Raw genomic sequence first — 60,948 nt, 5'->3', positions numbered from 1 at the left:
AATAGTAAATACCGTATTGCTTTTGCATTGGCAGTTGAATTTTCTTTTACGGAAATAGGTACTTAACTTGCATCTATCTCTTCATTTCATTCGCCACTCGAAGACATTTCTCTGCTTCCTCTTCGAGTGGCTCGCCATTGCATTGCCAGAAAGTCGCTCACTTTAGTTCTTCCGGAGCACAAAGGAATTCATGCCTCTAGTTTTACAGTTTGGTATTTTGGGATTTTATTTACCTGCATACCGACGAACATATCGAAATAAAAACCAGCCAAGAGCGTGTCGGACACGCCTGAAATAGTGTTCCGTAGCCATTACGAAAAAAATAAGTTATATTTTTCTAAGGATTTCGTATTTTGTACGGAATATTCCAAGTTAAGGTATATTTTATAACTTAGGCTGCTATTTACTCTTAAAATACTAATAATTCTCAAGAAAACTTAACCGTTATAGTTTTTATTGTAATTCTGGTATACTTACTAGCATCCTGATTTTTTTCAAATTTTTCCACCCACCGGTTTAGATTTTAGGACATAGGAATATTTTGCAAGCAAGTCACTGAATCAAAAAATCGTTTTACCCCCCCTAATGGTTTTAAAAGACCTATCAGGTTGGATGAGAGAAAAAAATCACCCTCACTACGTCTATAGGAGGTACTCTAAAAAAAAATTTTTTTTTTTATTGTACCATTTTGTCGGCATACTTTACGTATATATTCGTGCAAAATAACAGTTTTCTAGCCTTGATAGTCCCTGAGCAAAGCCGCGGACAGACAGACAGACAGACAGCTAGACATGGCGAAACTATAAGGGTTCCGTTTTTGCCATTTTGGCTACGGAACCCTAAAAAGTAGACGTTGTGTTAGGCTCCGTTTCCACCAGCGATGTGCTGTGCGAGGCGAGTTTAACGAAGCGTTTCCATTGGTTCATGAAAAACACGTTCCTCACAACACATCTTCACACATCTCTTGTGGAAATGCAGCCTTATCCAAGACATCTAGCTATCTGCAAACCATATAACGTCCCAATCTGTTCAGCAGTTTAAGCGTGACATTAGTAATTCAGTTAATTAAGGAATGAGAAGGGGTCATTTCAATTTTGGAACATCACTTACGTGTTTTTTGACACATTTACATACGTACACTCGAACATTGCAATTAAATAAAAAAAAACAGTGGGTTAAATAGGCACACACACATGAAGTTCTGATGATTCTAAACTTCCCCGCTCTGTCACTGTAAGCGTGCTCTTAATGACAACAATTGAAACCCAACTCAATTAAATTTAACGACCATAATTAAAATAAAACCCTGACAATTAATACCCCATAGGATCATACGTTAAAGTAAGTCGTGAATCTACGGCACCCCATGAAGGGGTTTAAATGATCGCGGAATAAGTTAATGCTAGAACTTGCTTTAGTACGCTCAGTTACGTGTTTAATTCGCGCTTAAGCTATTGTGTTACTAATCCTCACTTTTATTTTTTGTGGTACAGGGGCCTGAACATGAGCAAGAGAAGAAAGAAAGACAAATACGTAAATAGTCCAGAAGAAAGAAAGACAAATACGTAAATAGTCCATCCATCCCAGCCTATATACGTCCCACTGCTGGGCACATGCCTCCTCTCAGAACAAGAGGGCTTGGGCCATAGTTCCTACGCGGGCCCAGTGCGGATTGGGAACTTCACACGCACCATTGAATTGCTTTGCAGGTTTGTGCAGGTTTCCTCACGATGTTTTCCTTCACCGCAAAGCTCGTGGTAAATTTCAAATGCAATTCCGCACATGAATTTCGAAAAACTCAGCGGTGCGAGCCGGAGTTTGAACAATAATCAGTTTAGAAGAAGGCCGAGAAGAGATCTCTTCTCGATCTTTTGGCTAAGGTCAAAGTGTAGTATCTGTTCTTTACAGCTTAGTATCTTGAAGTTCCCTGACTGAGGGGCCAGTATATTAAACTGATTTTTGTATATCGTCGACTAAAAAACAATCAATTTGTTTTATAATTAATTTCGTTATAGACCGAGGTGAGAAAACAAATATACGGCCTTTTAGCTACACAGCTGGTTCGCGTTTTCAACCGACATCAAAAAATCAATCGACCACGGTTCTCAATTCGACCATGTTTTTTTTTGCGTGACATCTCCATACTTCTCTATAGCTCTGTGGTAGCAACTGAGTACGTCGTATTTTAACCTGGCTGTTAAGTGTTAATTTTAAGGACGTTATTTTCCGGCTTACTTGTAGTTGCCATAAAACCTTAATCCCTCATTTAACTGGATACGGGTGGAGAAAACAACTATAAAATGGCGTAATTCAACGTACGATCCTCAAGAGGTTTAGGGTTGCAAGTAGATAAAAATATGCATGTGAATTATGAAATTTCTAACTAGAAGTAGGCTCGGGTTGAGTGGCTGCCTCGATGGCTAATTAGCAAAATAATAAGACACTTAACTCATATATACTATTTTAAAAAATAGAAGAATATTGTTTGAACTACGACATTTGAATATTGAAATAATTAGCAAAACCGAATTGGGCAAGATATTGGTTTCACTTACAGTTTGTTCTGGCTCTATTCCTCAGTCATAGGGACACATTTAAGACACAATCACAGCACTCTCACAGTTTTTTATGAATAATTTAAAAGAGCGCACGCCGGCCGGCATACATTTTTGCCTGTCAATTTTGCGAGACTCCTGGTAGCGCCGCCGCGCGGGAGAAAGCGGAAAGTTCATTCAGCCAGTATGTTTTTGAAATGTGCAGAAGGTTTTAATGCACATATTACTAATTATATCTGCCCAATGTAACGTACAAATATTAATACTGAACAATAACTCCCTACTACCCCACCCCTCCCTCCTTTACTCACCCGGGTGAGCAAAGTCATTGTGCATAGTTAATTATGATATGGACCTCCGCAAAGTAACGCCTGAATCATTCAAAGATTAGAACACGATAGAAAAAGTAAGAACAGAAAACGAAATATTGCCAAATGAAACCGATGCTTCTGAAAAAAAAATAGGTAGAGTTGTTAATTATATTCAAATTTTAGTTAGATCTAAATAAATATCGTTTTAAGTCCTAGGGTTCTATGATAAATTGTTCCATAAAACGTTTTATACATAATTGCATCTATAGAGACTTTTTTTATTTAATAGCTCACAACCAATTTGCGGCGCTATGTCGGTCGGCTCAGCTGAATCATCTGGTCTGTATCTTGTAATTAAATTTAACCAAATATTTTCCCATATTTTTGCAGTATTTACTCTTGTTGAGCCGCGCGCTGGAAACGGAAACAAACAGTGTTATTATTCGATGGCCTCGGCAAACACAGCATTCGATCATCGCTCTGATTGATAGATATCGAGTGATCCCTGGGTTGAGGGTTCAGTATAGTAGGCTGTAGAATTACATAAAAAAAATTTAGTAGGAAAACTATCACTTTTATGTATGTAAACTTTACAAATTTACGAGTAATAATCAACCAAAACATAATTCTGTAACTTACTATGATATAAGAGATTGCAAAAATATTTGTAACTCAATCACGCGTTATAACGTCCGAACCGATAGGGATTTGTTAGATGCATTTTCCGATATTTTTATTTTCTTGTATAAAAAATTCCGATCGACTTTTTTCCGAACGCCTTCTTTCACTGTAGACATATTTGCCGTTATTTTATTTTCTTGTACTTATAAAATTTTCCGAACGCCTTCCTTCCTGTTTTTTTTTAACTAACGCAAAATTTCGTAGTCGTTCTTTTTACTAGGGGCAAAACTTCTTTTTCGCTTGTGACCCTGTTTGCAATTTTGTATGGAGTATTTTTATAGTTATTTTTGTCGATAGCAAATGATTAAGGCTATAAAGCGTAATTTTACCAATCAGTTATATATAGGCATAGACTAGCTTTATTGTGGTTTTCACACTGGAAACTTGTATATGAGTAATTTCCGTGCCACAGCACAATACTAGCCACTTATTAAAAGGTAAACCTAGAATTTGGCTGGTTTTTAGGGTTCCGTACCTCATAAGGAAAAAACGGAACCCTTATAGGATCACTTTTTGTAAGTCTGTCTGTCTGTCAAGACCCTTTTTCTCGGGAACGCGTGGAGGTTATGCTGCAAATTTCCGCAAATTTTCGAAACTTGCATGGGAATCAAAACCTACAGGGTACTTCCCGTGAACTAAGAATCTTGAAATTAGGTATGAAGGTAGCTATTATAACACAACCAAATAGAAAAGTTTGAAAATCTTGATTTTTTTATGTCTGTCTGTAAATATAAATGATCAATATAATCTGACCCCACGCTGCGTACATCTTGCTTAAGAGTAGGGCTCTGCATACACTGGATAATTAAATCACTCGGAAAAAGCGAGAAATATCTTCAAGAGTTCCGTACACATTTATAGATATGTAAGTAAATTTACTTGCACACCTATAAATGTGTACGGAACCCTCGGTGCGCGAGTCCGACTCGCACTTGCCCGGTTTTATTTTAATAACCAACTCAAAAGTGTTTAAGAGTAAACCAAGCAAAAACTCTGAACACGAGTAACGCGATTGATCCCTGTAAGTACATCCAAAAACAGTTTATCTGCTCCCGTACACGAGTTTTAACCACCTGGTCCGTAAACAAACGAGTATCTAAATTCAAAAAGCGATGTTGAAAAATTGCTGCTATTTTCGTAACAATAGATTGCCTCTTGGCTTCCCGCTGCAAATCGGAAATGAGCTATTCTATGACGGAGGCTTTGGAGGAAATTGTAGGCTTTATTAGGCCTGTGATGTCGTCGATGGGCTAGGTGAGGGCTTAAATACATTTCTTTCAGCTCTAAATAGGCTATTGGCTTATAGAGTTTTATAGTCAAAATGAAAAAAGCGAAACCCTTATATGGTTTTGCCATGTCTGTCTGTCCGTCCGCTGCTTTATGGGTAGAAAGTTGTAATTTTGCATGGGTATCAATTATGCCGACAGTGGTAAAATAAAATGAAGAAAAATGCCTTGACAGTAAATAAATAAAAATCAAGGTAGTTTTGAAGGACGGTTAAAAAATTTATTAATAATTTGTGAGTAGTTTTGTTTTGTTTCATAAAACGTATGTGGGTACTTGGGGAGTTACAGTGACAAATTAAAACGGTGCTTGTGGTTCGTTAGTCTAACAACTGGTAGCATGGTGTACGGTTGTGTCACTCTGAAGATGAGTAGTGTGGTGGTGGTGATAGATGGGTTTGGGTGATTTGTGTGTGTTCTTACAGTGTGGAGGTGGAGGAACTGTATGAACACGCATATTTTGCATAAGCTTAGCTATCGTTAGGTCGCGGGTGAGCAAGGAAATTCTTATAGTTCTTTAAATAAAAAATTCAGGGTACCTCCCATAGACATAAAGTGGGGTGTTTTTTTTCTCGACTAACCCTATAGTGTGTGGTATCGTTGGATAGGTCTTTTAAACCATTCGGGGGTTACGTAGACGAATTTATTTCATTTCATTTTACTTATTTCATATTTTCATTAAAACCGAACGCCTCCCTAAAATCTAAACTGGGTGGAAAATTTGAAAAAACAGGATGGTAGTAAGTATATCAAATTTAAAAGGAAAATTATAACGGCTAAGATTACTTGAGAATAATTAGTAGTTTAAGAGTAAATATAGCAGCCTAAATTGAATAAAATATTTTGATTATGTGTCACACAGACGTAGCGATCTTTCGCTTGTGTTGGCGGAATAGCAGGTATGGCCTATAATACTATGTAGACTAAGAGGCTGTTTCACCACCCACTGATTAGTTTTATTTGACGGATAAACGTGATGCCGTCTCCGTCTATTCGAACAAAACAAACAAAGACGGCATCACATTTATCAATCAATGGATGGTGAAACAGGAGGTGAGAGACTAATAAGAACTGACTAATCCAGCTCCACAATATAATGCAACTTACAAGATTTTTTCTGATCGGTTTAAACTGAGCTTTAGGATAAAAATAATTTTGATTCTGCTCTAATATATCCTTTTTCAGTCCCTGAGCCATTCAGGCTGATTATTGGAGCGAGCACAATAAGGTTTGGAGCGGACGTGACCACCCATAATTCATATGAAATGGACTCACGGAAAAATAGTAAAAATTTAAATGGGTACATGAACAAATATTAGGTACTGAACTGACTGAGAATATGATAGAACAAATATTAAAGTAAAGTGGGCGTTTTTTTTTAATAATGTACCCTTTCTTTTTTTAATTTTGGAAAAATACGGTTTTTCCTACTCAGAATCAAGAGCACAATCAATTATGATAGTTTAAAAAAAAAAAACAAAGAAAATGACACTTTCGCGACGTTTTCTTCATTCAACCCCTTTAATCCCTTTATTTGACCCTTTCCAGAGCTGGTTACATTAAAATGATTATGTATGAAGAACAAGGTGTTACTCTTAGCTGTCTGAATTGAATGTGCGGTGACAGTACAATCATCTGGTTGTTAAATTCTCGAAAAGGATCGCCTCCGCAATAGGAAACACTTTAACGTTTAATGACAACAATTTGAAATTTGTTATAGACGTACTTTGCATAAAAACGCAACTATAGCCAATAAAATGTACGTTCAGCAAAAAAATGTATTATATTGTTTTGCTTTACAAACAGTTATTAATTTTATTTCTGTCACAAAATTGCCGTCTTTAGACGGCGTGTGTATGGAATACTGAACGAGAACACATACCTACCTACTCGTACACGGTAGTTTGCTATACTATTAAAAAAAAAAAGAAAAAAAAAGAAAAAAATATTTATTACCAAAACAGAGACAATTATAAACATTAATTCGGCATAAACATCTTCTATTCGGAATTGGAGGAGGGTAAACGAAATCACGGCGGTCAGCTCCTTCGGTTCAAAGATGTGCAGATGCGACATATGAAAAGGTGTCGCATCGAGCCATCGCGATGGGAAGATTTGGCAGCACAGCGGCTTGAGTGGCGCAGGACAGTGCAGAGGCAAGTTTGCGAGTTTGAGGAGCAGCGTAAAGCCGACCTGGATACTAAACGCGACAAGCGTAAGTCTCGGCCACCTGCTGCCATTTATTATAATTACGTGGGCGGTGTGCTTACGTGCCGACAATCCGGACGTACGTTCACAGCTAAGATAGGCTATGTAAGACATCTTAGAGCGCATGAGCGCCAAATAACTAACTAAGGAGTCGAGGTGGTCGCCATGGCCGAAATCGGCCGGATCGTCATCATCATCATACTATTAAGGTAAACGGTTGTACAAAAACTAGTTAGCTAATCTCGTTCGGAAGTCAAAACAGAAATTCGGTTTTCCTTTTCTTTCTCACATAAATCTTCAGGAAAACGAAGAAATCGACGATTCCTGAGCGGCATTTCACATTATAGTGGTATTTTAGTTTATTTTCTCCCGAACGCGACGTTAAAATACAACCGTATCTACTAAAGCTAAATAAGTATGTATTTATGTATGTAAACTCTTTATTGCACATAAAAATAAAAATACAAATATACTTACAGAGAGGAGAACAAAGGCGAGCTTATCCCTAAAAAGGGATCTCTTCCAGCTAACCTAGTTAATAGAAAACATTGTGTTATATAGAGCATAAGCAGACAGTGAAAATTACGTGCGATAAAGAGAAAAAACAAAAATACTCAAAAGAGAGAAAATAAATACAAAATTACTTACAATATTTATTTATATTAGTCTACAAGTCTCAGTTATTTTACGACAATACTGCTTCGAAATAAAATATTAACTTTGTACAATGTAGGCGCCGCAACTACCTCAACCTTCGCTTCCAGAAATTATAGGGGTATCTCCTTTGAAATACTGACCCATCCTAACCACAAATTTATACGTTCCGTCCGCGATGGCGCCACCATCTAACAAGTCCCACTACTTCTATATCTTATATTGATAGTTCGAGATTTAGCCGTCGGTACATGTAATGTTGCAGTTCCATGGATTTTATGATTATTTGACGTTTTTGAGCTCCAGTGGTTTTAGGTCAAAGACGAAGAAGGGATAAAAGATGGTCGTCATAGGATTCTGTTTCACCTGCTCTCTTTTCAGTGAGATGAGAAATATGTAATACGTTATAATTTTTTATTATTTTACATATCAAAGATTGTCAATGCGTGTTATTGAAAAGAAAATCATGTTTAAGCTATATTTACATATTAAAGATAACACAGAGAAAGACTTAGTAGCATAATAATGCTACAGACCTAGTGAATTGTGTTTTTCCATCGTATTTTGTCGGAAAATTAGCTTTATCGAAAATACAAATTGAGACATGGATACACAGATAAAACAGAAAAAGAGACCAGCGCTGGGAATCGAACCCAGGTCCTCAGCAATCCGTGCTGCGTTCTATGCCCCTACACTACCACTGGACATATCGAAAATATAAACTGAGACTGTTTTGTCCAGTGGTAGTGTAGGGGTATGGCACGCAGCACGGAATGCTGAGGACCTGGGTTCGATTCTCTCAACTCTCTTTTTCTGGTTTTTCTGTGCATCCATGTCTCAGTTTGTATTTCGTGATAGACTTTTTGATTTCATATACTACTTACTACTATCATGATTCTTTCAAATTTAAATCTTAGCAATTTAAAGTTGAATATTTCGCAAACAAATCACTGAATCGAAAAATTGTCTTAGCAAACCCCTAATTAGATTAAAAGACCTATCCAACAATACCCCACACTAAAGGGTTGGATGAGAAAAAAAAAATCACCCTCACTTTAAGTCTATGGGAGGTACCCTAAAAAAATTTTTTTTATGTTTTATTGTACTATTTTGTCGGCATAGCTTACATCTATATCCGTGCAAAATTACAGCTTTCTAGCATTGATAGTCCCTGATCAAAGCCGCGGACGGATGGATGGACGGACGGACAGACAGACAGACAGAGAGACAGACAGACATGGCGCAACTATAAGGGTTCCGTTTTTGCCATTCACTCTGTTATGTATCTGTCCGTCTGTCACGACCTTATTTCTCAAAACGCAAGCTGAAATTCATATAAAAACTTACACTTAAGCCCTTTAAGTAGTGAAAAATCAAGCTTCTAAGCCAACAAAACCAAATTATTAGTCTTTAAAAACCGGCCAAGAGCGTGTCGGACACGCCCAAAATAGGGTTCCGTAGCCATTACGAAAATATTAAGTAATATTTTTTTCTAAGGATTTCGTATTTAATACGGAATCTTCCAAGTACATTTTATACCTTAGGCTGCTATTTACTCTTAAACTACTAATAATTCTCAAGCAAACTTAGCCGGTATAGTTTTCCTAGAAAGTTAGATTTTAAAGGGGGGGGACGCTCGATTTTAATGAAAATTTGCACTTTAGAGTTGAATATTTCGCAAACAAATTACTGAATCGAAAAATCGTCTGACCAAACCCCTAATAAACGATACCCCACACCATAGGGTTGGATGAGAAAAAAAATCACCCCCACTTTACGTCTATGGGAGGTACCCTAAAAAAATTTTTTTTGTTTTTTTTTATTATCCCATTTTGTCGGCATAGTTTATATATATATCCGTGCAAAATTAAGAGCTTTCTAGCATTCATAGTGCCTGAGCAAAGCCGCGGACGGACAGACAGACAGACATGGCGAAATTATAAGGGTTCCATTTTTGCCATTTTGGCTCCGGAACCCTAAAAAGGTGTTTCTATACAAATGGCCGTAACCGAAAAAACTAAGTATAGTCAGCAACAAAAAATATGGCCCACTCTACATACAAAATTCCCCATTTCTCATTACATATCAAACTAAAAAATATAAGTTTTTGATATTTGTTTGCGCACAGTGTACACTTTTGAAAGTCCAATTGTCTTTTATATTACGACCAATTTAACACTAATTTCAAGTGGCAATTATGTATTTATCTGATATTATTTTTGGTATGGTGTTCTGTGATGTAACTGTGGTACCTTTATTTGTACTGAAGTGGTATTATGAGCGACTATTTCGATGTCAAAATTTAAGTATTTCGTTTTATTTCCGTATTGGGCTGGTATGGTAGTTGGGGTAAGTAAAATAATAAATTTACAAACTGTTTAATTATTTAACTGTAATATCATGAGTGCGCTCAAAAACCCGAATTGTTGATGTGGGGACGAAAACCGCCAAACTCAAGTGGGACTGGGCAGGACATGTCTGCCGGATGCATCCGGATCGTTGGGCCAAAATCACCACTGATTGGGTTCCAAGCGACGGGCACCGGAGCAGAGGTAGGCCTAAAAGAAGGTGGCGGGACGATTTGGAGCGATTCCAGCCGGACTGGCAACATTTTGCCGAGGCCAGAGACGAATGGAAGGAGAAAGGGGAGGCCTTTGCCCAGCAGTGGGACACTATATAGGCTATGAAAAAAAAAATATCATGAGTTAACGGTGCTGCTGAGACAATGGGACCATGGTCAGAAGATTCTAGAAAAATTGTGAAAGATTTGTCTACTCGTTTGGTTCAGGCCCCAGGCGATCCCAGGGCTGAATCACCTCTCTCAAAGACTAGGAATAGCAATTCAGAGAGGTAATGCGGCCAGTGTCCTAGGATCGATGCCTATGGCAAAAAATCTCGACAACGCGTTTAATTTATAGTTCTGTTTAGTTTATATTAAGTTTTTTTTGTGCCTATTTTTGTGTTCCACTGCTGGGAAAACGCCTCTCCTCTTGCTCCACTCCTGCCTATCATAGGCGAGCTCCCGCCATCCCATATTATAGGCATCTTCTATATTAAGTATTGACCTATAATTGTTTTCTGTAATATTTCTCCCGGTGTTTTAAATTTCTTGATATATAAAAAAAAGATCCTGCTAACTGTACTCTTTTGCACTAAAAAGGCTGGATGGATTAGTAAGTATAGACAGCTGGGGACCTCTGGAATAACACATAGGCTAATTTTTATCCCGATATTCCCACGAGGTCGGGATAAAATCTTGAAATCTTAAACGCTAGGTACAGAAACACGATATTCGGCGCGGGAGTCTGAAATATGTACAAAATAATGTTAATAAAACCCGAAACGCGTCAGTGAGATTATCAAAAAATATTAACATCTATTTTTAGGGTTCCGCAGACAAATGGCAAAAAACGGAACCCTTATGGATTCGTCATGTCTGTCTGTCTGTCTGTCCGACCGTATGTCACAGCCACTTTTTTCTCAAACTATAAGAACTATACGGTTGAAACTTGGTAAGTAGATGTATTCTGTGAACCGTATTAAGATTTTCACACAAAAATAGACAAAAAACAATTCCCGATCAAACCCATACGTGTGGGGTATCTATGGATAGGTCTTCAAAAATGATATTGAGCTTTCTAATATCATTTTTTTCTAAACTGAATAGTTTGCGCGAGAAACACTTCCAAAGTGGTAAAATGTGTGTCCCCCCCCTGTAACTTCTAAAATAAGAGAATGATAAAACTAAAAAATATATATGATGTACATTACCATGCAAACTTCCACAAAAATTGGTTAGAACGAGATCTAGTTAGTTTTTTTTTTAATACGTCATAAATCGTAAAGTAAAGGAAACTTTTAGATTATGTTACTGCTGCTGCTACGGATCCCTTCATTGGCTCGTCCGGCTCGCACTTGGCCTTTTTTTATACGAAGATGAAGCGCATCAAATTCAGGAGTGCCCCCGTGCCACCACGCAGCACTTTAACTGGCTATATATCTTTATATTTTTTATTTAATTGACAATAGTATGTTGTGCATTAAGGGACGTAAGAAGGGGATTAACTAACGAGAGTCTATTAGAATCCCCTTACTGCCCGTGATACACGCAATGATTTTCATCACATTGCCAGGAGAAAAATGAAAAAAATAAAACTAATTATTTTGTGTCTAAACAACAACTCTGCAAGAGAAAGAAATTAAAGTTTTAGTTTTGGTTATTTTAATTTAATAGCAGTTTTAGTCCTATGGATATTTTGTATTCTTATTATGATATTTTTTATGATATTTTGTTACTAGAAAACATAAATAATTGGCTATCTATTTACTCTCATCATTTATATACTTTTGTACATCAATTAAATTATTTTAATACAAATAGCTAAACTAAATGTTTAGCAAAACTAGTACTGCAGATAATTTGAAAATATACATCAGCACGACATTACTTTTTTTCCTCTAATGCGAGACAAATAAATTATTTTAGGTACAAAAACACTACAATGATTGATGATTCTCTAGTCAATTTGCTGTGCAGTCAGTATTTTTATTTATTTGTCTCGCATTAGAGGAAAAAAAGTAATGTCGTATTACTCATTCTCATAGCAAAATAACTTTTATTGTCAATTTGGCACCAGAAAACTAGGTACGACGACGAGCGGAGCGAGGAGCGTTAGGTACATTCGCGACCACAACGCGCGAGCCGAGCGAGCAAAGCGAGCGCGCAGCGGCCGGCGCAGCGCCAGAACCAATTTATATAGGAAATAATTTGGCCCCTACTAGAGCTGGTTATGTAATTTATTTGCTGTAAAAAGTATATAAATGCTGAAAATAAATTGATAGGTAATTAATTATATATTTGATGTGCAATTAATAATATCCCCTCTATTATTAAGGTATTACAATTCATGTTTCGATATTTTTGATCACCTCGGCCGCTTCGAAATACTTGATGGCGACTGAAAAATGTGATTTTTATATTTTATTGCAGATCTCATTATGTTGTACTTAATAAATAATAAAGATGACATGTCAAATAAAATGCTGTTTAATATAGATAAACTGCTGTATGTTATGAAAATAGAAACTATATAAAAAAAGAGTTACAAAGTATGATGCGCGTTAGTCATTACTAGCTGTGCAATAATAAAAATGCTTTTACTTTAAGATAAATAGCGGTACGCCACGAATATGCGTTGCACTTTATTACGTAATATTTTGAGTGGAGTATTTTGCTCTGCAATGAGTAGGTAATTTTGATGTGAATTCGGTTTTTTTTTGATAAAAAAAGGACTTATTGATGTGTGTTTAAATACTACCCATAAAATAATGGCTACCCGTCAATATAGGGGGGCTAATTCGAAATTCGAAAATCGAAGTTCGTATCGTACCGTCCGTCTCACTCTCGACTTGGCTTGACACGCCACCGCGTGTCTAGATTTGCGGCAGCACCGCAGCAGGGCTACTACGAAACTCGAAACTCGAAGTTCGTATCGTACCGTCCCTCCTGCTCTCGTATTAAATAGTGAAAGTGTCAGAGGGACCGCACGACACGAACTTCGAGTTTCGAGTTTCGTAGTAGCCCTGCAGCAACGCATAACTGGTTGCATCGGGAAGCGAAATTTCCAATTTCGAAGCTAGTTACCAACTTAAAGATACGAGATTGAACAAAAGGGGCACCGTATAGTGAGTAAGAAATGAAATCATCCGATTGAATGTGATTATATTAATAATTTCAGAGCTTTTACATGGTGACCGACAAACCAGTTATTACGTATGTGGATCATGAATACTTTCCTTACATGAACATTACTTCCCATCGCTACGGCCGGTCAAACCAGATGTATTACACGAGCTTCCACTTCAATGTATCAGTGCCTATGGACAACAATTTTACTGTACGTATAATCAGTCGTAAAAAAAAAGCCGTGGTGGCCTAGTGGTTTGACCTATCGCCTCTCAAGCAGAGGGTCGTGGGTTCAAACCCCGGCTCGCACCTCTGAGTTTTTCCAAATTCATGTGCGGAATTACATTTGAAATTTACCACGAGCTTTGCGGTGAAGGAAAACATCGTGAGGAAACCTGCACAAATCTGCGAAGCAATTCAATGGTGTGTGTGAAGTTCCCAATCCGCACTGGGCCCGCGTTGGAACTATGGCCCAAGCCCTCTTGTTCTGAGAGGAGGCCTGTGCCCAGCAGTGGGACGTATATAGGCTGGGATGATGATAATCAGTCGTCATTATCACAATCGTAGTCGTCAGCCGAAAGTGGTCCACACAAAGGCCACACTCAAGAAACTTTACAATGACGATTGAAGCCTTCTACTAAATCTGATTATGTATAATGATATTATGCCCCCAGATCATTATTATGAAAATGTTTATATTTTTCAAACATTATACAAAATTCACATTATGTCAAAATTTAACATTCTGTTACACTTAACAGGTTTCAACCTAAGTTGTTATATTAAATGAGTGTTATGTTATTAAAGGTCAACTTTTCGACATTAAATTAAGATAATAAAATATTATTTGTAACAAATCTGTTAAGTATAATGGAATTGTAACAAAAATGAAAATAAATTAAGAAATGTCCAAAAAGGTACGTTCAAATTTGGTTAGTAACAATAATAGAAAGGTATTTTAATGCACACCATAATATACTAAGGGGCTCTTTCACCATCCATTGATTAGTGTTAAGTGACGGTTAAATGTGATGCCGTCTCTATTTGTTTTGTTCGAATAGACGGAGACGGCATCACATTTAACCGTCTCTTAACACTAATCAATGGATGGTGAAACAGCCCCTAAATATCAACAGTTACTTTAATGTTAACTAAACGCTTATAATAATTAACGTTATTAGCCGAAATATTGTTAGCAAAAAGTTAATACTGATTTAACGGCATCCACTCTTCACCTTTACAGCTGGAAGTTGTATTCTACGAAGCCGTGAGCACCCAGTACAAGCGCAGTTTCATAGAGCTGCACTACAAACTGTGCAATTTCGTTTTCAAGGATCCTATATTCGCCGCCGCTTTACGGAAGCAGATCACTCTCAAAAGCTGCCCGATTCCGTCCGTGAGTCTGACACAAGGTCGCTTATTGTAATACTCGTACCTTCGCTGTTTTCACCGGACAACGGACCGTCAATAACGCAATCGATGGGTCCTACGTATAAGGGCTTAAGTGTAAAATCGTTACTTTACAGGACGGGCTTTCAAAGTCATAAACTGTCGTAACTCAGAGATGGTGTATCCGAGACTTCTAAAATTTGGCACACTAAAGTACTATTCAATGGGAAAAAATCAATCGTGTAAACAAAGCAATTTTTCACGATTACTCCGTAGCTACTTACATTTGAACGCCAATCCCGATCATATTCACATCTCAATGAACTCACCATTGTTTTTAACAATCATTTTATAATTAAATAATCGTGTAAATATGTTTATTTTATAGAATTGTTGTTTCTTTAAAAAAAAATATGGCTCTGTCCATCGGAGGACAATTTTGCCAGTGTCTAGTAGTTTTTGCCGTTGTACGGTAAAAAAATTCTAGAAAACGAAATATGAGAGGTAATGGTGGATGAACGATGACAGCGCGAATAGAATTAATTGGAAGACGAAAATCCGTTATATTTGTCAAATTGACATGATAATTTTTTCCTCACTGAAGTCGGTCTAGTCTCAGGAAATTTACTGCTGTACCTACAAAATTAATTATTTGACTGAACCAACCTTACCTACCGATAATTATGGCTGGCTCTGCAAATTGGGGAATTTTATTGGTTCAGGTCGTAGAGCGTATTTATAAGTATACCTATTAATTAAGGTTTATAAAGGTTTCTAATCCTATCCTACTATCCTACTTCCTACTATATCCTACTATTCCTACTAATCCTACTAATATTGTAAATGTGAAAGTTTGTGAGTGAGTGAGTGAGTGAGTATGTTTGTTACTTCTTCACGCTGAAACGGCTGGATGGATTTACATGAAATTTAGCAAAAAGTTAGTATATAACCTGGATTAAAACATAGGATACTTTTTATTCCGATATTCCTACGAGATAGGGATAAAATCTTGAAATAACAACCGCTGGGCTTAGTCATGAAATTTGGTATGTAGATAGTTTGACATCTGGAATAAAACATAGCCTACTTTTTATTCCGATATTCCCACGAGTTAGGGATAAAATTTCGAACTAATAACCGCTGGGCTTAGAGTCATGAAATTTGACCATGATTGTTTTTAATGTAATGTCAATGAAAACAACGATTTATTTTTCGGGAATTTTTAAAAATCCCGGTACGTCAGCTGCTGGAGCTAATGATTTACGCGTTACGCGTACAACCTTAAAATCTTTGGTAAAAAATACGTTACCCAAGTTACTTGGGGAAATAAAAAAAAGTAATACAATCACATTACGATGTAGCATTGGGGTAGCCGCGTTCCTCTTGACGTACATGTACCTAAAAATTGCAGTTATGCCCACAGATTAAAAAAAAACACCCGGGATATACCGCGTAAAAGTATCAAACGTACGTTTAGCCCCTTTACGTTAAAATAGCATCTAGTTTGGCCGTTTTTCTTCAATGATAACTCGAAAAAAATTGAATAACAATGTTTTTAATCCACTATCTAAATATATATATAACGCACAAAACCCAAAATTGAAAAAAAAAAACACTTTGGCCCTTATACATAGGACCCAACGCAATATCCTTGTATTTTTTTTACCCAGTGAATGTTAGCTTCGAGTGCCGTCTAGTCTCTAATTTACAAAAAACCGGGTACTGCCTTTTCGCAACTTTTCATTTCGCAAACTCTTAAACTGTCAATATTTCAGGGTGTTTTTCAGGGCTATCGTTAGATCCCTTTAGGTTAGGTTAGGTTAGTTTTATAAAAATCCTGAAATATTTCATCATCCCAGCCTATATACGTCCCACTACTGGGCACAGGCCTCCTCTCAGAACAAGAGGGCTTGGGCATAGTTCCCACGCGGGCCCAGTGCGGATTGGGAACTTCACACGCACCATTGAATTGCTTCGCAGGTTTGTGCAGGTTTCCTCACGATGTTTTCCTTCACCGCAAAGCTCGTGGTAAATTTCAAATGTAACTCCGCACATGACTTTCGAAAAACTCAGAGGTGCGAGCCGGGGTTTGAACCCACGAGTTGTTTGAGAGGCGATAGGTCAAACCACTAGGCCACACGGCTTATCTGAAATATTTACAGTTTCATAAATATTAAACAGTTGGGAAATGAAAAATTGCGAAATGAAACAGGTTACCAAACGTTATTCGCCGAAACATTGGTAAACCACAAAAAACGGGCACAGATGCAGTAATAGTACATTGTGTCTTAAGGGCGGTAAATAAGGAATTACGAACGAGAGTCTATTAGAAGCCCGAAGTCGAAGACTGAGGAGACATAGGAGCGTTGCCGGCCCTTTGGGAGATGATAGGCTTGTTTTTGAAATATACCTAAGTTGCACCGCTCCGGGAGTGCTTCATACCGGGTGTGGCCTGTAATATGAGCAAATAATTAAAACATACTTCATACTCCTCCCTCAAACTGAACAACATTAGTTCAGCGACTTTTAAAAATAATTAGTTTTTTTGTTTTTGATTACACTTTTAAGTTTATTCGAAGAAGCAATGTAAAGCAAAATGCTTGATGTTTGTAGCGTGACAGGCGACGTCCGTTGTGTTCTAAAATGGCGTACATTGATAGCATTATTGAATTTGTATGAAAAAAGGAAAATTCAAAGCCTCCATTATTTTTAAAAGTCGCTGAACTAATTTTGTTTACTTTGACGAGGACAATCTATGTTTTAATTTTTTGCTCGTATTACAGGCCAGACCCGGTATAAACCTTTTCGGACTAAAAGTCTTCTGCATTCCAGGGTGTATATAACTTTTACAATATGACGGCGTCAGCGGAGCATCTGCCTGTCATGCCATTCAGGCGCGGGCGCATCCATGTTGCCTTCAACCTGAAAACGAAGAATATAGCGAGAGGATACTGCGACCTGGAGCTAAAGGAGGCTAAAACATCAAAAGCTAATAAGAACATAGTACAAAAAATCATTTCCAATACAAGAGGTTAGGTTATTGACTGAAGTGTTAGTTAATATTACTCTTTTTTACGTCTAACTGGCCATTAAAAAAAATACAAAACTTACTTAAAAACCACCGCCAGGAAACTCGATTTCACGTAAGAATAACCTAACAAACAAAAAGTTGGAAAACCCGCGATTTATAACAGCCCCTCTGTTTGCATTGGGGGTCAAAAAAGGGTCAAATTCAACTCGATTTTTTTATCAGGACACGTTTCACCATCCAGTACATAGAAGCACTTAATATTAAAGTATTCAGTGAGAGAAATTTCCTTCCAGCATTTAATTTTTCCACCCTATACAGTAAAACGTCTATTACAGTTTAATAGTAAAGATTAGACTAGAGCAAACCTAGACGTGGCTATTAGCTGCCATCCGAGGTCCATAAATTACCGTGAGCCGTGGACACCGGCGGGGCAGGGTGACTGCGAGACGGGAATTTTAACGCCACTTGACGTCGGGGGCCTATGAGCAGCTACAAGTTAGAACGAGGAGCGGGACAGGATAAATACCAAAAAAAAACACTTCTCATGCTCGTAAAGTTGGTATTAGACGACATAGAACTACTTTTTATGCTCTTGTGCATAAAGTAAAATCTTCGTCTAAGACCAAGGTGTCAACAGCCACAAATAAAAAAGTTTCTATATATTCTATATTTTTTTAATAATGTTAATTTTATGTAAAACTAAAAATCAATCAAATCAATCAAAATAAATCAATAAAACTAAATATTTATTAATATATAGCAATGCATTAAAAATAAAAGGTACATATTATAATCATTAAACAATTGTTTCCACTGTTAGTATTTAATTTCCTCTCAATCTAAGTGAAAAGCAGAGTGTAAAACTCAAGCATTAAACCCATTTTCCCTTGACGTGTCTATGCACCCTCGCTGTACAGGCTCCGGTGGCTAAATAAACGCCTTAGGTAAAATGGTTGATTTTATGCACTTGTTGTACAATCTACTATTTTCTCTCTGTGTACATGCCTAGTAAAAGGAAATCCAAAATGAAACTATAAGTAGGTTGCTAAATCTATATTGAAAACATAATTATACTAATAACATCTTAAGTTTACGTAAGCCAAACGTTTGCATGTTTCGTAGGGCGTACAGCGCCATCTGTTGGTGGACTTCATAAACAGTTTTACTACTTGATGCAGTTGTAATGTCAATGAATGGCGTTAAAGGTACAATTTGCGTTACGGAACACTCTGTGTACCTGTTTTTAATATCCCTTACTATTTGTGGTGTACCTACAGTAAACAGTCATTGATTGTATTGTACTGTAATACACATTAAAGCGTCCCCGGTTCTGTTTCTAAATAAAAAACCGGAACCATTTATAGGATAACTTTTGTGTCTGCCTGTCCATCTGTCTCATTGTCCGTCCATCTCAGATTTGCTCTGTAACTTCTATAACGAGTGGTATGAGCTGAAATTTTGTACACGAATGTAAGTTAGTGTCTCAAAGACAAATGTCTAACGTAAATTCATAGAGATAGAGAACCTCCATGACGACTTTCTTGATAAGATGAAAGAAAAAAGTGTGCTAGTTTCTCCTAGTTTTCCACACTACATAGCTGAAGTCCGGAGTTCGTGGTTGACAATAGAGGGCGCTACCCATTCTCGCAACAGGAAGGTCCCCTAGTCGCTTTTTCAACACCTACGAGAAGAGATGGGTCTTTCTTCTATAACCGGTCACGTATCTACTGTGAGGGATTCACCGTGTTCCCCGTACATAACCATGTTACATAATCAGCACTGGCCAGGGGCCAAATATCTTCTACTTCAAAGAGTTTACCGCAATGTAATTGGTCACTTTCACTATTAATTTAGATTGCGGTAAAGAAGGTGCGACCACAAGTGAAGTGGAGGAGTGTTAGGCAGAATTGCGACCACAACGCGTGAGCTGAGCGAGCGAGCGAAGCGTGCGCTCTGTGGTAGCAGCCGGCGAAGCGGTAGGACCTAATTTGTACTGTTCGATGTTCTTTCAAAATTTTTTCCTTCTCAATGTTATCCTGTGTATTGAATACTTGTAAATCTCTCTCTTTCTCTATAGAAAATAATACGGCCCTTCAGTGCTGGTTATGTAAGATGGTTACGTACGGGGACCAAGAGGAATTCTCTTGTGACTTGAACCGTAGCCGGGCTAAGTTGACACCCATTCGTCATCCTGACGGAGGCCAAACAAATGAGGATTGCTGTTAAGAACTCCACTGAGAAGACGCATCGCTGTTCGGGATATTGGTCTTACTTAAACGTGCATGGTAGGAATAACGTGCAAAAACTGCGTTCAATCTTAACTAACCGATATACAATAAGTATAATATTGATGATAATATGAGGACTATTAACCGATACTGTCTTTTCCAACCTCGACATTAGCAGAATCATCAATTTAAAATAAAATAAATAAATATCACGGGACAATTCACACCAATGAGGGCTATCGTTTTTTGTCTTTCTAGATGGTGCCACTGTTGCGTGAGGTTTTAAGTGTGGCTTTCAGTCTGTTATTACGGGTTTGAAAACAAAGTTTAGATTAAAATCATATTTAATACATCTTAAAACCGTACCATAAATATATCGAGCAACCACAGTGTTGCGTAGTCCCGTTTTGTTCGGAAAAAAAGGGAGGACAAAAGTTTCCGAAAGACAAAACTGTCTCAAAACACAGACATTCATTGTCCGTAACGCCATAATTGCCATTATCTAATTATAAATAAACCGGCGTAGCTCACCCAAAAACTATGAGATTTGACATTTCGGAGACCTCACGCTACACTAGCGCCTCTAGCACCTAGTCCCAAAGTAAGCTTAGCAAAGCTTGTGTTATGGGTACTAAGCAACGGATAAATATAATTATATAGATAGATACATACTTAAATACATATTAAACACCCAAGACCCGAGAACAAACATTCGTATTTCTCATACAAATATCTGCTCCGACACGGGAATCGAACCCAGGACCTCAAGCTTCGTAGTCAGGTTCTCTAACCACTAGGCCATCTGGTCGTCTAATACTACTTTGAATAATAGAATTAAATATTGACAAATGTTTAAATTACTTGGTATAGGTAGAGTCATTCACGATGACGCGTGCCGTGGTTCTTATTACAATGTCATTAATGTCTAATTTTGACAAAATCACGCGTCTTCGTGGATGGCACTAGGTATACTAGCTTTTGTCCGCGGCTTCGCCCGCGTGGAATCCGGTTATCGCGCGCTGTTCCATCGGAAACTGCATTTTGCCGGAATAAAAAGTAGCCTATGTCACTCTCGGGCCCATAGACTATCTCTGTGCCAAAAATCACGTCGATCCGTTGCTCCGTTTCGACGTGAAAGACGGGCAAACATACAAACACACACACTGTCGCATTTATAATATCAGTATGGATGGACACGTAATACTTAGACAGATTAGTAAGAAAAATCTTCCTAGGAGCAACTCGACTCGGTGCTTCAATCGAATTAGCTGAGGCGATTATTTGAGGCGGCGAATTAGCCCGAAACATGTCCTGCTAAACTTGATTTAAGACGTGAATTATCCGCTACAATATCATTTGATATGAGTGAGTCTTAAGGTAGTTTCATGTTAAAACTTTAAAAATTTAAAAAACCCCCGACATTGTCATTTCAAACTTCAAATTATCTTAGAAACGGCTGAACTAATGTTTTAATTAATCATAGCTATCAACAACCGTAAAAAAACTCGCTTTCACGTGAAAAAATCACATCGGAGATCAGCTGGACATACAGACATTGGCCATTGGCGTAAAACTTATAACTCCCCTCTTTTTTATGTTGGGGGTTAAATAACTGTTTATTTAGTAAGATTCAAGCACATTAGGAATATTTTATGCGTGAAGAACCGAACACCCGACCCGTATAGTACCCGCATCAAAATGTCTCCCGGACGTTACAGCACCTTGGAGCATTAAATCAAATGGAGGCGTCATTGCAATATATGGATGAACATCAATTCAAAATTAGGTACCAAAAAAAAATGTTTTTTTTTTCATTTCTTTAATATTTTTTTGTAAAACGTTTCAAAATTGAAAACTATTTTAAAGCGAATAATTGTACTATACATAATAAAATGAATTTATCCTTAATATAATTGAACAGATTCGTAATCATTAATTGTGTTTTTAAATATTGTTGTAAAGTTGTCATTTTGAGGTTATTTCCACGCCCTAAAAAGTGTCTTTACTTAGACAATCCCTGAAAATGGCGATAATCCTCCATTCGCAAAACTGTGATTGGCTGTTTAGGGGTTTCCAACGTAAATTTAAAAACAAACTTTAATCCCTAGAGATTAATGAGGAGCTTTAGTCCCGATAAGCAGAGACTAAATTAATATTTTAAGAGCATGCGAAGTGAAAAATATATTAAACTATTTACTAAGTGCATGGTCACCCTGCAATTAAAAGTATGAGGTATGAGAGTTTGACTTAAGGGTGAATTTCAACAAGCTTGAAATTTACCCAATTTTGGTGGCTTTTTTTATTGTTTTGTTTTGTTAAATTAGATATATTGGCCACCAAAATTGCACATCTACACACCAAAATTAGATGTACTTGTGCTAAATTCAAGGTAAAAAAATATTTTTTCTTGATCAAATTGTCTGCTGGATATAAAAAGAAAATAAATGTTTTATTAATCGTTTTAATTGTACCAAAATCTCTACGAAAATACAAGTTTTAACTCGTAGTAACAAAATAGTACATTGTGTCTTAAGGGCGGTAAATAAGGAATTACGAACGAGAGTCTATTAGAAGCCCGAAGTCGATGATAATGCAATTATATTTTCATCACACTTGCTCTTAAACAGTGTCGTAACATGCAGGCTACCATGGTTGCAACCCCCCAAATAAAACCCTCGACCTAATGTGCGTGTCATGAAACCCGTGGTCGGTAAATGAGTCATTGCCGGTACTAATTTTCTTGTCATGAAGCCCAAGGTCGGTAAATGAGTGTGATACTGCATGGCGTGCTGGTCGTGCTGGCGTGCAGGAGCACGTCGGGCGCATGGTCAGGCTGGGGGAGGGCGGCGCGGAGGCTGGCGCTGCCAAGAGCGTAGTCAGCGGTATCGGAATTTTTAAAAAAATATTAGTTTTTCTTTTACAAATAAGTATACAATTTACTCGCAAATGTGATGAAAAACATTGTATGTCGCACGGGCGGTACTAGAATTACGAAATTCGACTAACTAAAGCTCAGTCTTCGACTTCGGCTTCTATAGACTCTCGTTCGTAATTCCTTGTTTATCGCCCTTAAGACACAATGTACTATTCTTTTCGAGGACTTCTTCTCTTGATTGTTTTTTCTTGCGGTTAGCCATTCTAAAAAAAATAATTAAGTTTCAGTCAAAGTCAAAGTCAAAATATCTTTTTCAATTTAGGCTATAACAAGCACTTATGAATGTCAAAAAAAATCTACCAGGTTGGGAAAAACTCTGCTGAGAAGAATCCGGCAAGAAACTCAACGAGGTATTATTACAAATAGTGATATTTATAATTTAATTTTATAGTAAAGTAGGTATGTAAGTCTTTATATTTTACTTGAAATAAGTGCATTGAGTCAATAATGTTGTAAATGCAAAGTTTTAAATGTAAAAGGCTTAAAAATGAATTATAATTATGTGGATGGGCTTCAAATTACCACCAAAACCACCAAAATGATCCACCAAAATTAGAAAAAGTGCATAAAAAATGATTAAAAAAAAACCGTATCATTCACTTCCAATTTAACTTAATATTTTAAAAAGGAAACTTTTAACATGCCTCGCATATACTTCATACAAAAACAAGTATTGCTAAGTCATAAGTTACATACACCACCAAAAATTGCATTAAAAGTATTTTAACAACACCAAATTAGATACTTACGTGCTTGGCGGACAGATCCAGCAAGATATGCACGTGTGTCATCGCTCAGTGCAGGAGCGGAACTAACGCACAGGTAACACACGTTTGTTGGTCTTATTGCGTTTCGTTGACCACAAAAACATCTTCAATATTTACCAACAAAATTGCCAATTTCACATGGACAACTTTTAGTGCCTAGTTTTGAGTATAAATTCATGTACTAATATTTATTTATAATTCTTATAAGATACTTGAACTAATGAAGAATAAAATACAATGCATTTTTAGTTAAATAAATGGATGTTATGGTTCTATCATAGACATTCATCAAGAACAACGGATACTGGACGCCACACCAAATTATGATTTGAATGAAAAAAATTTTTTTTAATAAACATTAATGACTTTTATAAAATTTGCAATTTGGCTTAAGATAAAAATTTGTGTTTTCTTTTTAGAAAAAAAATTAACCTCTAAAACAATTAGTCCACACCATATTAATCAGCTCTGCCGCCAAATTTTCTCGCTGAGATAATCACCCTTAAATATGATTCTGACCGATCCAATCAATTACAGATAATTTAGGGTTGGTCCTGCTCAAATCACTCTGAATATTCCGCTTAATATAATTTGTGGTGGATAACGTATACCGTGGTATAACGGGCTGGTCATATAATTTTGCCAGAGAGATAAACATGCTGTTGACGTCTCCGGTTGGTGTAGTGCTCTAAGGACAGTACGGTAAAAATAACATAAATACAAGTGAAGACATTCGGTTCATGAAGGTTTACGCTTGTATGTATACCTAAAATATTTTATTGCGCATAGCAACGAAATAAATAAAGTGGGTTTAAGACGGTTTTCGATGTTACGGAAATTTTTCGGTATCGTGAACAACGTAAGTAAAATATTTGTTATGAAATTATAATATTATTTTTCATCATATACCGGGTGTGGCCTGTAATATGAGCAAATTATGAAAACATAGATCATACTCTTCAAACTCAACAACATTAGTTTAGCGACTTTAAATAAAAAAATGCTTGAATGTTTTGTAGCGTGACAGGCGACGTCAGTTATGCTCTAGGATGGCGTACATTGATAGCAGTAGGTATTTAATTTCTATGAAAAAAGGAAAATTCAAAGACTTCATTATTTTTATAAGTCGCTGAACTAATGTTGTTTAGTTTGACGAGGACGATCTATGTTTTAATTTTTTGCTCGTATTACAGGCCACACCCGGTATTCTAGTGAATTGACTTAATAAACTCGTTAACGAAGTCGTGGTGGCCAAGTGGGTTGACCTGCCTCTCAAGCAGAGAATCGTGGGTTCAAACCCGGATCGCATCTTCGAGTTTCTCTAGAGTAGTCTTAAATTTTCTCGTTGAATTTGAACTTCAAAGTAGCGTTCAAAAATATTTTGGGTTTTTTTTATATTTCAGGAATGATGTATGCACGTAGGTAAACTCTCTATTATACAAAAATAATTAAACAATTACAATTAACTAACTTTGATACATGAACAAAGCCTACACCCCACCCCTAACCCTACCTCCTACCCCTACCTCTACCCCTAACCTATCTAAACCTAACTTAACCTGCCCCCGTCAACTTAACCTGCCCCCCGTCAACCTTACCAGTCCCCTTACCAGTCAACCTTTGAGCAGTGAGAGAAGCATTCAGTTAGGGACCGACAAAGAGTGAGTTTAAATGTATTTAAGGTATTAATACTTAAGAGAAAGAAAGACAAGAGAAATAATTATTACAAAAGTATTAGGGAAACCTTAAAGAAGTTCCAAAGTTGATAGTAAACGTACCTATCGAATAACAATGTAACCAGCAGTCTAGAGATAAAATTGCAATGTTTATTAGTCAGGCGTTCAATGCTTACTTGATTTGAATAGATGTTTAACTAAATGTAAACAAAACAACGTCATTTGGTGTCTTAAATATTGAAACTCCCCCATTAAACTATCTAAACATTTACATTTCTGTATTGACACCTAGTCTAGTTCGTATTACAATATGGCACTAGGTAGGTACTATACAACAGGTCATCTTCTTAAGTGTTTTCTCTATACTTTATAAATTTTCTGTACCTAATAGATAACAAGGCCTGTATACATATTTGGAGCAAATATTTTGAAACAAGTATTCAGTATCGGCATCTATCATATTGAAAGGATTAAGAACCAATACCATGCTCACGCCAGATCGTACGTGCCGATTCTGCTGTGATGAAATTAATTTTCCTGTTCAAGGATACAGAGTAACCTAAGTAAAATAAGTACAGGGGTTTCAATCCATAATATAGGGAGGGCTACAATAGAGACAACTCAGAAGTATTCAGTGTTAGTACAACCCCGCTCTACAAGCCTTTGCAAAAGTATCCCAAAGTTTATCAATTGTATTTTTTCGTTTTCTTTTGTATGTACATAGAGTTAACATACATACATAACGATACGTCAGTGTAGTGTGATAGATGGGTTTGTGTGATTTGTGTGTGTTCTTACAGTGTGGAGGTGGAGAAAATGCATGAACACGCATATCTTGCATAAACTTAGCTATCATAAGGTCGCGGGTGAGCAAAGAAATTCTTTTAGTTCATTGATTTGATTGAACCTCTGCAAAGTAACACCTGATTCCATAGATTATTTACTTGTAAGTTTAAACTTGGTATATTAAATACATAGCGTGCAACCTTGCTCCTTGCCATACATTTTACGAATCGTTAAACCAAGATGGTAATTACAGTAACTTACTAAGTTTTTGCACGCCATTATAATGTAAAACAAGTAATTATACGCAATTTTATTAGTACTGGATTGCGTGTTATTTTTGGGGCAGGACGATTTCTCTCAACTGGTCTTGATCTTAATATTTAGGGTCCACTTAAATCTGAGATGAATAATAATAATAAAACCATTTATTTCGGGCAAGAAGGTCCATACAATAAATATAATAATAATAATGTTACTGGTCAAATTACACCAATTTACCTAGCCCCAAACTAAGCAAAGCTTGTAAGTACTATGGGCGCTAGACAACGGATAGACATACTTAAATCGACAAATATATATTTAAATATATACAAACAAATAATTACTGTGCTTGCACTGTTGTGTTTCGGCATAGAGAGTAAGACAGCCGGTGAAATTACTGGCACTTGAGGTATCCAATCTAGGGCCTCTAGGTAGGCAACGAGTCTGCAATATCCCTGGTGTTGCTGGAGGTGTTTATGGGCGATGGTGATCTCTTACCATCAGGAGACCCACTTGCTCGTTTGCCATCCAGTCGAAAAAAAAAACATCCAAGACTCAAGTACAAGTCATAATAACAAATATTTTCCCGTCACGGGTATCGAACCCGCAAAACGATAGCTTCAGGGTCACTTATAACTTAGCTATCCGTAATTAAAATACCACAATCGGGACATCACGCTAAATACACGAGTAATATTCACCTCAACGTCTAACTTACCCATCCTATCGTCATAATCTTACTATTCCTAGCAAATTCAAATTTAAATACGTTTATTTGTCAAACATGTCAAAACGGGTGGATATAAATGACAGGTAATTTTCAGTAACACTTTGTTGCGCCATAAGGCATACAAATAGCTACAGTTTCACATGCAGCATGCTTCTTACGTACAATTAACAATTCATCCAGGAAATGACACGTAACACGAGCAAATAATTAAAACATAGATTGACTCTTCAAACTGAACAACATTAGTTCAGCGACTTGTAGAAATAACTAGCGTTACCCGCGACTCCGCCCGCCTAGAATATATTGACCGCTATTCCGGGAGAACTACGCAATTTTTCGGGATAAAAACTATCCTATGTCCTACCTCGGGACTCAAACTATCTGTATACCAAAGTTCATCTAAATCGGTTCAGCGGCTTAGACGTGATGCAGTAACAATAGTACATTGTGTCTTAAGGGCGGTAAATAAGGAATTACGAACCAATAGTGTATTAGATGTTTTTCATCACATTTGCGAGTAAAATTGTATATTTGTAAAAGAAAAACTAATATTGTTTTCAAAAATTGCCGATACCGCTGACTGCGCTCTTGGCAGCGCCAGCTCCGCGCCCCCCTTCCCCCACAGCATGTGCGTGTGCCCCACGTGCGCGCGCCGCGCTCCTGCACGCCAGCACGGACAGCACGCCATGTAGTAACAAGCTCATTTACCGACCTTGAGCTTCATGACAACAAAATCAGTACGGGCAATGACTCATTTACCGACCACGGGTTTCATAACAAGCACATTAAGGCCGAGGGTTTTATTTGGGGGGTTGCAACCAAGGTATCCTGCATGTTACGACACTGTTACGAGCAAGTGGTGGTGGTTTTGCAGGTGGTAGGACCTTGTGCAAGGTCCACCCGGATTGCTACCACCATCTTGCTCGTTAATCCTGCCGTGAAGCAGCAGTGCTTGCACTGTTGTGTTTCGGCGTGGAGAGTAAGACAGCCGGTGAAATTACTGGCACTTGAGGTATCCCATCTTAGGCCTCTAGGTTGGCAACGCATCTGCAATACCCTGGTGTTGCAGATGCTTATGGGCGGTGGTGATTCCTTACCATCAGGAGACCCACTCGCTCGTTTGCCATCCAATCAAATAAAAAAAAAAAAAAAAAAGAAAAGTGGGATGAAAACAAACAAACAGATGCATTTATAATATCACTGGGATTAGTTTATTTTTATTACACTTTAAAGTTTATTCGAAGAAGCAATGTAAAGCAATTCAAAATTATACGTCAAACTGAATAACATCAGTTCAGCGACTTTTAAAAATAATGAAGTCTTTAGATTTTCCTTTTTTCATACAAATTAAATACCGTTATCAATGTACGCCTACAACCCAACTAACGTCGCTACAGACATCAAACATTTTGCTTTACATTGCTTCTTTGAATAAACTTTAAAGTGTAATAAAAATAAAAATAAAGCGAATTATTTTTAAAAGTCGCTGAACTAATGTTATTCAAATAATTTATTGATTGATGATTTATTGGATGAGTGTAGTGTGGTGGTGGTGATAGATGGGTTTGTGTGATGTCTGTGTTCTTACAGTGTGGAGGTGGACGCATATTTGCATAAGCTTAGCTATCGTAAGGTAAAGTTCATTAATGTTATTCAGTTTGACGAGTATCGATCTATTTTTTAATTATTTGCTCGTATTGCAGGCCACACCCTGTATATATAAATATCGTTCAGTATAGTTAGGGCGTAAAAGCGGAATAAATAAGGAAATAATCAGGTTTATGAACTGAAAAAATTAGATACTTCGCTCACCCGCGACCTTACGATAGTAACGTTTGTGCAAAAAATATGTGTTCATGCAGTTCCACCACCTCCACACTGAGCACACACAAATCATACAAACCCGTCTATCACCACCACTACACTGACGCGTTTCAAACTCAACCAGAGCTCATCTTCAGAGCAAATACATGCATACTTCATATGATATCATTCAAAATAATCTCACCATGACAAGTGAGTCAATAATTCTCCAACAAGATTAAAACAGACACTTAAAGATACCAGCAAAATTAAATTCGTTAAATAGAAGCTGCCTAAAATGAATGACACCATTAGTAGGTACACGTAATGTTTTTATAGAAAAAAAAAACAATCAACAATAACCTATAATTTATAATTTTGAAACACTGATCTGGGTTGATAAACATGATGTTTTACAGTCTAAATTAAACATTATGCATAGCATGATAAAGTTTAGATCTATATTAGACGGTGTTTGTTATGACATTTTGGTACTGGGTATTGTTGAGATCGTGATACCGCGCTGCATAGTTTCTGCTGACCTTCCGAAGCTCACGCTTAGAGTACTGTCGGCAAGTAAAGCTGTTTTCAAATAAGATTTTGGATTAAAATTTGTTACATTGTTTAAGTCATATTTTTACTACAGTGAGAGACTCTGATTAAATTATATTGTAATGGATAACTCTCGTTTTAAATCGAGTTTGATTCGACATCATCATCATTCATTCGAGCCTATATACGTCCACTGCATGGCAGAGGCCTCCTCTCAGAACAAGAGGGCTTGGGCCATAAGTTCCCACGCGGGCCCAGTGCGGATTGGGAACTTCACACGCACTATTGAATTGCTTCGCAGGTTTTTGCAGGTTTCCTCACGATGTTTTCCTTCACCGCAAAGCTCGTGGTAAATTTCAAATGTAATTCCGCACATGAATTTCGAAAAACTCAGAGGTGCGAGTCGGGGTTTGAACCCACGACCCTCTGCTTGAGAAGCGATAGGTCAAACCACTAGGCCACCACGGCTTTTTCGCTTTTCGGATTCGACATGTTTCGGGATAATTCGTGGTCCTTCTTCATAGGAGCAACGCGACTCGGCGACTGCCGCAACACGCGCACTAAGTTACGCGCCACCGCTCTGCTCGCGCGATGCTGAACTCGATAGTATCCGTTACACACACACACACAAACATCACGCCTGTATTCCCAAATGGGGTAGGCAGAGCACACGAAACGATACCGCTTCGGAGCCACTTTTAGCAACTTTAGGTTTAGAGTTTGACAAAAACGGTACAATAGTGACAAGGTTGCTAGCCTGTCGCCTACGCTACGGTATACCTTAACCTATTTATCCTTTGTCGCCTCTTACGACATCCACGGAAGAAATGGAGAGGTGTTATTCTAACCCGACACCACACGGGTAAACAATACCACACGGGTATCCGTTACAATATCATTTAATATTTTTAGTCATAGTTTTTTTTTGGGGCTGAGTCGCCTTGAAGGTCAAAGATACTCGGTCCTTGCTTTTGTTTACTTATTTTTAGTTTTTAAATTTTATATAATGAGGTGCTTTTTAGGAGAAGACGACGCAGACGTAGATGAAAACGGGAAAAATCCATTATGAACTGAGAAGGGACCAGAAGAAGAAGGGTCCGGGACTAAAAAACTCTCTCTCTCTCTTTCACCGGCTAAAAAAACCTGGCTACACGTCTCTAACCCATCCGTATTGCTACATTTGTAATGTATTATAAATAAGCTTTCCGTCGAAAGAAAACAGCTTGAAGAAACCTGTGTCTGTCTTGTCCGCCGTACATAACTTACATCTAACATCTTGCATAACCAGTCTGGTAGGGGCCAAATTATTTCCTAACTTATGGTCCTGGGCTTCGCCGAACACCGCCACAGCGCGCTCGCTTTGCTCGCTCGGCTCGCGCGTTGTGGTCGCAATTGTACCTGATACTCCTCCTCGCTTCACTTGTCGCTATACCTTATTTTCCGGACAGTAAAACAGTAAATTGACAGTAAAAGTAACCATTTTATCACGGAAATCTCTTTGAAATAGGAAATATTGGACCCCTTCAGTGCTGATTATGTAAAATGGTATGTACGGGGAATAAGGTGAAGTTTGTGAGGATTTTTTTAAGAATTCGTCCGGAATCCAAAGGTGATGGAATGATAGTAATTCCACTTGTGTGTTCGCCTGTACACGTTCATCAACTAAGTTAGAAGTCAAGTACACTCGCAGTTATGTAATCAAGATGACTTGCTGCAGCAAACACCAACATTCAACATTCCACCCAACCCCATTCAACATAAAGTCTAATTTGATTTAAACGGAAACCGGTAACTTTAATTGGTCTGCTAATGTTTTAAGCTGCAGTAGTGACTTTTACTATCTTTAAAATAGCGTTGAAAATGCGTTAAGCACCTGTTAAGTACTCGACAGGTTATTAGTTGGTTCTGATGAACAATTTTACTATGCAGTTCGAACTGCCTTAAGTCTATATAGAGAAGGTTGTAACTGTGTAGTTTATGGTATAAATGTCAGTTGGGTTTGCCAGTAGATGAGAACAAAGGTTGGTGACGTCACTAGGTTTTTACAAGACAGTGTACCTGGTAGTACCACTATAGACTCTAGAAACAAATATACAGATACAGCGGTGCCAACGTTGATAAAGATGGCGCACGTTTCAGTTCGGGGAGCGGGAGCCCGTAACGTCAATCCTTAGTAATAAAATAATGTTACTTTAGTCTGTGCACACACAAACATCACGCATGTATGCCCAAATGGGGTAGGCAGAGCACACGAAACGTTACCGCTCTGTCTCTGCATATCGGGACTAAACCTTCTTTTTATTCTCTAGCTACTTTAGTAGCTTTTTTTTCATTTATGTTTTAAACCCCTAAACAGCAAGTTGCTCATTATATGTGTTTTTATTAATTACAAGTCTTGCTCTAAAGCCATATAATACATTGCAGGTTTCTAAAAGGCGCAGGCGGTTAAAATATTACGCTCGTCTCGCTTCACCCTTAGTGACGTCAGCTCTCTGAATGAATCTTACATGAATAAAAGTGGTCACTGTTTTGTCAATAGTCTATAAGATCATCACACGCATATCCTTCTGGCTGTTTTAATAACATTACTCTCAATGACTTTTTATAACTTATTATACTTCGAATGTGGGAATGTTATGTTTTCTTGAGACTGAGAATCTTTATAGAGTTTTCCTGTGTATTATTGTGAAATTTATCTGTCTCCCTCTCTCTCTCTGTCTTTAGCATAGAAATAGTAAAAGATAAACTGAATTTTATGCGACGTGAGCTAAATACGTAAGGCATCTGGTGATTCTACGGGCGAGTCAACTGCTATTCAATCAGTCCCTAGCCATTAATATTATATGAAATGTATAATTAAATTCGTATTGATTATTTTTTATTTGAATATTGCATACTTTATACAAGTATAACTAGTGCCATCCCCCAAGACGCGCCATTTTGTCAAAATTAGACATTACATTGTAATAAGAACCACGGCACGCGTCATCGTGAATGACTCTACCTATTACCGAAAAACTTATAAATAACATATAAAGAGACGAAAAATGTTTATATATTTTCCTATTCCATGAGAATTTCGAAAAATTCTTCCTTTAGCACCTCTATGATACTCTAGGTAGTAGGTACTACATATAAGCATGCCAAATATCCAGTCTCTAGCACCTGTAGTTCAAGCTGTACATTGTCTGTCAGTCAGTCAGTCACGGACAGGTATAAGACAAAAGATAGATAATTAATTAGTTCTTCTATGCCTTATTACCTCTAGCACCTTTGAATGAAGTTCATGGTATCTTGAGACTACATTTCGCTCCATATCGCCATTTGACCGGAACGCCGGTAAAAAGCGGGCGTCCTCGCGTTTTTTACCGGCGTTTTTGTACTGACACTGCTGAGCAAGGCTTGGTGTAGCCACGAGTGCTTTTGTATTGATGATTTTAGGCAGCGTATCCACTAAGGTTAGCATTTCCACCAGAGATGCGCGAGGAGTGTTTTTTTCATGAACCAATAGAAACGCTTCATGATGGAAACATTTGGAGCCCGAGCGTAAGCGAGGGCTTTGAAAAGCACGAGGGCAATATAAATTACTGAATGCGAAGTGCATAATATGCTTTTCTTTCAACTATTGCAGGAATAGTAGACGAAAAAAAAACTCATGCTAAACAATTAATAGGAAAGAAATATCACTAGCACGCGATGATTCCTTTTTTAGGGTTCCGTAGCCAAAATGGCAAAAACGGAACCGTTATAGTTTCGCCATGTCTGTCTGTCTGTCTCTCCGTCCGTCCGCTGCATTGTTCAGGGACTATCAATGCTAGAAAGCTGTAATTTTGCACGAATATATGTGTAAACTATGCCGACAAAATTGTACAATAGTGTAGGTACCTCCCATTGACGTAAAGTGGGGGTGATTTTTTTTCTCTTCCAATCTTGTAGTGTGGGATATCGTTGGATAGGTCTTTTAAAACCATTAGGGGGTTGCTAGAACGATTTTCCGATTCAGTGATTTGTTTGCAAAATATTCAACTCTAAAGTGCAAATTGTCATTAAAATCGAGCGCCCCCCCCCCCCTCTCTAAAATCTAAGCCGGTGAGTGGAAAATTTTGCAAAATTCAGGATGGTAGCAAATATATCAAACTTACAAGGAAAACTATAACGGTTAAGTTTTCTTGAGAATTATTAGTAGTTTAAGAGTAAATAACAGCCTAAGGTATAAAATATACCTAAACTTGGAATATTCCATACAAAATACGAAATCCTTAGAAAAATATTTCTTAATTTTTTCGTAATGGCTACGGAACCCTATTTCGGGCGTGTCCGATACGCTCTTGGCCGGTTTTTAAGTACGGGACCCTTAAATCAAGAAAACTGACAGGTCTGACGTCGAATATGTCAGTGCATTTAGACTCCAAGTGCCTGCCAAGCTGTTCCTGCGCTCCGACTTCTGGCCGGAGGGTGTGGTGTTCCGCCGTTTTTATGGTAGCGACGAAAACGAAGTTGACAAATCCCTAATTAGTTTTTTGTATGTCTTTTTTTGTATTTTTTTGGGTATAAATTGAATTTTACAGCGCATTGGTTTATTAACTCATCATCATCATCAGTCTACAGCAGTTCACGGCTGGACAAAGGCCACTTCCATGGCACGCCACAACACTGTCTTCAGCCCCTCGCATTCATTCGCCCGCGTGTGGCGTTTATTAACCGTAATGTTGTATTTAATTCTTTTTATTGATAAATAAAGAATAAAAAATTGTGGTTTGACCTATCGCCTCTCAAGCAGAGGGTCGTGGGTTCAAACCGCGGCTCGCACCTCTGATTTTTTCGAAATTCATGTGCGGAATTACATTTGAAAATTACCACGAGCTTTGCGGTGAAGGAAAACATCGTGAGGAAACCTGCACAAACCTGCGAAGCAATTCAACTGTGCGTGTGAAGTTCCCAATCCGCACTGGGCCCGCGTGGGAACTATGGCCCAAGCCCTCTCGTTCTGAGAGGAGGCCTGTGCCCAGCAGTGGGACGTATATAGGCTGGGATGATGATGATGATTGGGTTTTTCCAGGGAACTTTCGATATGTTTAGTTTTTAAATGGGTCCCACTGAAAAACAGCGTTGCGGCTTGCTGTAACATTATGCCTTTATACTATTCGATGTTATTTTTTTTTATTCTTTCCCTGTAATGTATTTTTATGCTTATCGAATATTTGTAAATGAATGTTTCTCTCACTCTACCAGTTTTCGGACGTCTTTTTTATGTTAACTGACATCAAAAGCACATCATCATTAAGGTGCAAGCTTCGATCTACCCGCGGTCCCTCCGGATTGCGGGCGCTCGTTAATCCCAACTTCCATAATCGGCAAGTTACGCCACTCCTACGCAACAACGGGTTAATAGGAAGATCGGCGTTGAGCAACGCCGGGGCTTAGCCGGCGAGGTCCTTGGCGAATTCGACGTGTCTGTGACGATTTTCGCACAGGTAAACAAACCAAAGCGATGGTGTAGAAAAGGTGCTAAGGTTAAAGATGTTGATGTAAATTGTTCCAAGTAGGTAATGCACTGGATTTTTCTTGATTTCCGTAAGCTTTACCAGCTAAATTTATTTATAATATGTTTGTGGCAGGTGGTAGGACCTTGTGCAAGGTCCGCCCGGATTTCTACCACCATCTCGCTCGTTAATCCTGTGAAGCAGCAGTGCTTGCACTTTGTGTTTCGGCGTGGAGAGTAAGACAGCCGGTGAAATTACTGGCACTTGAGGTATCCCATCTTAGGCCTCTAGGTTGGGCAACGCATCTTGCAATCCCCTGGTGTTAGGGCTACCAGCGCTTATGGTGATCTCTTACCATCAAGAATTGCTCGTTCGCCATCCAAGAAAAAAAAAAAAAAAAAAAAAAAAAATATTATATAACACTTTGACACTAATTGACCTACAACTGTTCGATGTTTTGCAAACTAATAAACGCTGACACTAATAAATCGCTTATTCTTTTAGGCCGCAATCTTTTACAGTACAAATAAAATAGGTACTTACTTAAAAAACTTTTTATCCTGCTTTTGTACCATGGTGAATTAAAAACGTACCTTTGGCTTTTTAGCCGCATAGACGCCTCATGCTTTAAACTCGTGTCCTCGTGTGATATTCTTCTAGAATATAATAAAATATAGTTATTTAGACACAAAATTCGCTAAGTTTTCCAGCGATTATCGCCGCATGGGCAGCTCCGGCTAGGCCCCCCGATTTTGGCGTCCCGACGTGTCTCGCATGCAAACGGACGACGAAAGTGACGCTGAGCGGTGAATACTTAATCTGTGGTTGACACTATGACATAACTGGGACACTTTGTTTCTAATTTATTGAATCAGGCGTTACTTTGCGGAGGTCCATATCAATGAACTAAAATAATTTCCTTGCTCACCCGCGACCTTACGATAGCTAAGCTTATGCAAAATATGCGTGTTCATGCAGTTCCTCCACCTCCACACTGTAAGAACACACACAAATCACACAAACCCATCTATCACCACCACCACACTACACTGACGCGTTTCGAACTCAAACAGAGCTCATCTTCAGAGTGACACAACCGTACACCATGCTACCAGTTGTTAGACTAACGAACCACAACCACCGTTTTAACTTGTCACTGTAACTCCCCAAGTACCCACATACGTTTTATGAAACAAAACAAAACTACCCACAAATTATTAATAATTTTTTTTAACCGTCCTTCAAAACTACCTTGATTTTTTATTTATTTACTGTCAAGGCATGTTTTATTAACTACCATTGCTGAAATTAGATCCAAGCCGTAGCAAGGGAGATGAAACTAAATTTACCTGCTCATTAATAATAGACCCCATACTGTTTACATACTTTGTTTCTAGTAAAAAGTGATTTTTAAATGTCATCATCATCATTATAACTATCCATAGGACACTGTATTGGATATATACCCATCTTATCTTATCGTTAGGGGTCCTTGCGGATACACTTCGACCAGTAGAGATCTTTTGTGTAATTACCCCTCCTTCGCACTTACTCTATTGCCTTTATCACCTCGTCCATAAATTGGATGATTTGACGTAGCGGTAGTGCCTTAAAGTCTCCTGGTGCGGGGTATCCGTCGCCAAAGAGTCTCATTCTTAATCTGGCGAGGGCGTCACATGCACACATATTCTACAAACTTCATTGTCCTGTAGTCCCATCTTTACTAGTATGTGTTTAGTATCGAAATACCTGTAAATGCCCCGACGATATGTCGGAGTTGTTTTTCGTACTGAGTGTCCTAAGTTTTTTAGTCCAGCTTGTGCTGACATTTTCGATGAATCGTTTTGAATGCTTTAGACCTTCCAGTGTTTTCCACTCTTGTTGGTGTTTATGACATTCTTTATGGTTCCCTGTGAAAGTCCCACATACGGTTTGGGCCCTATGCTTAGATATAGGTACCCATAGATCTCCAGTTGCTTCAGTTGGCTTGCATTGCAAACGCGGTTTTAAGCAAGCCATCCGTCCATCGCGTTGGTGGATGTCCTAATTATCTGACTACTGGATTTTGAAATAATATATTTATAGTCAACCAATAAGTAAAAGTATTTAAGTAGGCTTAAGTCTTTACCTGGAAGTCAGGAGACCGTGGTGACCTAGTGGATTGACCTTTCAAGTTTAGGACTGTGGGCTTAAATCCAGACTAAATTATTGTATTGTAATGTAAAACTCTTTATTGTACATAAAAACACATGAAAATAACAGACCACAGGACAATACGATGTACAAAGGCGAACTTAACCCTTAAAGGGATCTCTTCCAGTTAACCTTTGAACGATTGACAGGATATCAGACACAAGAGTAGACACTACAAGTATATACTCGTACAATGAAAAGACAAAAGAACCGAAATTTAAATTAACTCAAACAAAATGCGAAATTACATTTGAATTACCACGAGCTTTACAGTAAAGGAAAACTTCGGGAAACCTGCACAAAACCGCGCAGTAATTCAGTGGTGTGTGTAAAGACTATCCGTCATCTTCCGCATGAATATTAAAGTTAGTGTAATTACATTAACTATTCATTATAATTTATAGTTAAAGTGAGAAATGTTATTCCATATCAAAGTCTTTATTTAATGACATAAGATAGATCTTTACTTGGTTTATGTAAGTTAAATCTAAAAGTACCTGGGCGACCGAGCTTTTCTCGGGCTAAAACTCAATAATAAGCGTTTACCCCGAGATAAGACCATAGATAGATGATTTTTCATCCCCGAAAACTGCCACATACCATAGAGTTGGAGCCGTTTCCGAGATTCTGATTAAGTATATATAGTATACTCGTATATACAAGAATTGCGCGTTTAAAAGTATTAGATAAGTAAAACGTTTTGTACCCAAATCCCAGTCGCCACGTGGGCTTTGCTTAGGCACTTATCCCACCGCCGACGATGAGCGAGAAGCGAGTAGAGCGAGTAACTAGAAACGAGTGGGCGAGCAGCGAGAAGCGAGTGTAGTTTTGTCGCTCGGCTGTAAGTGAGTGTTTGCGTGCGACGGGCGATTACTCGCTCCTCTCGACCCGCTCGTGCGGGGCGGCCGCCAAGCTGACATCGCTGAGCGAGTATCTATAGCTCAGCGAGTTTTATAGCTCTAGTCGCTGCGACAAAAAGTATAGAGCGAGTTCTCGCCGACAGTGTGACAGCCAGCGATTCAAACTATTAATATATGTGTTCTTTTAGTCACACAGGATCTTATATCTTTTGTTCGTTTCTTGAGCGTGAAAATAGTCGATAGCCAATCGTTTCCTCGCTGGCGGTGAGACAAGTGCCTTAGTATGGGGCCAAGGGCAAGCAATTTGTAAAGAGATACTTTTTATTTAACTTTTTTTATAAAAACTTTTTTCACACATCTATACAAGTAAATGCTCAATGTATCAGCACCTAAGAAGCGGCCATATTAACAAAACACACTCGAACGCGGATCAAATGCGTAGTAAAAACGCCTGCGCTGTGAACCGGCGCGCTGCTCGATCGGCGTGACGATTTCACTTCGCTGTGGGTCACAGGGAAATCTATGTAGGAGATAGTTTGCTAGCTCTAGATAAGAATACGAGACCTTCCAAATGGGCATCCTATCAGCCAGATTGGTTCCTGATTCGTCATATTCCTAATTCTTGACTGGTTATATTCCTAACTTGTATTATTATTATTGATATGATTATTTTTTGTGTTTTTATCTTGTACGAGGCAGAAGCTTACATTTTTAATTGCATGCAGACGTGAAAATTATTAAAATATAATTACAATTATTATTAGTAATTATTACCAAATTAGTCACAATGTCAATGTCAAAACTATTTAAATTTTAAAAAAGAAGCTTGCCCGTTCCACTGGCGACCATAGGGCTGGCTCTTTCCTCAGTCAACGTATGGTCATTGCCATACAACGAGGAAACGCAGCCAGCCTTATGGGCACCCTGCCCAATAGCAGCGACCACCCAGGGTAATGTTTGTAAATATAGATTTTTAGGATTAGAGTAAGTTAGTTTTAGTTCTTTTTTTATTTATTTCTGTTAATTATTGTATATATTATGTTTTGTTTATAAATTTAAAAAAAAAATCAAAGAAAATAATTAAAAAAATATTTTTCAATAGGTACAAGCTTTTTTCGTTGCCTACACTTGCATTTTCATCCGATTTCCGCGCGAAGAAACTCCATCTATTCTGTGTAGCTCTCCATAGCTCCTCTGCGAGACTCGGAGCCTGTAGCCAAGGACCATGTCTCAGAGCCATAGGATCTGTAAATAAAACGAATTACTAATAGAAGCTTTTTGCGGGTGACACTCTTTTCCGGCCCAGATAATACCGATATGGAAATACCGACCCTGTTTTTTGTGCACACGCCCATAGAAACTGGCATGAGCTTCTCTATAGAAACTGACATAAGCTTCTATGGGCGTGTACCTACACGAAAAACAGAGTCGGTATTTCCATGTCGGTACTATCTGGGCCAGAAAAGAGTGTCACCCCTTTTTGCGATATCTTTATCTCAGTGTGGAGAGATGTTTTACTGTTGCAGCAGACGGCACAAGAGACGTATTATCTTATGAACCCATTCAATCGTTTTAAACACGATCAAGTTACAAACGTGATCTGAGAAACAATCTTTTAGTTATAATTATGAAATGGCATCCATTGTTATAATAATATGAGCAGACCGTGAGACTAAACATTATAATTTTATTTCACACAATACTCTCGTTTGATCTCGAACTTGGCTTTTATTTGACCCGTGTCTCTAGCTGCGTGGATGGAATAATATAGCTGGCTAACAAAAGAGTAATTTTGGGCGAAATCTTGCCTCGTAATAAATTTTTAGGGACTTAATCACGACTTTATATTGATTGTTAAAAATTGAATGTCTCTTGCATGATTTAATTACTACTTGGCTAACAATAAGATTTTACTTCTTATTATGGAAAATAAACTTAATTGAGACTTGCAATCTGCCAGGCTGTGGAATCGGCTACCGACCTCCATCAGGCAATCTCCCACCGTGGGATCTTTTAGGGAAGGCTTGAGAAGAATGTGGCTTGCACCTTCTCCTTAAATATTTGAGAACATTCCTTTGTTTAATATGCTTATATATTATATGTATTATGGTCATATATATAGTACTTTATTTATTTTATTGTAGTTTATGTATTATATTGTTTAAAGCACTGTATAGTAGCTTCCATTATTTTAACTCTTAAACTCACCCTTTGTCGGACCCTAACGTATTGCTCCTCTCCTCTCATCCACTCAAAGGTTGACTGGTAGAGATCCCTTAAAGGGATAAGTCCGCCTTTGTACAAGTATCTTAAAGTTTGTCAGTTGTATTTTGTTAATTTTCTTTTGTACAATAAAGAGTTACATACATACATACTTGGTACGTTTTAAACACGGTCATATTATTACGTATCCTTGTAACTACGAAGGCAGGTACTTATTCACTATAATGTATCTAAATATACTATGTAGATATGTAATGCTATCTTTTCAACCACTTTTTAACCCCGGTGCAAAAAGAGGGGTGTTGTACTTACTACACCCCAAGCCAAAAGTATGGAAACAAAGTTGTTTTTCTTAATATTTCATGTTTCCATTATTATTATTGTGTATTGTTAACGCAAAACTTACTTTAGGCAGCTTTAAAAGATTAAAACTACACCCAAAGTATTAAAACATCCGAATAAATAGTAAACGAATAAAAAATACTTATATAAATTTTGGAGAAGTTACAAATCGACCTTTTTAATTGTCTTTCTACGAATGTTGAATTTACAATTTTTAAGAGAATTTTAGTTATTTACTTTTAAAATATTCTATTCTCATTTTTACTCTTTTGTTTTCGAATCACAAACAAAATCAAATCATAGTTTTCTATTGTCATACAAGCTTGTTTCTATACTTTTGGCCTGGGGTGTAAGTTTGACTTCAATATGTCGTTTGTCTGCTTTTAAGTATAAGCGAGTTTCCTGGCGGTGGTTTTTACAAATGGACATAATTGCCGACTTTTTATAAAAAAGTGAGAATTATGTGAAACCAGCTTTACCCACGGTTTTTTCCGTGTAAGATATACTTTTTGACCGAATTAGCTCTATTTCGATCATAATGTTTGCGCTCTTTGAGATAAAATTTCAGGGTAAAGGACACATTACTGGTGGATCGAAATTCAAACGAAATTAAAATGTAGGAGCAATGTTGGAGTTGGGTCGTTACCGAGTGGGTGTCAATTTGTATTTAGACTGCTTACATAATGGCTTACATGGTTTCTATTTTCAACCGACAAAAAGTTCTTGCTTCAATTTCGTAATTGGAATCGAGTGTTTTTGTTATTTTTTTTAAGTACCAGTGCCAGGATTTGGTACCATCAGCCAAATAAGTGGTCTATCAATTTTTAAACAAGTTCCTATAAAATGCATATGTTGCTAAAGTCGAACTTTCAAGTTGACAGACACGTCTATTGGCATTATTGTTTTGTGACATGCAAACGATTATCAACTTTAGGGTGCTAGACCATGTATATGTTCTGTATGTAAAATTAAAGTGATTGTTATTATAAGCCTTTTCTTTTTAGGTGGTTTAATTATTTAATTTTAATTTAATGTCAATGCAATGAATTAAATATTAATTAAATACAATAATAACGAATTAAATGTTAGACATGTTATTCCAATTGAGACAACAATATTAAATACGTAGTAAATTCCAAACAAGAACAACAAGGAAGGAAGAACAAGTGTCACCGACATAGCCAAGCGAATTAGCTCGTTGAAGTGGCAATGGGCGGGCCATATAGCACGGAGAGCGGATGGCCGTTGGGGCCGAAAAGTTCTCGAGTGGAGACCGCGGATCGGCAAGCGCAGCGTAGGACCTCCACCAACAAGATGGACGGATGACCTGGTTAAAGCTGCGGGTTCACGGTGGATGCAGGCCGCTGCCAACCGAAGCAACTGGAGGTCTGTGGGGGAGGCCTATGTCCTACGGCTGAGATGATGATGATGATGATGGAATTATAAACTAATGGTGTACTATTCTCTAGCATGCAGCTCTATCCAAGCTTTCAGGATGGAACTAAGTATCACACTAGTCGCACTTTTAGTAATGAAACTCTACACTGTGCGTCAAAAACGCACTTAGCCGAATTCCATGTTTTTTTTTTAATAGCCTTTATAGTGTCCAACTGCTGGGCAAAGGCCTCCCCTTTCTCCTTCCACTCGTTTCCATGATATAACAAGTTTTTTCTAAGTCATCATCATCATGTCAGCCGAAAGACGTTCACTACTGGGCATAGGCCGATAGGCCTCCCTCTATTTTTGGGGGGAATTGCCTTTGTCGCCACGATTGGCAGGCGGGTTGGCAACCGCAGTTATACCAGATAGTTCGCGGACGCTGCTGCCCATCCTCCGGTTTAAGGTCCGTTTATATCTACAGACATTGAGCGCGCCAGACACGTGCCGTGGGAGAAAAAATAATATTCTTCCATACAGTGTCTATTTACGTATTTATATCTATCGTTACACGGCCGCGCAGACGCCGAAAGACACTTAATATAATTAATATTATTTTGTCTGCCACGGCACGTGTCTGGCACGCAGTGACGTAACTATATATACCATCTGGGGCCCGTGGCAAATTCTTTTGATGGGGCCCTATCAGTAAAACGTTGTAAGTACTTAGTTTAATTTTAAGTGAAATAAAATACTCAGGTACAATGTTAAAAAAAGTATTTCTGAGCCCGTGGCCTCTTGGGCCGGGGCCCTCTAGGGTCGGGGGCCCGTGGCATTTTGCCAGCCCTGCCACCCTATAGTTACGCCATTGCTGGCACGCTCAATGTCCGTAGGTATAAACGGACCTTTATCCCTTAGTCGCCTCTTATGACACCCACGGGAAGAGAGGGTGGTGCAATTCTCGACTGACACCACACGGCAAACGCGGCGAGGTTTTTCTAAGTATCATTGTCATGTCTTTTCTAGATTATATTTGTTACGGGATGTAGACCGTGTTTAACTTTAAGGTGTCTACCCACTACACCGTTTCATGCTATGACCGTAATAGGGACGTGTCAATAACGGAAAATCAAACGCATACATACATACCTGTATGGTAGGTACGGTATGGTGTAGGTATGTAGGTAGCTGGACGTCTGGAATAACACATAGGATACTTTTTATTCCGATATTCCCACGGGATGGCGATAAAAACTTGAAATTTCAAACGCTGGGCTTAGAGTCATGAAATTTTGTAGATGAAGAACCTCAATGAAGATCACGATATCAATTTTGGGATTTCCCAGGGGAATTTTTGTAAAAATATATACCAGAAATAACTACCAGATCGAATAGTGGGTAAACTCTAGTATACCTATACATATATATTTAGTGTTAATAAACGTGACACATCAAAAATTTCGTTAACGACAAAAATTATCCCCAATTGTGGTGACGGGATATTTTACTTTTAGTTTTATTTTGTGTACACAATCCCAGCTTATTTAAGTCCCAGTGCTGGGCACAGGCCTCCTCTCAAAATGAGAGGGCTTGAGCCGAAGTTCCCATACGCGAGCCCAGCGCGGATTAGGAACTTCTGTCGCAAAGTCTTCCTTATAATGTTCTCCTTCACTACAGCTCGTGGTAAATTTTCAATGTAATTTCGCGCATAAATTTGTAAAACTCGGAGGTTCGAGTCCGGATTTGTGCCCACGATCCTCTGCTTGAGAAACTATACTTCACACCACTAGGTCACCACGGCTTGTAAAGTTGAAATAAAATCATTGAACCGAATTAGACGCCTATCTTCGTCTGAAGGTCCAATGTCACCTGCCCATCCAATTCTCACCTTCGCGACCTTGCTGCACCAAATGCAAACACGTCAATAGTCCATCTTGTACAAGCAAACGAAGCCGTAACCACCGATCCGTACACTATTTCCACACGATTTCCGACCTTACCCTACCCTAATTAGGTAGAATTAATGGGTCTAGTTGCTACAAGTTAGGTTGGCATTAATTACGAAGGTATAAACCGAAACGATACATTGTTTTCAGGTTGCAGACGGAAAACGGTGGCGGATGAGAAGCTGTGAGCCCCAGTCAGTGCTAACGCGGCGAGTCGGCGGTGCGGACGCGTCGCTCTCCCCAAACGCAACGCGAGTGGATATCATTTCAAAATTCGAATCGAGTGCTTTTGTTTTTTTTTCTTGAGTGCCAGTGCCAGGATTTGAATTTAATAAAAAAAACAGGTTGGTCTACAAAGAAGTGCGCATAACACTTACGTAAAATTATAGTTACTTTTGTTGTGTAATTTAAGTAAAAGCGAAAAGAAAATTGTCTGCACAAAAGGCTTTTTTTAAATTCGCTGATCTGATACGCTTTCGGTTAGGATTTTAATTAACGTCCCTTTTTTAACGTCTTTTTTGTCGATGAGAATGAAATCACGTGCGTATTTTCATTTGAAGTCAGAAAATAATTAAACGGAGCATTGTCTCAGGTTTAATTAAATGCAAAGGTTTGTTTGTGTATGTGTGTTAATACAAATACATGAAGCAAGACGTTATGGAGGCGGAAATAAATCAAATGTTTATTGATAAAGAGACTGTTTGCTCAATGGGTAAATGGTAAAAACATCGAACCCTGGAGAAATCTGCAGTTTCGTATTGTTTACATTTGATCAAATGTTTGGGCGAATGCTAGTTTACAAACATTGGGCCCAACAATATTAGACAATATTGTCAATAGGGCATTGTTTTCTAATAGAACATCACAGTAATTTGTTTTTGTCTAGGCAATCTGAATGGCAATTAACCTATTCATATTTGAGAAATTTGGGATGAAGTCATATTTAGTTCTTTGAGTAAGATAATTTAGATAATACACAATCTATTTAGATACGATATCATAAGCCATTAACCATTAACTCACAAGATAAATAAATAAAACATTTAATTTGAACACTGAAAATCACGAAAACTTTCATGAACTATATAAATAAAAAACGTTAGCAGAACGATTCCTCAGCAAAATCGAACCCACGCACGGGTCACTATTGACGATGAAGTTTTTGAGAAGCATTATCGTGATTAGATTTAACAGCTTAGCACTTTCGGCCAAAATATGTGAGTTCCACTCCAACCAGCGCAACAAATTTTTTCTTGTCATATAAATAATTTTAGCAGTTTTTAAATAAAAAATGTGTCAACTGAGTTGATTTTTATGTGAAATTACCCTTCAATATCACCTATAAAGTCTATAGTAGGTAAGTCTTGTTGATAGCTCATAAAAAGTGTGTCGATTGATTGGCAATGTCAAATATCCTATTTACAAACTTTTATTATTTAGTACGAGTATGAGGCGAATTGAAAGCTGCATTCGACCCACGTTCAATGGTCGGTTTGACTTGAAATTTGGTATATTTATCAACTTTGGATGACAATGCAAGTAGGTACAGTCAACAAAAAGTATAGTTAGCATAAAGCATGTTAAAAAAAACTTATTTTTACTTCTTTGCAAATTACTGAGTCTTCAATGTCGGTTGTCTCTATGCAATCTTTTCCTAACGACATCCTCCTCAACAAGCTTCCTCATTATGACAATTATTGCAAAATGTTTCCAAAATACATGATTACGGTCTTAAACTGCACTTTGAGGGTTGCAGGTCAAACTAATAACAACTAGAAATCGTAAAAAAATCGAATTTAAACTTTCACATAGTGTTCTTTTTCCGAATATCAATTATTTTGACGTAAGTATCGAGTTTGACCACGCAACCCCCGACTTATATGAACCCAAGAGATAATATATAATAATGTTTGTACTGCAAAATAAGACTTTCAAAACACGTTTGTTTTAAAAATATTGCCTAAAGGTCTAAAGGCCTTAAAATTATAATTAAAATACAAAATAGTCGTTATTCTAAGTAGTTTTTGATATAAATGCGTTATAAATATTACTCGTGTGTTTTAGCGTGATAAGCCCTGTTTGTGGTATTTCGACTATGAGTGAAAATCACAAAAGTTTTCAGGACTATCCTGTAGAACCCTATAGGTTAGGTTAGTTTTATAACAATCCTACAGTATTTTTTTAAATAGCCTATATAGTGTCCCACTGCTGGGCAAAGGCCTCCCCTTCTCCTTCCACTCGTCTCTGGCTTCGGCAAAATGTTGCCAGTCCGGCTGGAATCGCTTAAGTAATTACCGTTTCAAAAACAATCGTTCGTCCATTGAAAAAGCTGGGAAATTGGTCATTTGGGAAAAATATTTTCGGGGAATGATTAGGGAATTACATAATTAATAGCAATAGTAATTTATTTGGTGCTTTTTACTAATTCGATCAGATGACTTGACTGAATGCACTGAATAACATTAAATCAATCAAAACAAAATAATACTAATTACGACACTGAATAACACATGGATATTTAGATCGTGACAAAAAAACACCTTGTAGACCATTAAAACGGACAAATAAAGTTGAACTTGTGTGGAGAGGGTTCCATCCATATTATAAAATATGCACACGCGAGTCATGCTATAAGGATAAGGAACCCTAAAAAGCTGTATAAAATAGCTTAGTAGGTACAATCTTTTAATAGTCAGACACACATACTTACAAACAAAGCCTAAAAAAATTAAACATGATTAGGGCTGCCACCTTTAAAAACCAGTATACCCGGAGATTTTAGATTTTTTTTAAATAGCTTAGTAGGTACAATCTTTTAATAGTCAGACACACATACTTACAAACAAAGCCTAAAAAATTAAACATGATTAGGGCTGCCACCTTTAAAAACCAGTATACCGAGATTTTAAATTATTTAATTTATTTATTGTATTTATAAAAATATAAATGACCTAGCTAGTGCTAGGTTGACTTGGGCCAGCTTGACACTTAAAACTATATTTGTTATTCCAAAGGGATTGTTTAAGCTCTTCTTGCTCGGGTTTCTTCAAAAATTTCAAAAATCTTGGCAGTTCATATTGTAATTAATCTTTACAATTAATTCCGCCTTTACCATGTTAACTGACAAGCAGTTTCGCTCGTCTGTCTACAAATTTCCCATGAAAGAAAACCGTCACCGCCCGTTCTGACCCGGAGATATCGATGTTAAACCCGTAGCCCGGACATGCACCATACAAGCCCGTACACTCCGGGCACAAACTCGTAGAGGTGGCAGCCCTAAACATGATACACGCAAAAGGCCTATTATAGTTCATTTATGGCTCACCAAGGCCAAGTGAAGCGACTATTCGTACTTTTAAGGACGTGTACAATTATAACAAAAAAACGAAGAAAATATAAGTCAAATAATATAACAGAAGTGAAATAATGTAATATTAAAGTGTTAAAAATAAAGTTGTGTTAAATACTTGTGATGTATACATATCATTTAATAATATTGTAAATCTGTTTTAAAAAAAAATATATACCTCGTTGAGTTTCTTGCCGGATTCTTCTCAGCAGAGGTTTTTCCGAACCGGTGGTAGATTTTTTTGACATTCATAAGTGCTTTTTATAGCCAAATTGAATAAAGATATTTTGACTTGACTTGACTTGACTTGACTAAAAGCGGCAAAATGAGTGCGGGACTCGCGCAACGAGGATTCTATACAAAAGCCATTATATCAATATTACACAATATATTTTTTGCGTATGTTTGACTTTTGGACTTTTATTTTTTTCGAGGAAAAATATTTACTAACACAATATATAATAAATAACGGGAAGTACCCAATAAGTTTGATTCTAATCGTTTTTAAATTATTTTACATGTCCTCCAATTGTGCCCTCTCTAAATTTAAACTAAACAGCTATTTTAGGTTTCCTGTAACATTTGTACAAAACTGCTTAAATATAAGTACTTTTTGCTAAGATAAAGACGGGATGGACATTTTCGTCTCATTCCTTATTTTAAAATTACACTATATTTTATACTTGAACTAAAAACAATTATTAATTTTTATTTTTATTTCGCTGATATAATAAATAAATAGCCAACTGAGTTGACAACTAACAACAAAGTGACGCACACCTAGTCTATCCTCCTGAGTCCTGACATTTTTTGACAAACTTAGCGTTTAAGACCTAGACGTTGGTAACCTGCTTTGTTATTTTGGACATTATTTCAAAATTCTTAGAACTCTTTATTCAATGAACAATTTGTACTTTATAAAGCACATTCGGCCGTTATTCTTAGTGTTAATTAGTCCTTTATAAAGTACGCGAGGACTTGAGGATACACATAATCTATGGGTAAAATCGCTTTTTGACAACTCATAAATAATATTTCCATTGACTGTTAGTGTCAACTAGGCGAATGTGTTAGAAAATTTAGCGTCGAAACTCGATAATAAAGAGTTTAAATAAAATGACCGGATAACTCACGTCTTAAATCGAGTTTAGCTCGACATGTTTCGGGCTAATCCGTAGCCCTTCGGCTTCGGAGCAACGAGACTCAGCGGCTGCTGCAACACGCGCACTGCAGCAGACGCTGAGTCGCGTTGCTCCGAAGACGAAGGGCTACGGATTAGCCCGAAACATGTCGAGCTAAACTCGATTTAAGACGTGAGTTATCCGCGTCATTATATTTAATATGAGTGAGTCTCACGGTAGTTTCATGTTCAAAATAAAGAGTTTTTACGCCTTTTACCTAATACCATCGATCGTCTTAGCGGTATTAATGAAAATTGATCCACTCTGTTCCTAATAAACCCTCGCTCCTTAGCTTGAGTGGCGACCGAGGCTTTAGTGGATACTCTGCGGAAATAAATGACCACTTTGGTGAATTAAAGTGTAACCAATGATAAGCGATAAGAGAGCATTGGAGTTAAGTGTGGAAGAGCCTTTGTACTATTCATCATCCCAGCCTATACACGTCCCACTGCTGGGCACAGGCCTCCTCTCAGAACAAGAGGGCTTGGGCCATAGTTCCCACGCGGGCCCAGTGCGGATTGGGAACTTCACACGCACCATTGAATTGCTTCGCAGGTTTGTGCAGGTTTCCTCACGATGTTTTCCTTCACCGCAAAGCTCGTGGTAAATTTCAAATGTAATTCCGCACATGAATTTCGAAAAACTCAGAGGTGCGAGCCAGGGTTTGAACCCACGACCCTCTGCTTGAGAGGCGATAGGTCAAACCACTAGGCCACCACGGCTTTTTTGTACTATTATTAGGTACTTATTATGTTACTTATGATCTTATAAATACTCGTATGACGTTATGAATTTTGGAAATTATAGATTATCCTTAACCTGTATATAAGGTCTAGCAAATGAATTTAAATCCCGGAATTTCGTCAAATTTTCCAGGTATTTCTCAATAATTACATCGTGGATTTTATTAACGTTGCATAAAAAATACTCGCACCAAATTTCATGACTCTAATAGGTGACTCTAGCGGATGAGTTTTCGAGATTTATCCCAATCCCCAATGGTGTTATAATAAATTTATAAGCGCTTACCTCTCCCAGCGAATTTCTCTGACTGTATAGAGAGGTATGCCGCCAGTGTTTTGGTGTCTATGCCGCAGGAGGGCCTCTTAGGTGATGTTTTCTTTTTATAGTTAGGTATATTTATGTAGTTTTGATTTATTTTGATTCCATCATATTGTGGTATTTTGTGTTGTGAATAAATTATGTATTAACCAGAGAAAAAAAGAATAACTACTAAGTGAAGTAAAATTTATGTGAAATAGGGGGGAGCAGGCCTTTTTAAGATATAGTTTAGTTTTTAATTTAGTTTGTAAAATTTAGTATTATTTCTGCGTTTTGCTTTATTCTCCGGTTTTCTTTATACACCGGATTCTTAATAAATTTGTGAAATATTAAGTAGAATATTTATTTTATTTTATTTACATACATACATACATAAAATCACGCCTCTTTCCCAACGGGAATTTACTATTAATTAACCAATTATATTAAAGTTATACAATTCCATATTTGTGCACTCCCTTTAATTTGCCAGATTTAAAATTCTCTTTGATTGAATATAGATTAGATATGTACTATTCTAACTACAAAAAAGTTCCTTTAGGGAAAAAAACTTGAAAAATTATTTTTGCCGTATGCCTACTTAAAACCTTTTCATACTAATAGGTCCGTGGAGTGACGGAGTACTAATAGAGCTAGCAGGAAGCTGAAAGTCGACTATTTAGGTTAACGAGTTGTGCCTGCGTCTTATGTGCACGTTTTAGATTTCTGTAAGTATTGTTTGGATTTCTTTTGAGAGTTTACAGTTTTTATGGTAACTTACAATGTTTTGGAATACGGTGGCAAACAAGCTAGTAAGGTCACTTTGGGTGAACGACATTGGTCCTTGTGGGTCTACTGCGAAAAATATAACCTAACCAACAATAAGTTAGAAAACCCCGACATTGTCCCTACAAAGTTCAATATCTAAAACGGCTGAACCGATTTCGATAAAACATGTCTAAGAACTATTGCTAGAAAAACTGCTTTCAAATAAAAAAACCGCATTCAAATCGGTTCACCCGTTTAATAGCTACGGAGCCACATACAGACACACATAGCGGTCAAAATTATAACACCCCTCTTTTTGCGTCGGGGGTTAGAAACTACTGCTATATAATATACTATAAGTGACAGTCATAATAAAAAAAAAAATCTCTTGTTCCCTGCTCAACCATCTTATCTCTAGGTACATATAATTAGCACTGGTAAGGGCTAACTTATGTTCTAAATTAATTAGGCCCTTAATGCTTCGTCAGTCGCTGCCAGCCACGGCGCGCTCGCTTCGCTCGCATGGCTCGCGCGTTGTGATCTCAATTGTGAGTCCTCCTCACTTCGCTCATCGTCGTAAAAAAAACATTTCGTAAGCTACATTGTCAATATTAAAAGTGATCGCGACATAACCGAAATCTTTTTGAAGTAGAATATATTTGGTACTGGCCCTATACTTATACGAAGAGCAAAACTCTATCTTTGTATCTTGCCGTCCCGCTAACACTTATATTATTTAATACGAGAGTGAGAGGGACAGTACTATACGAACTACGATTTTCGAATTTCCTCCTCCTCCTCAAGAGACATAGTGTATTATATACATGTTAAAATATACACCGTGTCATAACCATAACGCACCATAGAGTAAACAGGGTTGCATATTAACAGAACCTACGCGAAGGTTAAACCGATTACTTGCACGATGCAACGCACTGCTTCACACGCGTTTCGCAAATTGTTGCAGAAAAAAAAACCGAATTGATAACCACCTTTTGAAGTCGGCTAAAAATATCTATGTGCGGACGAGCCTATCCTACAATAGAAATTATTTATTTAAACAATGAATTTTTACATAAAAATAAAAATAAAAAAACATATAAAATTAACTAAAACGGGCTTCCTCATCCAAAGGCAGCGCAGCGCGGGGCATTGTGCCTAAGACGCTAGCGGCGTTGCCTCGTTGCACTGCAAAAATATTCTACCTCCTACAATAGAGGTAGAATATTTTTGTTTTTATATGTCTTTCTTTTTTTACTTCGGACGCAAAAAAGGGTTATAAGTTTGACGCCAATATCTGTCTGTCTGTCTATGGCATCGTATGACCAATTTTGTCGCGATTTTTTCACGTGAAAATGTTTCTTGCGATAGTTCTAGCTATTTAGTGAAATAAACCTGAATAACTCACGTCTTAAATCGAGTTTAACTCTGCATGATTCAGGCTAATCCATAGCCCTTCTGGGAGCCAACGCCACGGCAACTGCGGGAAGAAGGGCTTCGGATTAGCTCGAAACATGTCGACCTAAACTCAATTTGTGATATGAGTTATCCGGATTCATTTCGCTAAATATAAGTACGTATCATGGTAGTTTCATGTTCAATGGTTCTTACTTGTAATGTTTAATGAAAACCGGTTCAGCCGTTTTTAAAGTATTGAACCTTAAAATGACAATGTCGGGATTTTCCAACATTTCTAAGTTGATTAGTGCCCTTAGTGTAAGTTTTCGGTAACAAAATACGTCTCGATTGCGTTCGCGTTCAAATCTCAATTTGTAGGGAAACACGAACATCGCAAATGCTCCGCTAGAGGCGCTGTTCGTGTTTCCATATAAATTGAGATTTTAACGCGAACGCGATCGAGACGTATTTTGTAACCGAAAACTTACACTAGGGGTATAGGTTATTTCTAAAATCGCTACTTTCCATAGTAAAAACAAAAGGTTGAGCAATAATGGCATTTTATATCGCAAGCTTCATTGCATTCATGGACGATTTATTAGCTGCGTAAGAGCTGCGAAAGAATCGACTCTGTTACGATATCAGTTCGTACATGCAATCACTTATTACACTTAATTACGTAGTCAAGACTCGGATAGGACAAATTACTTCCATTTTAGATTACAGTACGAGAATGTTCATGTCGGAACTTATGAGTTTTCCTCATTTTTCTGGAGATTCAAATGAGAAATAAAGGAATACCGATGTTTTGTTTCAAGTTCGGTTGTTTTAACGGACTGCTCAGAAGAAGGTTATATTTATGATTGGTTTTTTGGAGTCTTTTTGTATTTTTTATTTCAACTCCAAATTTGTTACTTTTACGGGTATCCCGTGAAACCATATCGAAAATACAAACTGTGACATGGATGCACAGAAAAACCAGAAAAAGTGACCAGCGCTGGGAATCGAACCCAGGTCCTCAACAATCCGTGCTGCGTGCTATAACCCCTACACCACCACTGGACAGGAATCTAGACACGAATTTTTCCTATGCATACATATCTCAGGTTGCTTATTTCTACTACGCTACTTATGCAGCAGCACTAGCGCCATCTATGTTCCGCTCTCATCGAGAGACGTCACACTCTTTCGGAACCAACCGCTCACCCAGACAAGAGATGTCGCTACTAATGCTGAGGACCTGGGTTCGATTCCCAGCGCTGGTCTCTTTTTCTGGTTTTTCTGTGCATCCATGTCTCAGTTTGTATTTTCGATATGGTTTCACGGGATACCCGTAAAAATACAAAAATACTCAAAAAAAAACCAGTCATAATTGTACAGTGCATTAGTGAAGTTCCTTAAGTTCATTAGCTTGCAATACTGCTGGACTTCAGTGCTATTGAATTGTATAAAATAATGAACTGGGCACGGAAACGTAAGTTGATTAACTATGTATTTTTATAATTGTTGATACAGTGTCAACGCATACCTTTTAGATACCTAAGACCGCGTCTGTTTGTCCGCAGGTGCCCTTTTATTATTATCTTAAATAAATATTACTGTCTGCCCTGTTCCTGTCTTCTTCATTACACCAACAACTTCCCCGGTCACTACCTCGTGACATGTGTAAATGTCTTCTTTCTTTCTTTTCTTATAACATACTTTTTGTTAACGCCGTATAAACTTCAACACATGCGACAAACACCGAGCGTCTCACTCGGCTCTACGACGTGGCGTGGACTCGGCGATCACACATACTCTCGTGTATTTAGTAATTTTTTTTTCATGATTAGTACATGCTGTAAAGTTTGAGTCTAGTTTTAATCCTCTCCTGATCTTCTAGCGCACTCTTGCATCGAGATTGACGCCTCAACACATATAATATATTTTGAATGGGACAATTATTAGCTTTCATTAGATAGGTACCCATATAGTCATAACACAAAAAATAAATCATTACAGATATACCTCATGATATTAAAAACGTCCTGCCGTTGAGGCTGCAGCGAGGACCAAAGAAATCGGCGCGTAACGAAGGATATAACAACAAGTGATATAATGCAACAATGGATATAATTTTCATTTCATATTATGCAATTTGTCTTAAAAATCAAACATTTCTATTGTTATTAATTCGATTTGAGCTAGGTACTTAGGGTTAGGTTAGGTTTATTTATTAAAAAAAATCTGTGAAGCTCCTATCCTTTGAAATTATATGAAATGTTGTTATACCGATCAGTACACACCCCAAAGAAATAAACATACATACCCACATACATACATACATACCTACTACATCATCATCCCAGCCTATATACGTCCCACTGCTGGGCATAGGCCTCCTCTCAAAATGACAGGGCTTGGGCCGTAGTTCCCACGCGGGCCCAGTGCGGATTGGGAACTTCACACGCACCATTGAATTGCTTCGCAGGTTTGTGCAGGTTTCCTCACGATGTTTTCCTTCACCGCAAAGCTCGTGGTAAATTTCGCACAAGAATTTCGAAAAATCAGAGGTGCGAGCCGGGGTTTGAACCCGCGACTCTCTGCTTGAGAGGCGATAGGTCAAACCACTAGGCCACCACGGCTTCACCTACTACATACATACATACAAACCCTATCCTTCGGGCAGTCGAGTAATAAAATTTAATTGCAATCAAACAATTTTCAATGTGACGACGTTTCCCGTTCATTTTCCATTTTCATGTTTTCCCTATTCATCAAAATTCTGAGACGTAACATTTCTATGCAGCGCAGATAGTATTGTTAAATGACCGCGAGCAACTCTGTAATTGTAAGGACGCTGTCCAAGTCAAAGGAGATTCACAAGAACTTTTCGTGCATTAACCGGAAGACGTACAATGTTGAACAAAGACGTATCGAAAATACAAACTGAGACATGGATGCACAGAAAAACCAGAAAAAGAGACCAGCGCTGGGAATCGAACCCAGGTCCTCAGCAATCCGTGCTGCGTGCTATAACCCCTACACCACCAAAAAACACAAAAAAAGACTCCAAAAAACCAATCATAATGAATAAAGACGTGTCCATTAGCAATAATTGCGACAAACATCGACAACTCGCCACTTGCGTTTTTACATAAAACTGACCCGTAATTGACAACAGATGAAAAGTGCAGACGAGGTACCAGAACCTATTCACTCTAGCCTTAAAGAACTCTAGGCTGTATTGATCTGGAAATGAAATGGATGGGAGCGAATTCCATTCCTTAGCAGTTCGCATTATGAAAGACGAAGCGAACCGCTTCATGTGGGCCAATGGAATACTAACTACTGCTCCCCCCACCTGGATGCCCGTTGAATGCAGTGCACCAGGGCCCCGGAGCTCAAGGGGCCCTCTAACCTAAGCTTTAAATTGAAAAGAGAGGAGCATATAAAAGAAAAAGAGAGGATATAATCTTGTGAGCAGGCTCGAGCCTCGAGCCTGTTAGGGATAAGTTCAACTCCCTGTATCCTATCCTTATTCCTATCTATAATTTTGAAGGCCAATATATAAGTTCAAGCTATGTACGTGGAAAGAGGGGGTGAGGGCCCAATTCTTTCTCTATGCATCTGGGCCATTGACCACCTAGCTACGCCACTGGTTGAATGAATATAATATGAAGGAATTAAAACAGGTTGCATCCACCGTTTGCCCGTAACTCTTGCAATATTAGTCCACCTAATAGGAGGCCTGCCAACGCCCTTCCGGTTTGTGGTCGCCACTGCAGTGGCGACCACAATGAAAATTTACAGTGAGTGAGTGATGGTGAGTATATGTTACACTACTATTAGTGTACACTACTGTGTAATATATACTCACCATCACTCAATAGTAGTGTAACATATACTCACCATAACTCACTCACTGTAAATTTTCATTGGTTAATGAATAAATATATTGAGCGTTACGGGAGCATGGAAATATTTTGCGACACCCACTGACCACCCATAGCTTCACATTTTCCTATGCTACTTACACTAAAAATATTATTGTTCAAAGAATTTTTAATTATACAGATACTTAAAATACCACATACTTTAAGTCGTATAATTAAATAAGTAATAATTTAAAAAAAATACCTTTCGTAATGTCAGTCAACGGCATAGTTCCCATGCATGACCAGGCTCAAAAGTTGACTGAGATAGCTGTCTGCATTCTGGTGGCCAGTCGTTTTATTTTAAAAAACGCTTTCGCTTAATAATTAAGTCAAAGCCAACTTAAGGGAAAAAAGCCGTATTCATTTTAATTTGTCGTGAGGATTTGTGTCCTTTTTAATGTTAAGGGTGATTTATAACCTCGTTTTGTCGACGCTATGTCGTCTCTGTTTTGTGCAAGATAACAAAATGGAGAAATGTTTTTATCCCGCTTGACGCCAATTAGCTTGTGTCTAATGTTAATTCCAAATGTCAAGCAGGCATCATTTGCGACGAAGTGTAGTGCTACCTTTTTTTTTTACTTGAACTGGATGGAAAACTAGCATGTGGGTCTCCTGATGGTAAGAGATCACCACCGCCCATAAACATCTGCAACACCAGGGGTATTGCAGACGCGTTGCCAACCTAGAGGCCTAAGATGGGATACCTCAAGTGCCAGTAATTTCACCGGCTGTCTTACTCTCCACGTCGAAACACAACAGTGCAAGCACTGCTGCTTCACGGCAGGATTAGCGAGCAAGATGGTGGTAGCAATCCGGGCGGACCTTGCACAAGGTCCTACCACCTGCACCTTATTTTTATTTATACAAAGAGCTTAATACTATTTCAGCAGAATTTTTACATGCTTTTAAAAATACAGAAGAAATATTTTTCTTTAGAAGTTAGCGGAGAACGGAGCGTAAGTATACTGATGTCGGCGGCCGATCGCAAAATCCGCCAGATCACGAAATTCCTAGGCAAACCGTGAAATGGCGCCATTTCATGAATTGGCTAAGATCCGCAATATCGTTCAAAACTCACCGATTAACGATTTGCCTAGTAACGTTTAGGCAGATCATGAAATTCCTAGGCATATCATGAAACGCCGCCAAGGCAGATCATAAAAATCCTAGGCATATCATGAAACTGAAACTGAAACTGGCAGTTCGCCGGCCACTACCGCGACACGCTCGCTTCGCTCGCTCGCTCGGCTCGTGCGTTGTCGCTTCGCTCGTTGTAACTAGATATTTTTTTCTTTTTTCCGGCATATCACGATGTGCCCGGTATAGAGCTTAGGAATATCGAAGAATGCGTTGCTCTAATCGATCTGCCGTATTGTTTCTCAGGCACATCGTGATATGCCTGGCCAACGTTTAGGCACATCATTAAATGGCGCCATTTCACGATATGCCGAGGAATTTCGTGATCTGGCGGATTTTACGATCGGCCGCCGACGTTGACACCAATTGACCTAGTCTCAGACTAAGCCAAGTTTGTACCATGGGTACCTACTAGGCAATGGATAAACATACTTAACTATATAGATCAACATACGAATATACTTAAATACATATCAAACGTCCAAAACCCGATCGAGAACAAACATTTGTCGAGTATTATTCATACAAATATCTGCCTCAACTGAGTATCGAACCCGGGAACCGGGAACCCTTAATTAAGTAAGAATATTCATATTAGCATCAATCCTAGAGTAAGTTAAGGATAAGTGGTTGCTTTGCCCTAGCAGGGTCCATGTAGCACTGTAATATTTATTTGCCATCTTTATATACCATGGCTGCAACGAATAAATGAATAAATGACCTCAAGCTTCATAACCAGGCTCTCTAACCACTTGGCTATCCGGTCGTCAAATGGATATTTGCTTGATACCTTTACAGCTTTGAAATAAAATCCTTCATGTACGTAAAATTCAAAGCATTTGAGAAGAGTTAAAAATAACTCCGAACCCTCTCGAACATTGTGATATTGCTAAACGATATTGAGTACATAATAACCTAAAAATTTCCCCGTCCCTTACTCAATTAGGGCAAATATTTAAAAAGGTTTATCAGGAATTTTGTCCCGATGAAAAATGATAGGTCGATAATGACCCCGGATTGCTACCACCATCTTGCTCGCTAATCCTGCCGTGAACCAGCAGTGCATGCACTGTTGTGTTTCGGCGTGGAGAGTAAGACAGCCGGTGAAATTACTGGCACTTGAGGTATCCCATCTTAGGCCTCTAGGTTGGCAACGCGTCTGCAATACCCCTGGTGTTTCAGATGTTTATGGGCGGTGGTAATCTCTTACCATCAGGAGACCCACTTGCTCGTTTGCCACCCAGTAGAAAAAAAAAAAGACCCCAAATGGCCCTTTTACCTAAAGGGACAAATAAATGTTATTCCATTTTATTTTGGCCGTTTTAATAATACGAAAAAGAAAACATCATTACTAGAAAGCCCAGCAGTGAAAGTCGATGGGAAATTGGAAAAAAATGGGAAAAGAACCCCTAATACTTCTAAAAGCACTTCATTATGGGGTAGTAAATTATTATGTTAAGCTTGTCGAGTTAAGGCTGTGGTTTTTCACAAGTGTCAAGGCGTTATGTGTAGTTACTGAGTCGGAGCATGTACAAGTTCGTAGTTGACTACAAGCAGCAGCAACAGCCGAATGTGTTCGCGACGCTAATAGCTGGTTTTTATTATGTCTCCATGTACGCAAAGAAATAAGGCACCTTTAATCACAACAACACGAAACACAACAATATTATTACCAATAGATACCACGAAGGATAGTGTGTCATTGCAGATTGCGTATGTCTTTGTCTATTGTCTATGAGGACCGTCTGTGTAAGCGTTAAAATAGAGACAATGAAATGATAAAATTTTCAGTTATCAACTTGCTATATCATACTCAATTTAACTCATATGAGTCAGTTAGTTAGGATTTGTTTTTCTATGTGAATAGACCATTTTGTTTTTCTTAATCCAGGCGTCAATAACTAGATAAAAATAATAAAATTATTTGAGATGCTAAATTCCAATTTCTAAGTAGAGATTGATATCAAAACAGCAAAGTCAACTGATGCCCGCTTGCGCTTCTCGCTCGTCGCTTCCCGCAGTTAACAAGGCATGTCCTTAGCTAGCCAAGGTTCATAGCAGTGAACATCCTTCACCTTATCCACAGGGCAGGCTTTGTGTAGACAGGTCCCGCATAAATTTACAAAATGATCGATTGAAGACGGCGTTTTTTCCTCTGCCCAAGGGACCCTAAGATTAAAATGTTTTACGTACAGGAATGGGTGATTCAGAGCCTTATTCTGACTATAATAGGGATTCATTTGAGAACCTTGTAAGAGGGTATTTTAAAATGGAAAAGGGAGGGGGTGGGGGTTGCTTTCAAATGAGCAAAAAGTGTTTGTGTAAAATTGGTTGCGAAATATTTTATATAAGATGTATACTATGGCTATCTGTGGGATCCTGTAATTGCTCTGTGTTGCTATTACATAAAGCTAAATATTTATATAAGAGCAGAGCGTCTTCATTAGATACTAGAAGTCAATTATGTTTTCAGCAAAATAAAACAATTATTGTAACAATTTAAGTAAATGTTCCATAGTAAAACTTAATACTTACAAATGCAAATAGTAATTGTAACAAATAAAATTAAATGCTTCAAATTATGCAAATATTTGAAATGCCTCGCAAATACACATGAACATAAAACATTTAAAACAGCAGACAAGAACAATTCAAAAGACTCAAATTTCAGAACATCGACGATACGTTTTTATAAAGATAAAACTGATTTCAGCTGTTGAATCATTGCTCTTGAGATAAAGCCCTTTGACAAACAGACGTAAGACTTTCGGGTACGGATTTTATTTAGTTAATTTAATAGTTAAGTGAAGAAAATTCGAAGAAGCATGCCAATCTGGCTGGGCCAAGGCTTAAGTACTGACGAATATAATTTACGAAAATATCTAGGTACTTATGTTAACTTTATTACAAGCCTATTCCAATTGAATCCGCCTGATAAGTGAATATTCATGGATTGTTGTATTACTAAACCGAACAAGGTCGATTATTTATAGAAAACTCGCTATTGCCCGCGAATCTGTCTGTGTAAAATTCGTTTATAGCTGCGAGTACCACGCGGGTACTATACATTTTCCCGGGATAAAAACTATCCTTTGTCCTTCCTCTTGTTTCTTCCTTTGTTTGTTTGTTTGTTACTTTGTTTGTTGTCTAAACCGCTGAACCGATTTAGATGAAAATTGGTATACAGATAGTTTGAGTCCTGGACAGAGGATAACATAGGATAGTTTTTATCCAGGAAAATCGCATAGTTGCCGCTTTAGCTTATATTATATACTGTGGTCTCGTGATCATGGCGCATGCTGTGCCGAAATATCGAGCTTCTCTAAAATCGAGGTACGCGGGACAAAACCCGAATTTATATCATAAAATTTGTGATGACCGCGATAGTCTAAAAGGTTGTATCGTCTTGAACTAAAATAATTTCCTTGCTCACCCGCGACCTTACGATAGCTAAGCTTATGCAAAATATGCGTGTTCATGCAGTTCCTCCACCTCCACACTGTAAGAACACACACAAATCACACAAACCCGTCTATCACCACCACCACACTACACTGACGCGTTTCGAACTCAACCAGAGCTCATCTTTAGAGTGACACAACCGTACACCATGCTACCAGTTGTTAACAACTGGTACTTACAGTGTGGAGGTGGAGGAACTGCATGAACACGCATATTTTGCATAAGCTTAGCTATCGTAAGGTCGCGGGTGAGCAAGGAAATTATTTTAGTTCATTGATATGGACCTCCGCAAAGTAACGCCTGATTCAATAAATTATTTGTATCGTCTTGCCTCTTTTCCAGCTTCGTCTGTGGTCAGTCTTCTTGCGCGTTTTCGCCAGGATAATCTGTAACAAATTCTGTTCAAGTTTAAATTAAAGCAGAAAAATAAAATGCTTCTCGTTTCCGTTGCCCATTGCGAAGTCAAATGTGTTTACGAACTCGGCTGTGTCCAACAGGTAAAACTTGGCCTGTCTCAAAACTTCATTTAACTTCAATTGTTTCAGCGACTTTTTTGTATTTTTAGAGGCACGGCAGTGCCTCTGCCAAGTTCGGCCGCTTGCGACGCCTTATAGCCTAATTTTATGATAATTGGGTAGTTTCTAGGCCAAATAAAAAACTATTTCTTGCGTCAAAAAATAATATAATATATGTTGCCAATTTCATCAAGAAATGATGAAGATAGAGCCAGTTAAA

General features: G+C 38.0%; 2 protein-coding genes and 1 non-coding gene across 3 annotated transcripts in view; all 3 read left to right on the top strand.

The window, feature by feature from the left end:
* Positions 1-1,855: 1,855 nt before the first annotated feature.
* On the top strand, positions 1,856-2,031 carry LOC141441389 (U2 spliceosomal RNA). The gene has a single exon (XR_012452793.1). It is a non-coding gene; the product is annotated as a U2 spliceosomal RNA (small nuclear RNA).
* Positions 2,032-9,972: 7,941 nt separating this feature from the next.
* Positions 9,973-18,185, top strand: LOC141440671 (uncharacterized). The gene is made up of 4 exons (XM_074105198.1): positions 9,973-10,041; positions 13,431-13,589; positions 14,622-14,774; positions 17,600-18,185. Exons 1-4 carry the CDS (start codon positions 9,985-9,987, stop codon positions 17,801-17,803), a joined length of 573 nt encoding a protein of 190 aa, XP_073961299.1. The 5' UTR covers positions 9,973-9,984; the 3' UTR covers positions 17,804-18,185.
* Positions 18,186-44,127: 25,942 nt separating this feature from the next.
* Positions 44,128-60,948, top strand: part of LOC141441174 (Ig-like and fibronectin type-III domain-containing protein 2) — a 236,994-nt gene continuing 220,173 nt past the window's right edge. Inside the window, exon 1 of the mRNA XM_074105852.1 lies at positions 44,128-44,304. The gene's annotated coding sequence lies outside the window, so the exon portion shown is untranslated. The remainder of the gene's footprint in view (positions 44,305-60,948) is intronic.

Source organism: Choristoneura fumiferana, chromosome 23, assembly GCF_025370935.1.
Source record: "Choristoneura fumiferana chromosome 23, NRCan_CFum_1, whole genome shotgun sequence".
NCBI lineage: Eukaryota > Metazoa > Arthropoda > Insecta > Lepidoptera > Tortricidae > Choristoneura > Choristoneura fumiferana.
The sequence above is the reverse complement of the archived record's forward strand: the minus strand, read 5'-3'. Positions and strand labels throughout refer to the sequence as shown.

Bases quoted from the DNA above. Each gene is read 5' to 3' on its own strand.
- LOC141440671 (XM_074105198.1), top strand. From the start codon at position 9,985: ATGTCAAAATTTAAGTATTTCGTTTTATTTCCGTATTGGGCTGGTATG. The intron at 10,042-13,430 runs GTAAGTAAAATA...TAATAATTTCAG, and splicing joins GGGCTGGTATGGTAGTTGGG to AGCTTTTACATGGTGACCGA. The intron at 14,775-17,599 runs GTGAGTCTGACA...TCTGCATTCCAG, and splicing joins AAAGCTGCCCGATTCCGTCC to GGTGTATATAACTTTTACAA.